At 48.2% G+C, this 60948-nt stretch overlaps 1 pseudogene across 1 annotated transcript; it reads left to right on the top strand.

Annotated features, from left to right (window-relative positions):
* Positions 1-13700: 13700 nt before the first annotated feature.
* Positions 13701-45444, top strand: LOC308563600 (palmitoyl-protein thioesterase 1 pseudogene; annotated as a pseudogene). Its single transcript has 3 exons — positions 13701-13749; positions 44524-44660; positions 44961-45444. The product of its transcript is annotated as a palmitoyl-protein thioesterase 1 pseudogene (transcript).
* Positions 45445-60948: the final 15504 nt, after the last annotated feature.

Genomic DNA, 60948 nt, shown 5'->3' with positions numbered 1-60948 from the left:
TATCATTTTAATTACATTGTATCTTGTTGTGGGCCCTTTTGGATTCATCCTGTATTATATGCTCTGTGCTTCCTGGACTTGCATGTCTATTTCCTTCGCCAGGTTAGGGAAGTTTTTATTTCTTCGCATAGGTTTTTAATTCCTTGCTCTCTTTCTTTTCTCCTTCTGGTACTTCTATGATGCAAATGTTGTTATGCTTGATGTTGTCTCAGAGGCCCTTTAAACTATCTTCATTTTTTAAATTCTTTTTTGTTTTTGCTGTTCTGATTGGGTATTTTCTTCTACCTTGTCTTCCAAATCATGGATTCAATCCTCTCTTTTGTCTGATCTCTGTTTATTCCCTCTAATGTTTTGTATTCTTCATTTCTGTTTGTGGGTTTTTTTTTTATGTTTTCTATCTCTGTTTTTATATTCCCTATCTCTTTATTAAAGTTCTCATTGAGTTCATCTACTCTTTCTCTAAGTTAATTGAGCATCCTCATAACCAGTGTTTTGAACTCTGCATCTGGTAGATTGCTTGTCTCTATTTTGTGTAGTTGGTTTTTTTCCCCTGGAGTTTTGTTCTGTTTTTTCATTTGGGACATGTTTCTTTATCTCTTCATTTTGGCTGCCTCCCTGTGTGTGTTTCTGTGTATTAGGTAGATCTCCTAAGTCTCCCAATCTAGGTAGAGTTTCCTTATGTAGTAGGTGTCCTGTGGGGCCCAGTGGCACAGTCTCCCTGATCACTTGAGCTAAGTGCTCCAGGTGTGTCCCTTGTGCATGATGTGTGTGCCTTCCTATTGTTGTTAAGCCTTAATTGCTGTTGGCACTTCATTGGAAGGGATTGACCCTCAGGGTGATTCTCTGTGAGGACTGGTCATGACTACAGAGGAGCTATTATTCAGAGGCTGATCCCATGGAGCAGGATTTGCAGGGATACTGGTGCCTGTGGCATCCTCCCATTGTGTGTGTTGTTTCTTGGAGGTTAGGCGGTGCTCTGGTATCCTGGCCTTCTGTCAACCCAGCCTTTGGGGAACTAGACGTGCCCTGTGCTGACTCACCTCAGCCAGTGGCACCACCACCCAGCACCATGCTCAGAGCAAACATCTGCATGGTCCCTTCCCCCTTTCCGAAGGTCCATCATTGAGTCCTACAAATGACACTCTTAAAACCCAACCCAACTCTATCTCAGTATCTTCATTTCAACCATACTGGTCAAGTCCCCGAACTATTGAGTCACCTTGTCCTGACCTCCTGGTGTTGGATAATTCATTCTCTATGTAGCAGCCAGGATGGACGTTTGGAAGCATGACTCGGTGGCCATGGCTCCCCATTCAATGCCTAACATACATAGAATAAGGTACATTCTCCCTGCTGTTTTCTCAGCAGCAGACACTGGCTCCACCCACTTTCTTGAGCTCATCTCCTCCTTGCTCCCCTGTTCTCATCAAGCTTCGACCTCACAGGGGGATTTTTTTGGAGCCTCACTGCCAGCACTAGCATGGCTCCTCCTTCTACCTCTAAACCTCATCTCCTGTACATGTGGCTGTGTCCTGGTTGGCATTTGGGGTTCAGTGTAAATGTTACCTCCACTCCCTAATCTCCCTGGACAAAGCAGCCACCCAGACCTGCTCTACCTGGCTGTAATTTGATTCCTTGGATAGCACTAATCAGTATATGATATCATGCTCTCACAGGTATGGGTCTATGGGCTGACATGTGACTGTCCACTGCCACTAAGTGCAGCTCCAGATGCAAGGGCTTGTGCTGATTGTCTGCACCTTTGTATCTCCAGAGTCCAGACAGGGCCTGGCATGCAGTGCCTCAGATCTATCTGTTGGATGATGCTAAATGAAACTCACACATTTCTCCCAGGTTATAAGAACATGGAGTTGAGCTGGGGACCCTCTGCTTGAGGTCTGCTGGGTAAAAGACAATCTAGGTGCATGGCTCTAGGGCCCTTCTCTTTCCCAGACATCTACGACTCTCTGAACAGAAACTGATTTTTTATTTTTTCTAGAATGTGGGTGAAGCAATGACATTCACTGAGGTGGTATATTGATTAAACACCAGTTCTGTGTTTGCACATTCTTAGACAGAATCTTTGTCTGGTCTGGAAGGCAGACTATAAAGTAATTGTGAGACCATGTGGTAGGAGCCAGTTTTGGAGGTTCAGAAAGTAAATAAGGTGAGGGGATCCTAGGCAGGTGAGTCATGCCAAGCAGATGCGTTCACAGGGGCACTGTGCAGACATTATTCTTTGGGGCTGCCTGTGGCTTGTAGGGGCTGGCTGGGCAGAAGATGTGGGCCTGACCAGTGAGGCCCTCAACCCAGCATGAGGGGCTTATGCCAGGAGTGATCCTTACAGGGCCCATGCTGGTCCTGCTCTTCTGGGTCTCTTCCTGCTGAGATGTGTCCACAGGGCCAAGAGGATGTGACTACCTGGGGCTTGCATTCCTCCTTCTAGATCATGGGATACCCTAAATATCCCTGTCTGAACATCCCAAGCTCACTTCCACTAGGTCTCTTCCTGAGAGCTTATCGCTGCTCCGGCATGAACTTCTGGGCCTGCGGGGAGCCTGAGCACATGGGTGTGCAGAGATGGAGGTACAAGCTGGTATGTGTGTCCACAGAGATGGAGGTACAGGCTGGCATGTCCTTATGCATGTGCACAAGTGCTTGGGTCAGAGTCTCCTTTGGACTGGGACCTGGGTTGGGACCAGGGCTTTAAAATATTTAGACATATGATATGTGGACCACCGTTATCTCCTGCACTGTCATACAGACCTGGTCCCTGATGTAACGAGCCACATAGAATACTCGGATTTTACCTGGGTTGGCAAGTGCCTGAAGGGCTTGGGTGAGGGAGTTAAAGATCAGATGTGAATTTCCAATGTGTCCCTGTGATGTGTAGATGAACGAAAAATGATGGGTTAGAGGCCACGGTGACGGAGCCGTGGAAGAGTGGCCTCACTTGCACTGGACTTTGAGGTGGACTTGGCCAAGTTACTTACCTCTCTAAGTCTCATTTCCCACCACCGTGAATAGAGTAAAACATGCAGAGTCATCTGAAATGTACGTTCATTCCGTCGTGAGGAACAAGTCTGACTGTGGGAGCCCCTGATGCAGCTCTGAGAACTTTCCTAGGGTGGGTCTCCTCTCCTACCTGAGCGGAGGTGGCCCATTCAGGAAATGCACCATCCCTGAGCTTCGCCTTAGCCCGCTGGTGTGGGCATGTGCACATCCTGAGCCCTGGACCTTCCCGGGGAGCCTGAGAGCCTCTGCAGCACACGAGCATCTGCATCGGTGCTCCGTGGGGCCCCGGTCCTGCCCGGGGGAGCTGCAGCGTTTCATCTGGCAGCCCTGCCCAGATGATGCTGTTTTAATGGTTTTTGCAGAAGGTCAGTCCCCTTCTGAGAATCTGAGAGCCTTCAGTGCAGGATTCAAGACTTCCTCAAAAGATGATGGGAATAACTGTCTCTGGATTTCCCCTAGGAATTTAGGGGGGATATTTTTTCTCTTACTGAATTTTTAAAAAAAGAAAGACATTGCAGCCTGTGTTGTGCTTGGAGAGGAGAGAGGACTCCAGACGGTCTTTGTTCTCTCTTCCAATGCAGCCAGTACAGCCTCCTTCGGGCTGTTCTCGGGCTGGTGCTTAGTGTGAGGAGAGACCTCAGCCTCCCGTCTATGCGGGAAATGGCGCTGTGTGACTTTGCTCCCTCAGTGGCCATGTGGCCCAGTGGGTAAGGGCAAATGACCTTTCCAAGTAAACAACATAAAACATTTATTTAGTGTTTATTGTGTGTTTGACATTTCATTCTTGTGCCTGTGGGAACTTACTTGCTCAGGGCCCCAGTCTCCTCATCTGCACAGTGAGCAAGAGAACCAAGCCCTTAATTTGTGAGAATTAAGTGAATCACAGAAAAATAAGTTTGTGTAGTCGAATAGTCAGTGAGCACTAAATAAATGCTTTGTTTTCCCCGTGTGGACCCACTAGCTCAGACCAGCTGCGTTTGCAGGGCTGGCAGCCCCTTTTCTCTCCTGTTGGCTGCCAGCCTCCTTGGCAGCACAGACATGACTGTTGAGTGACAAGTGGGCACTGAGGGTCCCTGACAGAGAGTGCTGATGACAGTGAAGAGATGGTGACCAACCGGGCTGAGCACGTACATGAAGTCCTCCTCTTGTGACTATGGCCCCTGGAATGGCCATCTTTTGCCAGGTAGTGTGCTGGGCCTGCTTCTATTATCGACTCAAATATTTGTTGCACCTACTCTAGGCATCGGGCCCGGTTCCAGGTGCAAGGGAGACTGCAGAGGACAGAACGTGCATCCCCCATCCACCCAGAAGCAGGGGGCACCGATGAGCGTTCACTCTTTGTGACAGCCCCACTTCAACCGGAGTCGCCAAGACAGGAGGCACCCAGTGGGTCCCGAGGAGATGTAGTGCTGGCTTTGACCTGCAGGTGTGGGTGTGAACTCAGCAATGCTAACCTCAGGGTCTACAGGCCTGCAAGTCCCTTTCTGAGCCACGGTGGCAGGAAGGCAAAAACACCTCTTCAAATCCTAAGCTCAGCATAGCAGAATCTCAACAAATGAGACTTTTAAAGACGACAACCAAGTCACATAATAACTGCCATGCGGTGTGGTCGCCTCATCAGTGATGCAGGGGAGATGGCCAGGACCCACGAGTCCTCCTCCTGTGGTCATCCATTCGTGGTAACAGGGAAGAGCAGTGTGGGCTTTTAGTGGCTGATCCCGTGGCGAGCTCATCAGAATGTTCTGAGTGGACTAGAGATAGGTGGTAACCGAGTCCTTGCACACAGAGTCACAGGAGAAGGGACTCTGCTTGGCTAGGACCAAGCGTGCCTAGAGGGGCGCACGCAGGCTCAGCCTATCCACGCCTGGAGTGCTCCCTCCCTCCTAGTTCTCGTGGACACTATGTTTCCGTGTCTTATTACCTGACACTTTTAGGGGAACTTGAGGAGTGTACGCTCATGATCCTGGGCGCTGTTTCCACACTGCAGATGGGAGGTGTGGCCCTGTTGTGCACGCGTGTGGCCGGATGGAGAACACAGTGCTTCTGCAGTTACTGCCTCCATTCGTCCTCCTGACAGCCTGCTGAGCCACGGAGACCAGGTGCTGGTAGAACCCCTCAGAGGTGCACGGAGCCTCGGCGCCTGCCTGGGCGAGGGCTGGGTTTCAGGTCAGTGGACCCCAATGTCGTAGCCCAGCAGTGACTTGGGTTTTGTGACTACTATTCATATAACAGATTGGAAAATGCTAATAAAATAGCTAATAATCATGGCTACTATTTATTGCCTCTGTGCCAGGCTGTGCCATAGGCTCTGAGGCTTTTATCACATCTGAACAGGCATCAGAAAGTTGAGTCGATTACTAAAGACCACACCAGCCCTAAGAAACCTGGATTTGATCCAGTGCGCAAGAGCCCATGATGCCGAAATTCCCTGATGGGCCGTGGATTTTAGTGGGAGCCAGTGATGAGTGAGGTGGCTACTCCCTCACCCTGTCAGCCCAGAGTTCGCATGAACGATGCTGTGATCTGCTTCCGCAGAGACTCGGGCCGCGTTGAGTCAGCTGGTGGACACGCTGGCTAATGGCCCTGCGGGTCCTGCATGTGTGGGTGGCTCTGGGCTGGTGATGAGTCCTCCGGGGCTTGAACTTAATAAGAGTTGCCGGGATCTGCATTTCATCAGTACTTTACAAAAAATCTGACAGTAAGTTTAAAAGGAAGTGGTTTTGCTGAGTATTTTGAAGTACCAAGGGAATGAAATATTTCATTTTGATATTTTAAAAAATTTTTGCCTGTCGTTTTATAAAAGCAGCACATTTATGCCCCAGGTTTCTCGTGTGTTACTTTCTGTCCCTAGGGGAATTTTCCTTCATCCGGCCTCTTGGATAATATTCTAGGATGACAGCAGTCACGGACAGTCCCTGAAATCCCTTGGAAAGGCGGAAAGAAGGAGGAAACGCCCACTGCTGGGTGCAGGCCTTGCCGTCCTCCGTCTCTTCCCTGTTAGTTCCTACCTCACAGCTCTGCCTTCAGAGCCCCACTTGTCTCTTCCTGTCCCACTCAGCCAGAGGTCCCTGGCCCACAGGGTGCCCACATGCAGATTAGGGAGCTGTCCCCCACGTCATAAAGCAATGCAAACCCACATCCCCTGCCTCCAGAAGGCCTTTTTCCATGACGTGGCATCTCGGTGACTTCACACCCTGGACTTGCCCGACTTGCCTCCATCTGAGCAAGAAAGTCGAAGTGATGCTTGTCCAGTTCCCTCTGCTCTCAAGAAGGTTCCCTTGCTCGGGTGAGCCGGTCTTTCCCCTGAGCTGTGAGCCCCTCCTCTCCCTCTCTGCCTCCCCGCCCGTTTCTCTGAAACTATCCTGTCGCCACCTCCAGTGGCCCTCCACCCACAGCACATGCATTTCCCGGCCGATTCCACTTGTGCTGTGGCCCGTCTCCTCCCAGTCGCAGCCACACTTCCTCCACGCCTGCACCTGCTCATCACACCTGCACCCCCTCACGCTGTCTCCCCGCAGGGGGACCCTCACCCTACGCAGGGAGCCTGGTGCGGCCAGGGCCCTGTCCTTGCCTCCTGCTCTCCTCCATTCACCCTCCCCGGCGAGCATGACTTGTTGAGACTCCTGTTACTCAGGATGGGGAACAGTTGCCCCTCCGGGCCTCCGCCTCTGCCAGGCGCAGAGCCCACCCCTGGGCTGCCAGGGCCTGCCCCGGCCCTGCCCCCCACTCCATTCACCTGCTCACTGTCTGCCAGAGTCGGAATCTGCACAACGCAGACTCCTCACTCTTCTCCCAGGACCACCGGCCCATCGCTTCTCCCAGGCGCCGGGCAGGGCCTCCGGCAGCCTCCCAGCCCTGCTCACACCCCTCAGACCCTCACCCGCCTCCTGCCGAAGGAAACGTGGGGCACCCACGTGCTGGACAGGAGGTTGGGCGGCCGCTTGGGCTGCTGCTGTATGGCCACCTCCGGGCCGTGGACCCTGCACGTGCTCTGCACACCCCAGCTTGGCCATGGCACCCTGCATCTGTGCTGCCCACGACGGCACCCCAGTTCGTCCATCTGTCCACTGAGAACAGTCTCATTTGTCCTGAAAAAGCCCCTAGAGCCCGGCTCCTCCTCGCTGGGTTCTGTTTCCTCTGCTTTCAGAGCTGCCTGGCTGCAGCAGTCACAGCCCGAGCTACAGCAGCTACAGCCGTGAAATCCCAGAAGTTCACCTGTGGGACTGGCCTGCTCTACTCACTCCAACCTCAGGTGGACCTGTCCCCTGTCCTCTGCATCCCACGGAGCCTGCAAACGCCAGGAAACACCGACAAACATCAGGCAATGTTTGCTGGGCAACGGAGCTACAGTGTTTTACAGCTACACCACTGTGGCATCTCCTTGCCAGCCTCCCTAACGGTCTCTGCTGTGGCCGCCGCCCTCCTAAGGGCCGCAACTCAGAGCAGCAAGGTCTTGAAAGGGCTGCGGCTGTTTAACATCACTGGGCCTCTGGCCTCTCCACCCCCTCCCCACCCCCACCAGGGGTCCACGCCCCTTGGGCAGACTGGCAGCGGGGGAACCAGTTATTTCCTTCTTAGATTGCAGCTCCCAAATCCTTATTTTGCCAACATATACTTTTCTGAAAAACAAACAGCGTAGCCACAGTGTAACCTAACCAGTGTTTGTGCAATTCTTTGCTCTTCTCTGCAGTCCATACAGAACACAGAGTGTGTTGGAGCCCCGACTGCTGCTTTTGACTGGGGACCCCACCTTCCTTTCAGGAGGTGGGGGTGAGTGTGGGCCTGAGAGAGTGCTCACAGCTTCCTGCCCCTGACTCCCTGGTCTTCCTGGAAAAGCCCAATTTGTTTTGTTGTGTAGTGGTTTCGTAATTGTATGGTTTTTATTGTGTACACATTGCAAGGTCTCACCCTACAGCCCCTCTTTCCAAGGACTGTGGTCTCCCTGAGGACCCTTCCCTGAGGTACAGCAGGGAGGAGCCCCTCAGAGCTGGGCCTGCTGCACTGGGAAAGCACAGGGCCCCAGCACCCTGAATCTGAGGTTCTGCCGCCCCTCCTTGTTCCCCAGTGGCTCAGAGAAGGAGCTGGTTTTCTGGCCTCAAGGCCCCCCACTCACCTGTGCCTCTCTGATCTCCCTGTCCTGGTTGTCAGATAGGTGTGGGGGTCCACAGCCTGGGGACTGGCCCCTCCTCCTCCCATTGAACCGAGGATCTAGGGGCCTGGCCCCCAGTAGCCCTCACTGACCCTAGAGACCACCGTGCCATCCCCACACTCAAGGCCACTCCCTTGGTGACCCTGTCCAGACAGACCTTCAGCCACCACATCCTGTCCAAGTCCTGTGGATGCAGGGACCTCCTGTGCCTCGGGGTGCTGAGGAGGGCGGCAGGGCTCCTCTGCCGAGACGGAGCGGAGCCCTGCGGGGCCAGGATGGGCAGCACAGCTGGCGAAAAGGTTGGTGTTCAGCTGTTACCATTTTCGCTTCTACCATCAAATGACCTAAAAAACTCTCAGAAGGGTAAGTGATTGTATTTACCCAGTTTTTCTCTTTCTTATTTCCTGGTGCCCCAAGATCCCTCCTCTGTTGCTGCATTCGATAGTTCTTTAAGGGCAGCCCTCTCCCCACCGATGTGAAAGCCCCAGGGCGCCTGCAGGTAGCCACCTGCGAGCCATGCTGCTCCGGAAGGCCCGGCACAGCTCTTGGGGTCCGGAGCTGCGCCCTCTGCCGTCCCTGCCTCCTCCAGCAGCCTGCCTGCTCTGAGGTCCTCACTGCACCCAGACCCCCACGCGCCCACCCCACTGAGTGCCGAGGGCCTGCTCCCTGTCTACACCCCAGAGGTGGCCTGTCCCACTCAGCAACTCCAGCCTGGCTGCACTAGCGAGCTCCTCAGCGTGTGGTGGCCAAACCACACGTTCTCTGAGGTCTGAACTCCTTCCATTTTGCCCTTCCTTGGGGTTCTCTTCAGGCTTAGGGCACCATAGAGGTTTCTGTATCCCATAGTTATTATTTTATCATAGTTACTGATTCTTGTATGAAACTTCTGTTCAACTAACTGCTTGGTTTCTATCTCCTGTTCGGACCCAGACTGTTGCATAGACGTGAAGGATTGTTGACACACGTACAGACGGGCTCCATTGGAAGAAGGGCAGCTGTTCAACAGGGGAGCTGTGGTAGATGAAAAGTGGACAGTGACATAACCCCACGTGGACTGGGAGAAAACACGTGCAAACCTCGCAACCATCAAAGGACAGATATCTGGAGAATATATAGAGCTCTCAAAACCCAGCAGCTATCTAACTGAAAATGGGCTAAAGATATTAATGGACATTTCACTGAAAAAGAGATTCAGTCAGAAAATAGGCACATGAGCGATGGTCAACGTCACTAGCCACCAAGGAAGACAGAGGGAAGCCACCCGGGCTGTTGCTGCAGAGCCAGCGCCACAGCAGACACAGCAGCGCCCACGAGGATGCAGGGAGCTGGCCCACTCGGGTGTTCCCGGTGCGAGTGGAAAACGGGCTGGCTGCCCTGGAAAACAGACTGGCATTTAGCCGAAACATGGAAAGAACCAAAATGTCCTTCTGTGGGTGAATGGTTAGGCAAACAGATGCCTCCTTCTCATGGACCGTCACAGCGATAAGCAAGAAGAAATGGTAGTTGACACAACTTTGGATGGATGGAGCGGGAATTATGCTGCACAGAAAAGCCAGTCCTGGAAGGTCACAGGCTCTGTGATCCCATGGTCCCATTTGTATAGCATCCTTAAATGACAGGATTAGAGACCGAGGATGGATTGGTGTGCCCGGGGGAGTGAGGGGGTGGGAGGAAGGCGGGGGTGGGTCTGAAAAGGCCACATGCAGAATGGACGCTTTTAGGGTCTTGACTGTGGTGGTGGATACATGATCCTGCTTAGGATAAAAGTGCATGGAACTAGACACACACACACACTCACACACACATCATGTGATCTGTGATGGCGACATCTGAATAAATGGGTAGATTGCATCAAGGTCAGTTTCCTGTTCTAGTGGCCATCCTGTTATAGTTTTGTAAGATGTGATACAGGGGGAAACTGAGTAAAGTTACACAGGATCTTTCTGTGTCACCCCTGACAACTACGTGTGAGTCTATGTTTATCTCAAAAAAAAAAATTTAGTTTAAAAAGTCTCCCATGGCCTGGCCAGCATGGCTCAGTGATTGAACAGCAACCTATGAACCAGGAGATAGCGGTTCGAATCCCGGTCAGGGCACATGCCCAGGTTGCGGGCTCGATCTGCAGGTGGGGGCGTGCAGGAGGCAGCCGATCAATGACTCTCTCATCATTGAAGTTTCTCTCTCTCTCTCCCTCTCCCTTCCTCTTTCTGAAATCAATAAAGATTTTTTTTTTTTAAATTCTCCCATGACCTCTCATCACCTTAGGTTGGATCGAGCCTTTTAATGCTCACTTAGCGAGCATTGCTGGTACTTATTCACGAATAGGAAAACTGCTGGGAGCTTGGGATACACAGGCGTGTTACATGCAAACTACAACACAGATGATAAAATTGGGCCCAGATATGATGATAAAGGTGCACAGAGAGCACTCTGGAGGAACAGAAAGGGGCATCAGTCTTACTGAGAAGACATCATCTTAACGCTCTACCGGGGGAGGGTCCGTCATTGGTTGTTGGTAGGACCCAGTTCCTTGCAGGCTATTGGCCCGAGGACCTAACTTCTTGCCATCGGGCCCCTCCGACATGGCAGCTCACTCATTAGAACGTGCCAGTTGGGAGGCAGGAGGGAGTCTGACAGCTGCGCTGTATTCTGTCTCTTAGAAGCAAGTTATTAGGTTCAGCCCAGACTCAGGATGAACATGAGGGCAGGGCTGTCGGGCACTGTCTCAGAAGCGGCCTCCCTGCCCTTTGCAGCAGCATTTTGAGGGACATGGAGGAGCAGGCACAGTGGTGTCCCAGATGATGGGACCACTGTGTGGTTGGGGGAAGCTTCACCGGGGAAGGTGGGTGTGCAGGCAGGTGCCTGTATCTTTGTGTGCCAGGACCCAGGAATGGAGGGGACAGGAAAGGAATAAGAAATGGCCCTGGAAAGTGGGCCAGTGAGGGGACAGGACCACAGCACTCGGCTGAGGATTTGGGCTCCATCAGCATGAACTTCTTAAGTAACAAAGCCTTGTGGGTGCAGCCTGAGCCCTTTCAATGACCCGCATGCTGAGTCTGAGGAGGCCGTGTGGTGTGGTACGAACAAAGTAGCTTTCTGAACATGAGTGAAAACAGGTGCAAGGAGGCAGGAGGGGGAGCTGCCAGCAAACCACCAGCCAGCGTGTGGCAAGGGCAGGCAGGCCACCAAGCCCAGGTGAGAGAGCACCTGCAGGCAGGAGGGCAGGAGTGAGCGTGCACAGCCTGGTGAGCATGCCGGGATGCCTTCCTGAGCCTCGCAGCATGGGGTCCCCCCTTCACGGCTGGAAGACATTTCCATTCACACCACACTCCTCCTCACTCAGCTGTGGGGATCTGTTCCATGCCCGCTCTGGCACGCTGGCTGGTGCTGCGAACAGTGCCCATGCTGAGGACAAACGTGGTGTGTGAGGCCCCCTGAGCCACACAACCTCTAGATGTCCCTGTGTTAGGACTGCTTTCCACACTCCTGACCCAACTAGGGACCTGACTGGGTCACAGGCATCTCTGTGACTCCAGAATTGTGGTGCATGTTGGCACAAGGCAAAGCATCAAATAAATGGGGACATAAACCATAAAGCAAACAGGGGACAGGATCAAAGAAAGCTGGCAGGAAACAGGAGAAAGGCGGAAGGAATGGGGGGCTGGAAGGCGGAGGGGGAAGATGTGTTGGGGCTAGTCATCTCCTCAGGGCCAGCCGGGCTGGGCCCTTCTTGTTCTTGATACACATGAAAAGACAATATTCAATCTGAAATCATACGCTCCATTTCAGTCTTCACGATTGTACAATCTGTCCACCCTATGGCAGATCAACCCCACAGTCCTGTTGGGGATGGGAAACTGATGCACTGAACAGAGACACCCGGGTTCTAAATGTTGGAGCACAGACACCAACACTTTTCTGCTGCAGGAAACACAAATAGAATTTAATTCACATAACCTGACATCTTCAACACCTTTCTGTATCATTTAATCTCTCCAATGTCATTTTTAATGGCCTTTGGGGATCCTGTTACTACAAATATACCAAAGCTTTCACAGTGGATCTCTTGTTTTTGGACTTTTACATTGTTTCTCCCTTGATTGTCTATTGTATTATAGGTATGTTCGTGTCACCATTATGAGCATACACTATCTGCCAGTTAAGAAGGGGAAGATGAGGGTTTTCAAGATGGTGGTGGACTGAGTGGAAGCTACACTGACACTCTCTCAGGACCAAACTGGAATTACAACTAAAATATAGAAAAACCGTCCTGAATAATCAATTGAAGACGAGCTGGGGAGCACCCTCATAACCAAGGAGGAAAAGTGGACACCACACAGAGGCTGGTAGGAAGTGCGGAGGAGCGAGAGGGCTGGCCGGGCTCCCACAGGCAGCAGCTGAAGGTCTGGAGGGATATCTCAGCTGTGGGGGGTTCCCACTGAGAACTCTGGAGTCTAAATCCCAAGCTGAGCTTCCCGGCCCAGAGCACCAGACCTGAAAAATATGCCCACATAACATCTGGCTGTGAAAAGCAGCCGGGCTTTCTGTCTGCCAGGGAAAGGCAGCTGGAAATGCAGGAGCCCTTTTAAATGGCCAATGCACAAAGTTTATTGTGCAGCCAAACACCTTGGGCTCCAGCAGAGGGAGGGCAGAGTGGACTGGATGTGTGTGAGGAGAACCTAAGGTTATGGGCTCTGGAGACAGAGCTCAGAGGGCACCTCTCTGGATTCCTGTGCTCAGTCATTCCCCCAGACTGCAAAGGACATCTTTCTGAGGCAGACACTTACCTTACAAGGAGCTTTTCGTTGTGGGGAGGGGAGGAGAAATTGCCCAACCCTACTGGAAAACCTCTCACCCTATCCCATGGAATTTCTACAGCCTGAGACTCATTAAGAGAATCAGATTAATCAGCCTATAGGCAGAGGCAGACCTCAGAGTGTTTTGAGTCTTTGACTAATCTGCTTCTGGACCTGGGCCTTTAAAAAGCAGACTTTGCTGTGCATCTTAGTCCTGTCCAAACCCACCCAGCCCCAACAGAGGGGACCTCAAGCTATGAGTTGTTGATAGCCCCAAACACGATACTCAAGGCCAGTCACAAACAATGTCTGACATTGGCCTGCACCAGAGACCTTCCAAAAAACCGAGAGTCCTAGCAGATCTACCTAATACATAGAAGCAAACCCAAACAGGTACCCAAATGGGGAGGCAAAAAAAACAAGTCCCAAATAAAAGAACAGGAGAATCTCCAGATGAAGAGCTCAATGAAATGGAAATAAGCAATCTATTGGATATAGAGTTCAGAATACTGATTGTAAGGATGCTCAACAGCATGAAAAAAGATATGGAAACTATGAAGGAAATGAAGAATGACATAGCAGAAATAAAGAATACAGTGGAAGGAATAAACAGCGGATGAAAGAAAGCTGAGGATAGGATCAGTGAATTAGAAGACAGGGTAGAAAAAAAACATTCAGAGACCCAAAAAGAAAAAACAATTAAAAAACAGAAGAGCAGTTTAAGGGAGCTTTGGGACAACATGAAACTTAACAATATTTGCACCATAGAAGTGACAGAGGACGTCACAGGTAAGCAAGGGTTAGAGAACCTGTTTGAAGAAATAATGGCAGAAAACTTCCCTAACCTAGTCAAGGAAAAAGTCACACAAGTTTAGGAGGCACAGAGAGTCCCAGGTAAGAAGAATCCAAAGAGGTCCATGCCCAGACACATTATAATTAAAATGCCAAAAACCGAAGACAGAGAGAATCTTAAAGGCAGCTACAGAAAAGCAATTTGTTACCTACAAAGGAGCTCCCATAAGGCTGTCAGCTGACTTCTCATCAGAAACTCTACAGGCCAGAAGGGAATGGCATGAAGTATTCAAGGTAATGCAAAACAAGGATCTGAAACCAAGACTACTCTATCCAGCAAGGCTATCATTCAAAATAGATGGTGAAATAAAGAGCTTCCCAGACAAAAAAAGGCTAAAGGAGTTTATCATCACCAAACCAGCACTGCAGGAAATGTTAAAGGGACTGCTGTAATTAGAAGTTGAAATAGAGAGAAGGAGAAACATAGGCATAAAGAATTAAAATGGCAATAGACAAGTATCAATAATAACCTTAAATGTAAATGGATTAAATGTTCCAATCAAAAGACATAGAGTGGCTGAGTGGATAAGGAAATATGACCCAAATATATGCTGTCTACAAGAAACCCACCTCAAAAAAAAACAAAACAAAACAAAACAAAACTCACTCAGGGTGAGAGTGAAGGGATGGAAAAATTTTTCCCATGCAAATGGAAATTAAAAAAAGCTGAGTAGTAATACTCATATCTCACAAAACAGACTTCACAATGAAGACCATAATGAGAGACAAGAAAGCTCACTACATAATACTGAAGGGATCTATCCAACAAGAGGATATAATCCTGGTAAACATATATGTACCAAAAGTAAGAGCACCTAAATTTATTTTAAAAAAACTTCTGGAGGACGTTTAGGGAGAGATTTACAGCAATACAGTCTTATTAGGGGGACTTTAACAGCCCACTGACTTCACTGGATAGGTCTTCCAGACAAAAACTCAACAAGAATATACTGACCCTAAATGACACCCTAGATCAGATGAATTCAGTTGACATCTACAGAACATTCCACCCCAAAGCTGCAGAATATACATTCTTCTCAAGTGAACATGGAACATTCTCAAAGATAGATCACATGTTAGGACACAAACACATCTCTACAAGTTCAAGAAGACTGAAATCATGTCAAGCATCATCTCAGACCACAATGGCATGAAATTAGAAATCAACTAGAATAAAAAACACTGAAAACATTCAAACACATGGAGGTTAAATAGCATGTTATTAAATAATGAATGGGTTACCAAAAAAAATCAAGGAAAAAATTAAAAACTTTCTGGAAACAAATGAAAATGAACACACAACAACCCCAAATCTATGGAACACATGGAAAGCAGTCCTGAGAGGGAAGCTGATAGCACTACCGACCTACCTCAAAAAACAAAAACTTCTAATAAATTCTCTAACCCTAACACTTAAAGACTTAGAAAGAGAACAGCAAGAAAAGCCTAGAGTAAGAAGAAGGAAGGATATAGCAGAAGATCAGAGAAGAAATAAATGACATAGAGACTAAAACAACAATACAAAAGATCAATGAAACCAAGAGCTGCTTCTTACAAGATTGGTGAACCTTTAGCCAGACTCATCAAAAAACAGAGAGACAACCCAAATAAACAAAATCAGAAACAAAAGAGGTGAGATAACAACTGACCCAACAGAAATACAAAGGATTATAAGGAAATATTATGAACATCTATATGCTAACACACTGGACAACCTGGATGAAATGAACAAATTCCTAGAAAAATACAACCTTCCAAAGCTCAGTCAGGAAGAGTGAGAAAACCTGAATAGGCCGATAACTGCTGATGAAGTTGAAGCAGTGATCAAAAAGTTCCCAGCACACAAAAGCCCTGACCAAATGGCTTCACAGGGGAGTTTAACCAAACATTCAAAAAAGAACTAACAGCTATCCTCCTCAAACAATTTTGAAAAATACCAGAGGAAGGAACACTTCCTAACTCTTTTTACAAGGCCAGCATTAACCTAATTCCAAAACCAGATAAAGACACTACAAAGAAAGAGAATTACAGGCCAATATCCCTGATGAACATAGACGCTAAAATCCTCAACAAAGTATTAGCAAATTGGGTCCAGAAATATATTAAAAAGATCATATGCCAGGACCAAAGGGAATTCATCCCAGGGATGCAAGGCTGGTACAATATTCACAAATCAATAAACGTGATACATCACATAAATAAATTGAAAGACAAAAATCACATGATCTTATCAATAGATGCAGAAAAAGCATTCTATAAATTCCAACACTCATTTTTTATAAAAACTCTCAGCAAAATGGGACTAAAAGGGATCATACTTCAACATAATAAAGGCCATATATGACAAACCTACAGCCAACATCATACTCAACAGTCAAAAACTTAAACCATTTCCCCTAAGAACAGGAACAAGACAGGGATATCCCCTTTCACCACTCTTATTCAACATAGTACCTGAAGTCCTAGACACAGTGATTAGACAAGAAGAAAACATAAAAGGCATCCAAACTGGAAAGGAGGATGCAAAACTGTCATTATTTGCAGATGGCATGATACTGTACATAGAAAATCTTAAAGACTCCACCAAGAAAACTAGTAGATTTAATAAATGAATTCAGCAAGGTAGCAGGATACAAAATTAACACCCAGAAATTGATGGCATTTTTATATACCAATAATGAACTCTCAGGAAGAGAAACTAAAAAAACAACCCCATTTACCATTGCAAGCAAAAAATTAAGATACTTATGAATAAACTTAACAAAGGAGGTAAAAGACTTGTACTCAGAAAACTACAGGACAGCCTGGCCAGGCGTGGCTCAGAGGTTGAGTATCGACCTAGGATCCAGGCAATCAGGGATCAATTCCCGGTTAGGGCACATGCTCATGTTGCAGGCTCGATCCTCAGTCGGGGGCATGCAGAAAACAGCCGATCAATGGCTCTCTCATCATTGATGTTTCTATCTCTCTCTCTCCCTCTCCTTTCCTCTCTCTGAAATGAATAAAGATATACTTAAAAAAAACCCACAAAACTACAGGACACTGAAAAAAGGGATAGAGGAAGATATAAACAAGTGGAAGAATATACCATGTTCATGGATTGGAAGAATTAACATCATAAAAATGTCCATACTACCCCAAGCAATCTATAGATTTAAAGCAATTCCTATTAAAATACCAACAGCATATTTCACAGATCTAGAACAAACACTTCAAAACTTTATATGGAACCAAAAAATACCCTGAATAGCCATGGCAATCTTGAGAAATAAGAACAAAGTTGGAGTGATCACAATACCAGATATCAAGTTATACTACAAAGCCACTGAACCAAAACAGTCTGGCACTGACACAAGAACAGACATATAGATCAGTAGAACAGATCAGAGACCCCAGAAATCCAGCCAAGCCATTATGCTCAATTAATATTTGACGCAGGAAGCAAGAACATACAATGGAGTAAAGACAGTCTCTTCAATAAATGGTGATGGAAAAATTGGACAGATACATGCAAAAAAATGAAACTAGACCACAAAACTAACACCATCCACAAGAATAAACTCAAAATGGATAAAAGACTTAAATGTAAGATGCGAAACCATAAAAATCCTAGAAGAAAACATAGGCAGCAAAATCTCAGACATTTCTCATAGCAATATGTTTGCCGATACATCTCCTACGGCAAGAGAAACAAAGGAGAAAATAAACAAATGGGACTGCATCAAACTAAAAAGCTTCTGCATAGCAAAAGAAACCATCAAATAAAACAAAAAAGGAGCCCATCGTATGGGAGAACATATTTGCCAATGATACATCTGATAAAGGGTTAATATCCAAAATATATAAGAAACTCATACAACTGAACAAAAAGAAGACAAACAATCCAGTTAAGAAATGGGCAAAAGAGACATATGAGAAAACGCTCAACGTCACTAATCATCAGAGATGCAAATTAAAATCACAATGAGGTACCACCTCACACCTGCCAGAATGGCTCCATCAACAAATCAACAAATGAGAAGTGCTGGCGAGGTTATAGAGAAAAGGAAACCCCAGGACACTGCTGGTGGGAATGCAGACTGGTGCAACCACTATGGAAAACAGTATGGAGTTTCCTCCAAAAATTTAAAATGGAACTGCCATTTGACCCAGTGATCCCACTTCTAGGAATATATCCTAAGAAACCTGGAAAGCCAATCAGAAAGAATATGTGCACCCCTATGTTCATAGCAGTGCAGTTTATAATAGCTAAGATCTGGAAACAGCCCAAGTGCCCATCAGTAGATGAGTGGATACAAAGCTGTGGGACATTTACACCAGCTATGAAAAAGAAGGATCTCTTACCCTTTGGGACAGCAGGGAGGGACCTGGGGAGTATTATGCTAATTAACATAAGTCAGTCTGGGAAAGACAAACATCACATGACCTTACTCATATGTGGAATCTAAGGAACAAAATAAACTGATGAACAAAATGGATCCAGAGGCACAGAAGTGTGGAACAGACTGAGGGATCTCAGAGGGAAGGTGGAGGTGGGGGAGTAGGTGGGTAGAGATTAATCAAAGAACAGCCCTGGATGGACCGATGTGCAGATGGCCGGTGGACACGGGACTCGAGCCTGCTCAGAGCGCAGCCCAGCTCAGCAGGAAGCCCATCTGAATTCCTGCGAGGAGAGAGCTAACCATGGCCAGGTGGTGGCAGTTTCCTCAGGATACCCCTCAGAGGGGGGCTGTCCAGGGGTCTGCGGAGGCCCCTCCGAGGGGTCTCATCAGAATTCCTTCCAGGCCTGAGTGCAGGACCCTGAGCTCCGTGGGCGGGGTGCCAGGTCAGACAGGGCAGACTCCAGGTGAACGGGCCAGGCGGAAGCAGAGGCGGAGACGGAGGCGCCCCCCACTCCTCCCCAAAGCCCTCCGGGCCTTAAAGGCAGATGGGCACCCTAACTTCTCCTGTAGCTTCCTGGGGACCAGGATAAGGTTAGCAAAGGCAGCCAACTTCTGCCTGAGAAAAATCAGCAGAGAGCCGGGAACAGAGAAGCAGCAGGCGGCCTCCCAGGCAGGCGCAGGCCCTGTGCTGAGCATGGACCAGCTTTGTGCTCTGCTGTCACCACCTCAAAACCCATATTAGTTTTGAACAGGAGGCGCCACTCACACTTTGCGCTGGACTCACAAGCTCTGCAGCTGCTCCTAAGAAGCGCAGGAAAAAGGAGGCCCTTCAGTCCCAGGCAGCGGGCTCAGCCCTCCCAGGGGCGGGCCCTCACCCGCGGAGCGCGTGCCTGAGCTACTCTCCCACTTTCCTCTCCGCCACCTGCCCTCATTGCTTCTTCACTTCCTCCATCTGTGTTTCTTTCTCTACCTTGTTCCTGACCTTCTTGACTCTCCTTGCAACTCGGGGCGAGCACCTTGCACGTGCCCCTGAACGCGAGTCCGTGTTTGAGACGGAGCATTGACAAATGCCTCTCAGCCCTCACAGGAAGAGGGGAAGGTGATGTCCTTTCTTTCCATAGGGCCACTGACCAAATGACTCTCGTTGTTTTGATCAGGGGCCCAAAGCCCTTGAAAATGAATGCGGGTTTCAAGAGATAGAGAAGGCAGTGCCATCTTATGGGCAAAGGAGCTACACAGACACTTTTCCATAGAAGACATACAAATGGCTACTGGTCCCCAGCCACCGGAGGCCAGGGTTGGTACCCCATTCAGCTCTTTGGTCTCTGTGCTCCCTTTCAGGGTGGACGGATGTGCTCAGGGTGCCTTGTTAGTGGGAGAAGACAGAATTAGGGAGAAAGAATCTTGTATAAATATCTGCTCTGCAACAAGCCATCCCAGAACTCAGTGGCTTAAAACGATTGTTTCCTATTTCTGTGGCTTGACTGCAGCTTCTCTGCTGGTCTCGCTCGGAATGGCTCATACATTCAGCTGCAGGTGTCATTGTCATTTTCTACTGTCCTCTCCCATTGGGCCAGGGTGGGATCTGGGTTTTCTTAGGGTACCTAAAAAAATACTTTATAATGTCACAATATATCCATCTAGCTAAAATTGAAGTGCATTCTACCACCACTCAGTTACTCATTTACCAAACAGCTGCTGGAGAGCCAGGAACTGGTGGAGGCTGGCTGCCTGGGCGGCCCTGAGCTCTCCAAGCCCCCATGAGACGCACTCAGATCAGGACCAGCTATGCCAGGGCCATGCTTCGGTGGAGGCGCTGCGAACGCACAGAAAAGGAGGCCGGATCCTGCCTGGGCGGCTCAGGAAGATTTAAGAGGAGGGTATGTTGAGTGTTGAAAGAGGTTCGTGGCGCTGCCAGAGGGACACTGCGGGAGGGACATCCGCGGGGACAGAGGGTAAAGGTGAAGACAGCGATGGGTGCCAAAACGTGTCTGGTTTAGGAGACATCAAGAAGTACTTCCTACCAAAAACAGTTTCCTACTTCCCGAAGCACGGGTTACCGCCCCAAACAAGGTCACTTTTCATAATAACGAGAGGAGAAAATTCAGTGAACCAAGCTCTGAAACACAGGCTCTGTCCAAGAATAAGTTTCCTCTGTGTGTATGCATGTGGGCGGGCGGTGGGGAGGCGCCAGGGAGGGCGAAGGGATGTCATCGAACTGAGGCCTAACGTTCGTTATCAGAGGCCTAGTTTCACCCAAATTACCTGAAATTCTCAGGCCGTCCAGGTCTGGGACAAGGATTCCACGATGTCTCAGTGTCCCGGTCCCCCGCTGACTGTACCCTCTGCCACTCTTAGACCCCACCCTCGGGCCCCTCACCCTAGGACACGGCCCCCCATCAGGGTCCCCTCACCCTTGGTCAGGGTCCCCTCACACTTAGACAGAGTCCCCTCTGTCAGGGCCCCTCACCCTTGGGCAAAGCCTCCACCTTCAAGATGTCCTCATTTTTGGACAAGGCCCTCACCCTTGGGGCTCTCTCATCCCATCTGTCCTCAGAGTTTTCCATCTCAAATGACTGCTGTCCCTCCAATCGTCTTATCTGTATCCCAGGTTCATGGGGAAGACAGGAGGAAGGACAAAGGATGACGCAGCAACAGGGTGGGTTTTTAAGGGACCCTCCTGGATGCCCCACTGCCTGTGTCCCTCCGTAGCGCACTGTGTAGACCTGGCTGCTCGACCACTCCTGGCTGCAGCGCAGGGTGGAAAGTCCCATTTTACAGCCTGGAAACTAACACGGCCGATAAATCAGCCCCTTGTTAAAGCCCAAAGGAAGGACAATGCTGGGTAGCAGCCAGCTGTTTCTCCACCGCAGGCCGCTGGGAAAGCTGGGAGAAAGGTTAAGAGGGTGGATGCCTAGGGCCTCAGCACTCGGCGAACTGCCCTGCTTGTCTCTGTTGGGAGGCCACACTGGGAGAGGTGTGCGGAGCCTGCGGGCAAAGGCTGGCAAACCGCACTCAGGGGCCTTTTGTAATCAGATCCCTTTCCTACAGGGTAGGAAGGGTGGGCTGTGCTGTGTGACTGTGGATCTTGTTGAACTGACACAGCACCTCTAGTCCTCTGACGCTTGCACAGAGGGGTTGTGGAGGTGGCTGTGGGGAGCCGCCGTTCCCCCAGATCTGGCTTGTGGCTGCCCTTACAGAGCTTCCGAGGGAGCCAGGAGTGGAAAAACCCCCATGTCACACTCGTGTTTCACCACCATGCTCTGGGTAATTAAAGTGACTAAGTGACACAAGACTATTTTTCAAGATCCATAAAATTCATCCTATCTCCCCGAATCCATAGCACAGCAGCAAGCGAGCTAATTAGGGCCCATTTATCTTCATTCGATTCACTGTTTTCTGGTGTGGCTCCCAAATCAGCAGCTTCTCAAATGCGTTGTGGAAGCTTGCTGTGTTTGGATCTTGATGTTGTTTGGAGACTGGGTAATAAAAATGCAAAATGAGCTGTCTTTGCTAACAAAGAAAAATGAGTGTGATCGCGGAGGGGAAACTGCGTTCGGGTCCTGTTCCTGGCAGTTCATACAAGTTCATGGTGGTTGTTGACTTAAGAGTGTGTGGAGATGAAGCTGACGGGCCAGGCTGGCTCATATTTGAACTTTCTTAAATCTTATCTTTTCAAACTGGGGCGAGTCAAGCAGGAGCCCCATGACTTGGGGTTTGAGTGGCAGTGAGTTTGAACTGCTCAGGGCCAGGGGGTTGTGTCCCTGAGGGCAGGAGCATCCACGCTGGCGAGCTCCCAGCCTAGGCACGGCCGCCTGCCTCACTGCCCTTCCTGAGGCCCGTGGGCGCTGGCAGCTGTCCTGCTCAGGAGGTGGCCTCGCCGTGGGGCCAGAGCCATGGTCACAGATCTCCAGGGACAAGCACGCTGGTGCGAGACTCGCCTCCTCTCCCCATATTCTTCCAAGAATAACAACTCCTTATCCGAACTCCCGGCCAATGCTGTCTCTTGGGTTGTGGAGACATGGAAAGAACAACAACTTCCCACTTAGGGGAGAAATTTTGCCATTTGAGCCTAAAAACAATGAGATTTGTGAAAAACGAGGTGTATGACTGTGAACCGTCCCAGGAAGTGTGGCTGAAAAGGGAAATCTGTGTGAGGATCATGGCCACTGCAACCATGTCTCAGAAATATCGTGAACTAATAAAACCTGGAGAAACAGTGAGGCCAGCAGATCATGACGTGACTGCCAGAGAAAAGGCCATTTGTTACTCACCGTTCCCAAGGGGAGTGGACATGCCACACCACGCAGGGCCACACGGAGAGGCACCAGCGTCTGTCAGGAGGCAGGGGAAGGGGAAGGTGCCAAGGCCCTTTACTGTGGTTCCCACGGGAAGGAATGGGTGAGGCCGGGTGAGCAGGCTCGGGATTGACCAGTTTGAGCAATTTCAGTGGGCTCTGGGGTACAGGGGCTGTCCTAGTTGTCTGGTATCTGGCCCTGGGGTGACTAAGGAGGGGGACAGTGACCCAAGTTGAGAGCTGATAGCGGGGGTGGGTGCAGTGTGCGCTCTGGGTCGGCTGGCTTGTGTTTGAAGAGCACCGTGCTGGCAGGTGAGTTGCTTTATTCTCTCTAAGCTTGGCTCACCCTGGCAGGCGCAGTCCCTCCAGGCTCAACAAGCCCCCAGCTGTCAAAGCATCATAATACAGCAATAAAATGTCTTTAATACAACCCAGCCTGGGCAGTGAGGTAGTGGGGTGGGGAAGGTTGCCTTATGAAGCTGTGTTTAGTGGAGCAGACACGAGGACTGGCTTAGAGCCTATAAGTCTACTAGGGGGATGAATGCCTAGGTGCTTCGCTTACAGTACAAGCCCCTGACGCTGGGAAGCAGTGCCCTTGGGGGCTTCTGCAAAGGCATTTTGCCAGTGGACACTCCAGAGGCAGGCTGGGCCTCTAGCGAGGGCACTTAGCCCCCACCTGCAGGCCAGGGTGAAGGGGCCAGTAGGCTCCTGATAGAAGGTGTGCCTGCCACCAACTGCTTGCTCCCGAGAGCCTGAGTCATTGCACGTGATTCCTGGAGATGCTACGCAGGTTCATGAGCAAAGCTTTGGGAGACACACTGGGTGGAAGAAGTCATGCCCGGAGTATCTGCAGCCTTCCCTGGACTCACACCCTTGTGGCCTTGCTAATGGCCTGTCAGGCCAGCCGACCTCTCTGTAGACTCAAAGGAGCAAAGTCAAGTGAGCTCCTGCCCTTTATTCTCCTGGACTCGTTCATCACGTTAGGTAGAAACTCAGACTGTGGGATGAACAGGTGATGGAGGACAGCCTTCTCCTGCCCTGGCACTCCCACAGACTGGGCATTTCCTCCTTCCAGCCGGCATTCCTCCCTTCACGGGCTCGATGCCCTGTGGCTTTGTGCCCGCTTGGTTCTTAGATGATTGGCTCTGAGAGCATTGCCTTGGGAGCACCCAGCGTGTCCCGGGAAGGGGGCAGTGGGCTGCGTGGTGGCACCTCACCTGCTGCGGCTCCTTAGCTGCTCTGTCCCTCACTGTCGCACCTGACTCAGCAGTTCTCTGTGTTGAACAGCCCAGAGGGGTTGTCCCTGATACACGTGAGGAAGGGAGTCTCCAACTCTCTGATGCCAAGTCACGAACTGCGATTGTGGTGCTTCCATCACAGCCACGGGAGCGGAGGGCTGTGAGCTACAGTGTAATGTCCAGGATGCGGGACCCAGTGTAGCCACACTCACGTCTTAAATATGAAGAAAATGTATTGATTTCTACAACTCAAAGGCCCAACGGCAGGGCTGGCTTCAGGCAGAACTGACTCAAGGGCTGAAATGTGTGCCCAGTTCTCACGGGCCGTCCCAGAGCTGCCGTTCCCTTGGTCATCTCAAATGGCACTAGCAGCTTCCTGCTGCCACCTTCCAACAGGGAAAGAATCTGCTCCCCTAGCAACCGCAGGGCTGGCCCTCGAGTGCGCTTGAACCTACCTGGATAGGCTCAGGACGTGTGACTACCCCGAACCAGTCCGTGTGAGTTTTCCCTCGATGGGCTGAAGCACTCGCGGCTGCTCTTGGAGGGCGGGGTCAAGGTAGGTCAGTCCCTCCAGGCCCCAGGCCCAGGCCCCAGACAGCAGAGGCTCTGCCAGAGGGAGCAGGAGGAAACGCGCTGCTTCTTGCTCTTGGACGTGGGATGCTCTAATCGCGCCTTTCGACTTAGTGGGCCGGGAGACGTTCCTCAGCTGCACCATTCAGGGCCCAGAGATGTGTGATGCAATGGAGCTTACCCGAGAGAATTCAGCGGTGTTGGGCGGAGGCTGAGCCGATGCGCCCAGTGACTTCTGCTTCCTCCATCAGCACACACCTCCTCCCAGTGCCCACATCCCCTTCAAACAGTGTGTCCGATTCTCCCCTGCCCTTTGGCGATGACTCTGATTTCCTGGAAAACAGCCTGTGGCATGCTCAGGGCAATTATTGTGCACAGTAGAGAGGCCAAAAAAAAAAAAGTTGAGTTTTCTAGAAAAGGTTCCTAAAATAATCTGATGAGAGGCAATCTTTGTAAAGCTGTGTTTTTTTGCCATAAAATAATAAAATAAATAAAAGGAAACAAGGTAACCAAAAGTTTGTTGTTCCCAGTGGAGATTCTGAGAGTGGCACAGCTAAAAGTGGAAAGGGAAAGGGCTAGAAATACAAGCCCGTGACCATAATCACTCATGTTCTTGGGCACAGGTTTGGTGAGAAATGCAGCTCCTGTACCACATGAGACCCTTTGGTTCTGTTCTGTTGCTGTCACTTTATGGGTTCGTGTTTTTCAGGCCAGTTATGACATATGTATTTATTCTGCCCAAATGCAGTGCCCACAGTGAGAACACATGACCACCATGTGGTCCGCTGTGCCTTTCCTTCCCTAAGAAGATGAAGTGAGAAGAAATCTGGCTCCTTTCCACTCAACTACTCTTTTCTTAAACACACACACACAGAGCTCTGAAGTAGGCCTCTGAGTAAAAGCTACCACAGCCAATCACTATTTTAAAATACCCACACAGGCAAGGCCTACAGAAGCACCGTCACGAGGAACACGGAGAGTTAATACCTACGGCTCTGTTTCTTAGAGACCATGCATCCAGCAGAGCCTGTATACTACACTGAAGAAACCAGGCAGCTAAGTGGTCATGTTCTCGAAGGTCTTATTCATGGAACTGGGGCTGAATTTATTCTCATCAACCTCCTGGTAACCAACAGCTCTTCTCTTAAATGTCCCCTCACTATGTCCCCAATAAGATTGCACTTACACCAATCTAGCAGCGACTTTCCATGAAAACAAATGTTCTCAAGGTAAGATCACGGACTCTTCTGGCAATGTCCTCACTTAGCAGGCCTGGCCAATCCCTGCCGAGACGGTGCTGTGATGGCTCAGCGGCAGCCCTAAACTCACTCTAACTCCCTGTGCAAGGCCTGTCCCTACCCTGGCACCCGGCTCCCCGGGATGTGTGAGCTCCCTGACAGAGCAAATAAGAAATCTAACGTTGTCAACTAGGCGCGTCTCTGTTGGTCGTTAGCTGATAGACACTGACATCAATTATGAATTCTTATAACATTTACAAAATACAAATGTACAAAGTTGTAGAAAAATAAAATTACAATCATACTTCATCTTGTTTCTAGAGGGGAAAAAACCTCAGGTACTTTCAGTTTTCTTCATATTTATCTGATGCTGATGAATATACTTTCTAATTTTCTTTTTAATTAAGAAACATTTCAAACCCAACTAATACAGGTAATGTTATACCAGAGGCTCTCACACCTACCACCAGAAATAAAATATTAAAGATGAGGCTAAAATCCCCTTGTCATCTTCTTGCCCCCGTCTTGCATCAGAGGTCACCCCTGGGTCAAATTAGGTTCCTATGTTCTGTGAAAGTTGCTATGGATAAGTGGATCTAAAAATAAGGTAAATTATTGCTTTCGGTACTTTTTAAATATGCAGAATTGACATTACGCTTCATGGGCTCTTTGGTCATATGCCCTTTTCTTGAATTATTATGATTTTTTGCTATTTAATCTTATATGTAGGACTAGCTCATTTAGTTTAACTGCTCTGTAATATCCTATTGTATGAATAAACCATTTGTTCATCCATTCCTATGTGAGAGATAGTTAGTTGCTTCTAAAATCTTCAGTTACAAATAATACTGAACAAAAACAACCTTACCTGTGTTGCCCTGTGCTCACCAGAAAGTGGGGTTTTGGGGTCAGAGGTCATGTATAATCGCACTGGTAAGGTGCTCCCTTCAGTTCCCTCCCCCGGCCGGCCATGCAGGGTCTGTCTTCGGTGGCAGTAATGGCCACCCAACCCAGCTCCCTTTTCTCTGGAACATAACAAAGGGTTTGATCTTGAATCATGTGGTTCCACAGCAGCCCCCTGATCTCCTGTTGCCCAGTCCCCAGGTAGAGCTCTGCATGCTCCGGGGTCAGTCCTCCTGTCCTTCCCCTGATTCTGCCAGCACACTGCTCTCCGCAGGAAGGCCTTCAGCTTAAAATACTTGGATTGTTTTCTGTCTCCTACCGTGAACTCTGACCACACATTCCCACCAGCAATGCTTGGGAGCTTTCTGTTCATCCTTGGTATCAGAGGGCTGCTTTGTGCCAGTCTGAAGGGTGGAAAATGGTCCTAAGTGCTGCTTTCATTTTCATGCTGGGTATCTTTCCATTTTTATAGACCACTTGGATCTTTTCCTCTTTAATATATACATATATATATGTGTGTGTATATATATGATTTTGTGTATTATATTAATCAGGCTAATTAACCCTACATACTATAACAAATAACCCTAAATCTTAGTGACATCATAAAAGATTGATTTTGCTCACTGCATGTGTGATATGATCTGCAGTCTTTGCTCTACTGAGTGACTCAAGCATCTTAGGATTCTTTGCTTTTAGCCCTGGGGACAGCGGAGAGAGAAAAAATGTGGGTGATGATGTTAGATGTTTCAGGAGCCAGGCCTGGAAGGGGCAGCCACATTCCAATGGCCAGAATTCGGTCACACGATCAACCTAACTTCAAGTCTGAGAAATGCTAAGGTTGTGTGGATCCAGGTGAGTGCTAACAGTCTTTCTAAATTCTGCTCCCATGGTCACAAACTGTCCAGTTACCCCTCTCTGCCCGTACATGGAATATTCTCATATCCCCCCAAGGAGACCATGCACAATGCCATCAAGCTCGGAGTCCAGGTGATGCTCGTCCCCCTCCCCCAGAACCAGAGGGGAAATAACTCTACAGACTAACATGCGGGGCCGCCTTCCTCCCCCCGTAGGCCCTACAGCAGCAGGGAAGTGGGGAGGAAGCCTGCAGTCAGACCTGGTTCAGAAGAGGAGAGAAAGGAAGACGCATTGCAGTCATTGGACCAAAGTTATGATGTGTTCCCGCCGGACAGCCCCTAGGAAGGTGCCCTGCCCGCGGAGTGAAGTTATCATTTTTGAGGAAGAGCTCTCTGCTCCGCTGGGTTTGATGATATGACATCTAGGAAGCCCTTCCTGTCCATTTCACTGGCCACACATGAAACGTGTGGGAGGAATGTGGACACTCACCGTGGGCGTGGACGGTCTCTGAAGCCTGCATCTTGTTCTCAGGACTGTTCTAGGCATCTGCTGCTAGAAGGATAGTAGTTTAAAAGCCAAGCAAATATTCTTTATTTAGCTTACAAATTGGCAATATGGGCAGGGTGCAGTGGTGCCAACTGGGGTGGCTCAACTGGAGCTGAAGGACCCTCTTCCAAAGGGCTCAGTCACAAGGCTGTCAGGCTGGCTGTCCCCGGCAGGTCTCTCCCGGGCTCCCTCACAGCGTGGTGACTGGGTTCCCAGGGAAAATATCCCACAGGAACCAGGTATAAGACGTATCCCCCTCTATGGCAGAGCCATGGAGATCCCATAATGGCAGTTCCACCACAGTCCCAGGCCCAGAGTCCAGGGGAAGGACCTGAGACCCTGTCCCTTGATGACGGGTGGCTGATCACACTGAAAAAGCGTGTGTGGGGTTGGAGGTAGTGGCGGGCCGTTTGGAAACTGCAATCTGCCACAGAGGCCCAAACAGTCCACTTTTTCGTTGCTGCCATTATAGCCCCCATTAATGTTTCTTTGGCAACATGATTTCCTCAAAAGCTGCATAGGCTTCTTGTCTATTCCTTCCATTCATGTCCTAGCCCCAGTAACTATACCCATAGTTGTTTTTCTTCCCTGACTGTAAATGCATGTCTTCTTTTTTACTGTTTTCTAGACCAACTGCCTCCTGCTCTCAACTTCCTGGAGGCTTTCTTGGGACTCTTGGGCTTCTGTGGGAGGCCAGTGCCTCGGCCTCATATCACTGTCTAGAGAAGCTTACCTTGCTGCTGTTGGCCAAGGGTTTGAAAGTCCATTGCTTATTGCTTTTGATCTAGAAGCCCTTGGCTTTTCTAACCCTGAGCGACTGGAGTTTGTGGATGTGCTCTGCCTCTTTCATCTTTCCTTGTAAACGGCTCAGTTTTCTCTTGAGGTGTCTTATCTTGGAGCACCTTCCAAATGTGGACGGTACACACATTGAACCTTTGTAATTCTTCTCCTCAAGCTGTGGGCTCAGTCAGGCACGAGACCTGCTTCCCAATGATCACAGCAACAGCTTTACCAAATATTTACCAGATCGTAGTGTAGATTTCCATGTTTCCAGGCTCCAGTGTTATTTACTTGCCTTCTGCCACCAAAACAAAGGTAATGTCAGAGATCTCAGATTTTCATGTTCGAGCACCCACCCGGCACTAATTTCTGAAGAATAAAAATAATTAGCTCCGGGTGCTCTGACAACTCAAATATCTTGGTGGCTTAGCGTAACAAATATTTATTTCCTGCTCACATCCTAGTGTGGTGTGGATCTAGCCCAGACCATAGCTCTTCTCCACGTGGGCCCAGGGATTGGTGCCTTTCACTGCTCCCCATCCTGGAGGCCTTCACTCCAGCCGTGAAGGTGAGAAGACAGAGCCCGTGGAGATGAGATGAGATATCTCAGAGGCTAGGCCCACGATGACAGACACCTCTTAGCTCAGATGTCGCTGGTCACGTTTAACCATGTGGCCAGCCTGAGAAGGAGGGCTGATGACTAGAGAGAGGGCTGGATATGAATAGGTGATCCTTCCTCCAACATGGACTCCTTATTTCCTTCTCATCAATGAGGAGGAAGTATTCATATTTTTTCAGTAATCCAGTCAGTTATAGCATTACCAACATCCTTCCCAAACCCAAGCCTGTCCACTGGAGCTCCTTGAGCATACTTCGTAATTTAGAAGTTTTAACTTAGTTGAATTTAGTACTTTTATCTTTTCATGGTTATGCTTTTGATGCTTGTCTATAAATGAAAGTTAGAGTCAATCCTAAGAGTTCTAAGAGTTCTCATTCCAAAGAAAGAATTCATTTTTCTGCTTTCTCTTTTTACTGTATCTACATGAGATGATGGATGCTAACTACACTTATTGCAGTAATCATTTCACAATACATGTAAGTCAAACTATTGTGAGGTACATCTCAAAACTGCACAGTGAAGTGTGTCAGTTTTATATCAACAAAGCTGGGAGAAAAGAATAATACTGCTATTTATCCTGATTTACAGGGAAATGGCTTAGTCTCTCAGCTTCCTATCCAAGATATTACCTGCTAGAACCCAAATTTGAACACTGTTCTACTGGACTTCAAACAAACTATAATCTGTTTATGCTCTACTCCCTTTCCTCGAGTCTTTAGAATAACTTTCATTCAATGATTTTTTTAAGAAAGGGAATCCTTTTCTACCCTGAAATCTTAAGATACCTTGCTTGTTCCCTCGTAGGTCTTTCCATCACCATTTTCTGTGTGCAGAGCTTTGGGCCTGGGTTTTGTATTTGCAGCCCACGGACGGCCAGGGCTCTCCCTTCCCGGCATGGGAACACCACGTCGCACCCAGCATGCTCCCAAACAGAACGGCCCTCTTTCCGACCTCTCGCTTTGTACCATTTTCCTGTTTAGTTATGTATTGAAAACAATATTTGTTACTGTATATTTCTAGGTAGTAGTTTTATAAACTTATATAGTTTACCTTATTGCCTGCACAAGAGGGTCACATATTTGTTATTTGTTTTTAGAATAAAGATTGTCATTTTTATTGATCTATGCTGTTCTTCAAAAATTATTTTTATTAGCTGAGTATAATTCATCTGGTGGATCCAGCAGGATTTGCTTCAGCACTCCTTTCGGTGAGTGTTTATCCTGTCCTTTTTTATAAGTTACTGTCTAATCTTTGCTGATTCCCTGGGCTCCCCCATCCCAGGGTTTTAAGAGCTTTATTAGACGACAAAGCTGCTAGGACTCTTATCTTTCTACTCAGAGAGCAGTGTGCCTGGGAGGTGCTCCCCGCTGCTCAGCATCCCGGGTACATTTATTGGGGTTCCCTAAGGCTCCCACCACCCTCCTTTCTCTCTTTTCTTCTGATCTCCTTACATGTCCTTCATCTATCCCTTAACTTCAATAAGCTCAACTTTACAAAGAAGGTGTATTTGTACCTATTTTTCTACATATGGTCATTTTACACTTTTACCATAAACCGTCTTTGCAAGGCAAAGCTGTGCTCTGTGCGGCCTGGGCAGGCACACGCCCACTGGGCCCTGCTTTGGTTGCAGCGGCGCACTGAGCGGGGCTCTGGGGGCGGGGGTGGGGTGGGCGCCCCGCGCTGATGGCCTCGCTCCTTTCCCACCGGCACAGTGGCTGGTCTGGTTCTTTTTTGCTCTCACTTGCAGCATTACTTTGCCAAAACCAGAACAAAAAGAATGAACAGAAACAAATGTCTTACAAAGGGGAACAAAGAATAATGCTTACCTTTAAAAGCTTAAAACCAGAGCAATGTAAAATATTAAACCGGGGGGGGGGGGGAATGCTCTGTCCTGTCAAGTGTTTCTCCACTTTAGAGTGGGAAGTGTTTAAGTGGGGAGAAGTCAGAAAGACTGCTGAGTCTGCTGCTGGCACTCCGAATTAACTTGGCTTCTAAGATGGGGTATCTCCTGCCTGGGAAGCTGGGGAGACTTGGGCCACCCTGGACGTAGAGCCACAGTGGATGGATGGGCCAACCTCCCCCATGGCCAGGGTAATGCAATGCCTGCGTGGAAAGACTCAGCCTAAGGAAGCAACCTAAGAACACATGTAAGTAGGAAAGAGCTGGGATACCCAAGGACATAGTCGCCAAGGCTTTTTAGTCACATGCTAAAACATTGAGGCAATCAACAATATTACCTATTTCGGAAGAGAAAGCCTTTGGTTGTAACAGATAAACCCTAGTAAAGTTGATTCAGTTGAAAAATGGGTAATCCTGGACAGGGAAGTGCAGCAGCTGTGTAGTTTCTGGTGGGCAGGTCTGACATCTGCCGGGACACCGGGACCGAAGCTGCTGGTATCTCTGCTCTGTCCCCCCAGGGCGCGGCTGACCCAGAGCAGGCGCCCTGCAGGATGCCGCATCGTAGGCCACCATGGCTGTCACTGAGAAAGAACACGTGGTGGCGTGGAAAAACACTAGAGATGATCGGAGAAAGGGTCTGAGAATCAAAGCCCACATACGTGTCAGACTCACCTCCAACAAAACAAGTCTGCTTCAGAAAATGTGGGCAGAGATGGACCCAAAATGTTAACAATGGCCAAGTTAGATTTTCTTTGTGTTTCCTACTTTTCAGTATTTTTGAAATTTTCTTTAGGGAAGTTCAAAATGAAAGAATCTCATTTTAAAAGATAAAATTAAGAAGGAGTTAGGATGCCGGGCCTCCCTGGGAAGTTCTTGGAGAGCAAGCCCTGCCCGGCTGTGGTGCTGGAGGCCGTGTCGCTGTGCCTCCCGACTCAGCACCGAGTGGCTCGTCTCCATTGGCTGGATGTTTCCACTATAGTAAACCTGAGAGTGTAGAGTATGCTGAAGGCTAACTAATTCTTTGACTAACTGATAACTATTTCATCAGGATTCTATTTCTTCTTGAATTTCTTCACTTCCCTTTTAATAATTTATTTCAAAATAGATCAGACTTATAGAAAAGTTTCCAGAATAGTATAAAAAATTCCCATATCTCCTACAATGGTTTGTGTTCCCACATTTTCCCTATCATACCTTCTCTCTACCTACCTGTGATCATTAAATCATTAGTCTTTTTTGGAACTATTTGTGAGCAAGTCAAGAAACCCCTAAATATCACAGTGTGTTTTCCCCCAAAGAAACTCTCATGCACAAACACTGTACAACCCCCAAATCAAGAAATCAATACTGACACAACATGAGCATCCAACCCATAGATCCCATTCAGATGCTGCCAACTTTCCCAGTATGGTCCATGACTCTGCCCAGAACTGTGCATTACACGTAGTTGCCATGTCTTTTCAGTTTCCTTCAGTCTGGAAGAGTCACTCACTCTTCCACCCCTTGTGTTCTAGATAATTATAGAAAGAATGAGGTGTGACAGCCAGGCCAGGCCTCTACCACAGGGGCGATGCTCTGCTCAGCGCCCACCGAGCCAGCTCTTCTCACCACTGCAGGGTGTCGCCTTGATGATCTTGGTGTCTGCCAGGCCTCTCCACTGCAAAGTCACCATTACCTCTTGTAATTGATTAGTATTTTGTGGAAGATGATCTGAGACTACAACTCATATCCTTTTCCCACCATGTTCCACCCAAGACACAGCATCAGTAATGACTCCTGCCCAAATCACCCTTGACGATGATTTCCAAGTGGTAGTGTCCCGATTCCACCATTCCTCTTACATGGTTAGTCAGCACTCTATTCCAGGGAAGAACTTCCCTTTCCCCCCACTTCCTCACTTATATCTGGTGGACTCCTGGATACCTATTTTCTCAATGGCTTGTAACCTATTACTATCATTTATAGTGATGCTCGAATTGTCAAGGTGTGGCTAGTAAAGAATTTGATCTCAAGCCTATATCCTTTAGACAGAAGAGCAAGAAAGCTCTACAAAACCCTTCAGAAATTTCATTCTTTTCTCTAAAAATCAACCAAAAAAGTACTGTCACATCATAGATGATCAATTCTTTAGCATTCTTTAATTTTCCAGAAAAAAAGCTTGTTTGAAATGGGATTTGGGGCTAATAAACCACTGAATTTTCTGGCTTACACAGTAACCAAAACTGACTTCTCATTAATGTAAGATCCCGAGGACTGGAGATCTGGAATTTCCTGTTAAAGACCCCCTCCTCTGGTAGACCAGCTGTCCACTCATAAGTAACCTGCCTGATGTGGCCTGTAGGCCACTGAAGGCCATGTTGGAGCGCACAGCCAACCCTGATGTTGCTGACATACACTGTTTTATTGCTGGGACACTCTCAGGAGATCCCACTCCTTCCCACCCCCTTGTCCTTGCTGCCTGTAGGACCTGGCAGAGTGCGTGGGCAGCAGTCTCCTATCAAAGGCTGTTCCCTATCACTTAATAAACTTTAAAATGACAGAACGGGCTACCTGCAAATAGACTTGCTGTCAAAATAGCATTAATCAAGGCTTGAATCAGTTAACTGATTCCACAGTCTTGTGAAGAGACAGAGGCAAAGCCCAGATGGAGGGAAAGAGCAGAACAAAACGAAGACAACAGATGAACAGACGTAAACAACGTAAAACAAAATGTTGGAAACATTTTCAGCCCTTCCCCGACATGCTGTGGGTCAGGAAGCCCCAGTCACCAGCCAGCTCTGGGAATAGTGGGAACTTGCCCACTCCCTGAAAAGCACTGGTTTCTTACTGGACAAATGAAAAGTAAAGCCCAAGTCAGAGGCTTGGCTGATGATGGTGAAGCTTGGTGCCTGGGATACAGACCAGAAGCCCACAGACAGACACTTCATATTGCCAGCTTGGGTTAAAGCACAGAATTTTCAATGATCTTTAGGAAGACCAGGGCAAGTCCTGAAACTCTCATATGGACTAAATCCATACACATTCTTTTTTTAAAAAAACAACAACAAATGTTTAATAAGTTTGAGCAGGGCCTCTCCTGTTCTATTATTGGATTTCCATTATTAAATATTTCATTATTAAATGGGGCCCCTCCGCAGCCACACTCCAACTCCATCATTTGTCTGTAAGACGCGCTGCCATTAGCCCCGAGCTCTGGCACCTGCTGGCGTGGCGCGGCCACCCAGAACCCAGCCGAAGAGCTGTGCTTCCCTAAGCACTGAGTGCTACTCCCAGCTCACGCTGAAGCCAAGTGAAGTCCGCTGCTCAGAGGCGTCCACTTCTCTGAAAGGGCATTGGCTAATGCCACTTGGAGATAAAAGCCAACAACAGTAAGGACAGGGCTTCACTGGACTTTCCAAAGAAGTCTGACCTCACTAAAAGGAGGTCAGACCAAAGGTCACAAGACAGAGGGAGAGAAAACACACCAAAACACACAACTGGGGTTTAGGTTCAGATTTTTAAATGCAGCTCAGACACGCAAATTAACTCGGGGGGAGATAGAGAATCTTGCCACTGTTGTTCTGTTTGGATGGACGCATGATCCATGGCAACAGGCTGGAACGTCTCCTAAGGGGCCAGTCCGCGGTCAGCCTGGCTGGAGGGAGCAGAGGCAGGCAGCCCTCGGGCTAGCACAGGAGCCTTGTTGAACCGAGCAGCTGCTTCCAAGTATTGAGGAGCTGAGGCAAAAGTTAGACAGTACCCAGAAGTACCGGGGTGATCCCATGGCTGGCTTTCTCAGAACACCCCGTTTCTCCCCTGCCCTGGAGCAGTAGTAACAGTACCATGTTTACCCGGAGCTCCGGGCACCAGGTGGGCAGTGAGCCCGCAAGGACCGGAGCCACAATGCCCTGGCAGTCGCCTGCTGAGGGCCAGCTGGGCGAGTCGGCGACTTCCCTGCAGGCTACGTGCCAGGTGCCTGTTCAGGCCGTTCTCAGAGGAGGCCCCTTTGCGTCGTCTCTGAGCCACAGGGCTTCTTTTCCTGATTTCAATGGTTGGTGTCTTTTTCTTCCTTTTGTTTCTTAGGAAAGATCTGGAGGGAGGGAGAAAGGACATACCTGTAATTGTGCTTTACCTGTATTGTTATTGACTTGTTTGATTTTAAGCATCTTGGTGAGTCTCTTCCTGGTGCCCAGTGTGTCCATTGGAGAGTGAGCTCACTGCAGGCGGGTGATGCCTGCGCTTCCCTCCTGGTGACAGCCGGGCTCAGGCACAGAGCCTCGAGTGGCGGTGGGCTGACCAGGTAATCATGCACCTGTACAGATGCTCAGGAATCCTCCTAGCAGTGATTTTCGTGACGTCTGCCCAGGCACTATGTCTCCCCTCGCCCCCACATCCCAGGACTTCCAGTAGCATGCGGAACACGCCCAGCTGTCTCGGTACAAGGTTATACTCTACCACCAGCCAAACAGCCTGCAGGAGCGCCCTTTTGTACCTCCAGGCCCCTGCAGCTTTGGGCTTTGTGGGCCACTTGCTCCCTGCCCTCTGGGAATCCGTGAGTAGTGCGATTGCCCCTGGCTCCTGGTGACTTGCTCTTCAGTCGCTGGCTTCACATTCCCTGCCCTGCAGGAGGGCGATGTCACTTCAGGTTCTCCATGGCCATCATTTCCTCTTTTTCCATTTGGGAAAGAGGTCAGTTCCTGTCCCTAGTTTCCTCTGAGGATTCCTCTTTCCACGGTCCTGTAACCCCAGGACCTGCAGGGGGTCCCAGGGCTGGTGGCACGAGACAGGACACTCTCCTTGCTGCCAAGTCCTGTTTCTCCAAGCGCCTCCTGGCTGCACTTCTCCCGTGGCAGGGCTCCCAATACCTCACCCCTACTTCCTGAGCTATAGCACCCCGGTTTTCTGGGGCCAGCATCAAGCCCAACTCAAAGCGATATTTCCAGATAAGAGTGGCCACATCTAAGTGCCCAAGAAGATATAAGTGGAAGCTTCCAGGCTGTGTCCTGCCACATAACCTTTGTCCCCTGCCCTTTGCCCCCTTCCTTTCCTGAGGGTGTGTGGACACAGTGTGTTCAGGTGCCTCGTGCTCACCATCAACGTTCTGAAGCCACGTGGTTACGTGGGGCAACTTCGCCCAGACCTCGTGTTATGTGAGAGAAAAACAAACTGTGCCATTCAAGGTTGCATTTGAGTCTGTTGCTGGGGTATGAGTGAGCATCTAGGAGGCACAAGCCATGGTCCATGCTGGCCTGCGCCTGGTCACTGAGGACCAGCCCACCTCGGGGGCACATATGTCCCACTTCAGACTTATTCTGGAATAGCCTGGGTCACTTGTTCTTGCCACCTGGGCAGTTCCTGACCCGTGGTGCTCTGGGGCTCCGTGCCCACTCTTGTGAAGTTGCAGGAACTGCTGGATCCTCTCTGCGCCCTGAGAGCAGTGTGGGGCCGCGCCCTCCTGTGAGGGCAGCTCAGGCAGGCGGTGCAGGACCCACAGCTGGGAGTCTGCAGGTTGGCATAAGGTGTCTGGCTTCCCTCCCGGCAGCCACTCCCTGTTACTACCAGTGACTTCTTGGAGCACCAACTTTCTAGGGGACAGAGCTTAAAATTGAATGTATGTGCTGCCTGACGCCTGGAAAATCGGCCTCCAGTAGTCTAACCGTGAGTTCCCTTCACCTCTCTGCTGGGAGCTTGAGGACAGCTCGCTGCAGGCCTGGTGCACGGAAAGTGTGGCAACTTCTGCTTTCAGCTGGAACATAAGAGCCTTCTGCAGCCTCCCCTGGGGGCGAGAGAAGTGCTGAAAGAACACCCAGTGTGCAGAGCTGGGGAGGGGCCCGGCTGTGAAAGGGGCCACGTTTCAGCTCTGCTCCCCTCCTGTTTGGGAGGGAAGTAGTATGTGAAAAGTCACCGGCTGTCTCCTGTGCCTTAGACAGTTGACGACTTGATGGTTTCCGAGCTTCAGAGACACTTTTTGTTGTAAAAGGCAGGCACAGGCTTGGCTTGTGATTCTCACCATCCAGGTCACCCTCTGTTGTGTCAGCAGAGCGTCAACTGCATTCCTAGTCATCCCTTTGTCCCCAAGTCTAATTTGAAAGACACAGGCGCAAAGGTGCTGGAATCTGTGGTGCAGCCCAGCGCAGATGCCTCCTGTGGGTGGAGCAAGAGGGTCACAGGGAAGCACGCTGCTCACGGCCGGGCCCTCGGGCCTCTCTGCTCGCACCTGTCACCACACAGCTGGCCTCTCCCCAACGCCACTGAATCCAGACCCAGAACTCTGGTCATCTTCAGAACACAGTGAGCACCTCCCTGAGCATGTTGTTGGGAGGGAGAGGAGGGGGTTGTTCTTGGACGTAACACAGCAAACAGCACACATACCCGTCACATGCCAAATACACATACCCCTCGGTTCTTCCCCCGCACCCTCCCTGCTGCTGCGTTGCCGCCTCTCGGCCTCCTCCTTCGCCCTCACGGTTTCTAGAACCACCTCTACCTTCCCGATCAGTGTGGTCCTGATCCTCCCTCCCCTGCCCCCACTGTGCCTCGGCCGTGAACACGCGTGATTGACCTGTCCTCGGAGCCCAGCGGCAGCCCAGCCATCTACCCTGGTTTCTGGGGACACCTCCCAGCTCCTGGGCAGCTCAGCCCAGCATCCATGTGACAACAGGGAAGCCACAGGAGCGGGGGAGGCGGGCCCTGCTCTGAGCAAACGCCAGGCCTGCTTTCCTTCCCGACACACGGCTGGCCGTGCCCGAGGCTTTCAGCCCCAGCGCTGTCCTGCAGGCCCGTCGCCCTCCCGCGCCAGCAGCCAGGCCCAGAGCCTTTCGCATGACTGTCCCGTCTTCCTCTTCCGCTTGCCTTGCTGCTGCCTTGGCCCCTCAACCGTCCCCTCTCAGTCTGCACAGTTTCCATCTGTCCTCATTTCTTTTCTTTCTTTTGAAAACATTCCAGATAAGGTCCACCGCGACGTGTGTGGCAGCCCTGTCCTCAGGCCACCCAGCTTCAGCCGGGGCTGCAGGGTCATTTTTCAACAGCCTAGCAGAGCTCCTGAGACATCACCCAGCCCCTGGTGCCCGGAGGCACCGCCCTGCTCAGCAGTGGGCTACAGCAGGGGGCTGGGATGAAGGAAGTCCCTGCTCATCAGAAGGATCATCCAAAGATGTGCGACACAGCCATCGGACAGTCCTGAGGATAAGAGGCGGGCGCACCGCCACCAGCCCTTAAGGGTGAGGCTGAGGGATGGGCGAAGACACTGCTGCAGGTCAGGAGCCCTGCCCCGGTGGCCTCTGGACAGAGGCCTTCCTCTTAGCACTGAAGTGCCCATGAAAAAACAATAGCATGGCCACCCACTCTGTGAGCCCCAGGAGCATGGGAAGTGGAGTGGTTTCACCACAAGTGTGTGTCCAGGTCCCCAAGAGTGCTGGTCCTCTGGGTGTTGAGTCTCAGCACCACTGAAATCGCCAGAAACACAGCTCTTGTAGGACACCCGCTCTGTGAGATGCAGCCTCAGGTCCACGTGCAACTCACAGGAATACCTGGGACGGGTGAGACGCTGTCGGGGACAAAGTCTCATCTGGATGCAAAGTCTGAAGGAGCAAAATCTAAACTGAAAGCCACTCGAGGGACTACGTTAGCTGCTGACTCAACAAATACATGCAGAGAAAGTGCAAGAGAGACCTTTCGATTAGCAACACAAGAGCCTCATTTGGATTTTAATTTGACAAACTATAAAAATATCATGGATGAGACAACTGGAGAAGTTTGAATACTGACTAGATGTTGATGGTATTGAGGAATTTGTGGTAACTTTTAAATGCATTAACAGTACTTTGATTATGTTTTTTAAAAACAGTCTTTACATTTATTTTTTAATCCTCACCTGAGGATATCATTTACTGATTTTTTAGAGAGACAGGAAAGGAGAGAGAGAGAGAGAGACATTGATCAGTTGTCTCCTGTACATGCCCCATGGGCACTGAGCCCACAACCTGGGTATGTGCCCGGACCGAGAACCAACTCCTCAGCCTTTTGTTGCACAGGGCGATGCCCAACCAACTGAGCCACCCCTGCCAGGGATACATTTTAAATACATAGTTTTCTATATATACACCTGTGCACACTCACACACATACACACATATCCATGTACTCATACACTTACACTCTCACATGCTCTCTGGACACACTCAGACACAAGGACACATGCTTCCATGTGCACACACACACGTTCTCACACACACGTACACACTTGCTCTCTTTCACACACTAACACACTCAGATGCTCAAAAACATTCACACACATTCATAAACTCACACGCCCTCTTTCACATTTTTACACATTCACACACACGCTTTCCCTCACATATACGCACTCTTACAGCCACGTGCTCACACTCAGCCACACTCTTGCTCGCACACACACCACCGGCCGTCTCCCGTAAGCAAGGCTGAAGCCCTGCGGGCAGAGGCCACTCCACAGGCTCGAGGACAGGCCTGCTGGGCCTCGGCCCCGCTGTGAGCAGCCAGCCCCCCCGACCCCGCCACTGCCCTGCTCCCCAGCTTGTCCGGGCTCAGCGGGCCAGGCAGGAGGTCCTAGAGGAAATTTCAAGAACAGGAAATGACTGTCCATCGATTGAACTTGCCTTCTGGGTTTTTTGGCTGCTCCTCTTCTTACCTTCCGGTCTCAGATTTTGCCTCCTGGGATCTGTGCGGAGTATTTTCTGCAGTGACCTCACTTTCATGTCAGGCTCAGAGGGCTGTGGCCCAAAATACTAGAGGAGAAACAGTGAGAAAGCACACAAGGGCCTCGGATCGGCTGTGGTGTTATTAAAAGACAGCCTCGCCCTGCCGGGTAGCTCAGGTGGTTAGAATGTCCATACACCAAGGTTGTGGGTTCGATCCCCAGTCACGGCACATACGAGACTCAACCAATGAATCACAAATAAGTGGAACAACAAATTGATGTTTCTCTTCCCCCCCTTCCTCTCTCTCTGCCTAAAATCAATCAATAAATAAACTTTTTTTAAATAAAAAAAATTTAAAAGCCTTAAACCCCTGACAGAATGAGAGACACAGGGAGAGAGCACAGAGCAGGAGTGCCCCTGGCTGCAGCAAACCTGCCTCGGGAGATGGGGCGTAGCTGCCACGCTGGGGGCAGGAGCCCGGCTTGAAGGAGCGCGGGCCACGTGAGTCAGCTGGCGGAGGGTGTGCGGGGGGTCCACGCCTGAGGAAACCTGCACCGCTAGTCTTGCTCCCAAATCTCCAGGAAGAAGAAAGGGCAAAAGAAAAAGGGGCACCTTAAGAATACTACACAAAGTAGGAATTTTCTTTCTGTACAATTATAGTAAAAATTACTTTAAAAAAATAAGTTCTTGAATCAAGAAACCCAGGGATTTTCCCTGATGCTTTGTCAACTGCGTGGTGCCCCCCAGACACTTACACCCCCGGGCACACGCACCAGCGCCCTTTCTCCCGTCCACGCGCCTCTGCGCTTCCCAGGGCCCCGGCGCTCTGCCCACTTCTTTCCCAACATGAGGTGTCCCCAGCGGTCACACCTTCCTTTGCCCATTCACTCTGGTGCGCTTTTCCTGTCCCAGCCCTGCAGCAGCTAAGGAGAGCTCCTGAGACCCCCCACAGGTGCCGCTGGAACGAAGGGAGCCCCTGCTCGTCGGAAGAGGGATCACCCGAAGACTTGCCTCGCTGATGACCGAGGACCACTAGCCATCGGGACAGGCGGTGAGGATGAGGGGGGGCGCCATCATCCCGGTGTGTCCCGCTGCAGGCAGCACCCAGGACGCGCCCGGGAGAATGGTTGCAAGTGGGTGGAGGACAGAGGAGCCCAGTGGCGAGAGGCTGAAGTGGAGCGTGTAACACGTGCACATGAAACTGCCAGTGAGCTGTCATGCTTACCGTTGACACACACACATGTATGGTGTATATGCATGTAGTGTGCACACATATACGTGTATCTAACACACAGCCATTCTCTCAAAGGTACGCACAGAACACCTGGCCATGTCCCCTACGCCCCACCAGCTCCTCAGCTGACCCAGGTCCCTCCTCGGCCACACGAGGTAGGCAGGTCCCGGCAGTGTGGAAGGTGACCCGGCAACATTCAGACCCACCCCAAGCCCCTCGCGGGGACGTCAGCCAACAAGGACCCACTAGGACACTGCCCACCATGCCCACCGTGGAAGGCCTGCGAGGACGGGGTCTCTCCCTCCTTCACCAGGTGGGACCTTGCTCTCTGCTTCTTCTGGCTGCTTTGGGTGACGTCCAAGGGGAGACATGAGGAAACGAAGGCTTCACCAGTAACACCTGCTCCGTCCGTCTGTCGGGCTGTGCCGTGCACATGCACCTGCTGAAGGCGAGCTGGGCTTCCAGGCTGCACCCGTCTGCTTGCTTTTCAGGGGTTATTAACAGGCCACCCTCTCTCACGCGTGTGCATGCTTGCGTGTCCACACGTGCCTTTCTCAGCCACCAGGGCGATTTCTAGCTTATAAACTGCTAAGCAATGCTACCATCCTATTGTTTCTTTAAATTCTTTTTAAACATCTTCCTTGCACACACAGTGAGTGCAGGAGAGAAATCTGGCTTTAGGAAAAGTTCCCCCTAAGGTTTCTTCAAGACCTCCTATTCCTCAGGAAAGCTTTCCACATTTCCCCGCAGTTCCCATGCTCCCACTGTTCTGCAGCTACCAGCACTCCATTGCACCGTCAGGAAAGCAGGGCTCCTGTCGCCTTCTGTTCACAAACTTCAACAATTTCCTTTCTTCCAGAAATGAGTCCCCAGCTTCCATTCTGCCCCCACCCCGGCCCCAGGAGCTACCTCATTCCATCTCCCAGGACCCCTGCAGGGCACCCTCCTCAGCCCAGCGTCAAGGGTGCACACAGCGTGTGGGTGCACCTTTCCTTCTGCCCCATCTGCCCTGGCCCTTCTCACGGGCCCTCCTCCCAGGGTCCTCGCCCTGACACCCCGAGCCAGGCAGCTCCGTGAAGACACCTGGTCTCCCCAGGCTCAGAGGCCACACTAGGAGCAGGTGACTAACTTTAGAGAGCAGCCCTGGGATGCAGCCATATCAAACCCAAAAACCCTGTAGCATATAATACATAGTTTCTCACGTGTCTTATGACTTAAACATCATATAAATATAGGCATTTATTTGAAATTATATATTATTTTGTATTTTGTATTGTTCTGTTACATAAATACTATTATTTAGACAAAACAGCAATAGACTAGTTAACAGTGGCAATTAATACTTACTAGTAGGTCTGATTAAACAAATAATATGTGTGAGAAAAAGAAGGATATCTTATAGTGTTTTTCCTGTCCTCTGATACAGCAATTTGTTTTTGCTCTTTTTAATTCTTTGTTGAAGATTTAAATTTTATAGGCTACATTATCATGTTTTCTTAAGATTCACAAATAAAAGACTTTAAAAAAAAAAATTCAACCGATACTACTTATAGTTTATTTTCAAAAACCATGATGCCTTTCTTTCTGCCCCTCCCTAGGAGGGTAGTTTCCCTCCGTCGGCTCCCCCCTCCGGACAGCCCACGGCCTGGGGACCTGCTTTCCCCTGTGGAGTGACAGCGCTGAGTACCTCCAGGCGAATTCCGCTGGGCTTGCAGCTCTGCCCTCAGCAAGCCCACGTCACCGTGATTTCTGATCTCTGTCTTTATCATAACGATCACTGTGTAACTGCTGCGTAAAATTACCCCAAGTTGCTGGCTTCAAAGAACAGGGCACATCCTACAGCTCTGCAGTCAGAAGTCTGGGGCAGCACAGCAGGTCCTCTGCTCTGGTCTCGGAGGGCTGAACTCGGGGGTCAGCTGGGTCTGCGTGCGGCCGGGGCTCTGGGGCCTCTTCCATGCCGTTGCCTTCCCACTCTTTCCACGGGTCCTCCAGCTGGCTGTCCTCAGGCCTCAGGTGGCTTCACAGTGATAAGCTGGTAGCTGTTGGTGGTTTCAGCTTTCTAAAGCAGGAAGGTTCCATTGTCAAGAACGCTCATCAAGCAAGAAATCTCTGTTGCAATACATATTGGGCCAAGACTTTGCTCCTGAGATGGAAGTTTAAACAGATAGTCAATCAAGTATGCAGCCTGCCAAAGGCTTGCTGAGTCTTTTCTCCAACCAGACACCCAAAGGCTTAACAGTAAGAGGTCACCTCCTTTTGTAAGTGACAAAAAATTACTTTAGGAGGGAAAATTCTTCAAAAGGGTCACATTTATTTATTTCTGTTTTTTTCTATGCACAGAATATAGGATTGGGGTAATTACATCAGGGAGGGAGAAGCACAAGGAAGACCCCTCCTTTCCATGGGGGAAGGCCACATGGGGAGACCAGAATAACTGAAGGGATTCTCTGGTTGCACACAGCCCCTCAGTCTGTAAATGGCCCTCCCCAACCCTCCCTCCTGGCTTCCTCATGGGCCCCACTGAAAATCAAGCACTGGGAACCCAAGCTTTCTGTTTAGAGCCACCATATGCCTTTGGAGCACTGAAGTACACGTAGGTGAAGAGCTGATGATTGAACAATTCAGCCCCTAAGAGACCCGCCTGCGAGAAGCGCCTGCATGTTGCAGCAAATGGGGATCTGTCTGTCAAGTAAATGGGTGACACTTAAACAGCCATTAATTGGTTGTGCTCATGACTACATATAATCCCCCAAATTCCCTGGAAATGAATAAGTATGGTAGGATTGATATTTCCACGACACAGTCCATTTCAGCCCTAGCCAAACTCACAACTCACTCATCCCCCTGTCTGCAAAAGCCTTGCGTTAGCAACACAGAGGTGCAGAGATGAGGAAGGTTTTACACAAGCTCTACAGTCATAATTTTCAAGGAACTGGTCATCTTTATCCTAGTGGGGGTGAATCTACTTACAAAATATTTCACTGATCTCTCAAAACAAGCCTTTCGTTGTTATGGAGATTGGTACATTTCATTCCCGAACTGCTTTGCAAGGCTTGATATGCATTTGATCTCTCTTGATAATCTGAAGTCAATTTGGTGAAAATCATGAGGCGATGACTCTTTTTATTCTCAGTGGTTTACTCCCAGGCAATTTTCTTGATTTGGATTTCAGTACAGCAAAAACCATGGAGAGACTGCTATGTCCCAGACATCGGGCCTGTGAGACGGCTACAGAGGCTTAGGACTGACATTGTCCCTTTGACACAAGGGTATTGGAAGTAAGTAAGGGTGTCCTGAAAACAAGTAATTCTCACACTGCATTTGGTGCTCTGGAGACCTGGATAAGGGAGCAATTATTTCTGCTTAAAGAGGAGTTAGAGAAAGTGCCACAGAAAGGTCTTGTATAGAGTGAAGGTGGTGGGTGAGGAGAAACTCTGCTAAATTATCATTGAGGGGAAAAATGAAATTAAAAATAGCATGTTCTGATTGAGCCAAGAAGGCATCGCCCAGCACGCTGTGGCTTTAGGTTGTCGCTCTCCTGCCAGTGTCCTGCGCTGCCCGGGGCTGGGGCATCTCGACCCGCCTGTGCCCTTGCCGCTGGTGATCTGGCATGGGCTGGGAGACAGCTGTGGTAATCCCGTAAGCATGGGTGCTATCAAAAAAATGGTTAAGCAGAAAATACCTGGAATTTATGTCTTATCTCTAGAGATTGGGGAAACCCTGATAGAGGATGTGGAGATCAGCTTCTTCTTGAATGTCAATTGCCCAGTAATGTCAGTGTGTCACATTCTTGCTAAGGATCCTAAATTGCAGCAAGGCTACAATGCTATGGGACTCTCCCAGGGAGGCCAATTTCTGAGGGCAGTGGCTCAGAGATGTCCCTCACCTCCCATGATCATTCTGATCTCAATTGGGGGACAACATCAAGGTGTTTTTGGACTCCCTCGGTGCCCAGGAGAGAGCTCTCACATCTGTGACTTGATTAGAAAAACACTGAATGCTGGGGCTTACAACAAAGCTATCCAAGAACGCCTGGTGCAAGCAGAACAGGGCATGACCCCGTAAAGGAGGACATGTACCGGAACCACAGCATCTTCTTGGCAGATAGTAATCAGGAGAGAGGTGTCAATGAGTCCTGCAAGAAAAACCTGATGGCCCCGAAGAGGTTTGTGATGGTGAAATTTCTCAATGATTCTGTTGTGGGCTCTGTGGATTCTGAGCGGTTTGGATTTTACAGAAGTGGCCAAGGCAAGGAAACCATTCCCTTACAGAAGACCACTCTATACACACAGGACCCCCTGGGGCTGAAAGAAATGGACAATGCAGGACAACTAGTATCCCTGACTGCAGAAGGGGACCATGTTCAACTGTCTGAAGAATGGTTTTATGCCCACATCATAAAGGTTCCTTGAGTGAAACCTCTGCAATTTGCACCAGAGCTCAGGGAGCCCCCAGCACTTCCAGTGAGCTGTCCCCTCCATGCCCAAGCCTGAGCAGATCCAGCTTGCAACTAACCCTTCTCTCTAGTCCTCATCTAGCATGCCCCGCTCGGAAAGGCCTAAGGTCCAAACCTTATCCTTTGCCTCATCCTGTCAGCACATGGTGTTGAATGCAAGCTGAATTAGTTACTAACCACGGAGATTATTTCACAACCATTTGAGGTAGTCAGGCTGTCTTAGGAAACAGGCTGCTGCAAGTCAGGGCCAGAGCTATGCCCAGGCCCAGAAGAGACGGCACAAACTAAAACAATGACATAGATTCTAGGGGCAAACATAGATTCTTTCTCGCATAAATCTAGCCCCATTCCAAGCCAAGAGGCCAATACCCAGGCCTGAGGTATTCCCATAAATGCTTCCTCGGTTTTGCTGGTGGAGCCTTAACCGGAGCTTGGAAGAGTATCGCTTGGATGTTGCTGCGTCATGAGCTGCCCTCCTCTCTGAGTATGTTGTCTGCGTGGTGTCTTAGCAATTATTAGACAGATTCCGCTAGCACACCATCTTGCTTCAGTTGCACCCTGTCTCCTCAGATAGTGATAAGTCAGTTGCTCTGTCACAAAAGGAGGGAAGTAACACCCAGTTGGATTGCTTAAGGCAGGAAGTGTACATATTACTTAACTTAAATGGGGTGGGGGGAGTGAAGAAAAATGTAGAAATGGAAATAAAAAGTGAGGAGGTAGGTGGCTGCTTCTTTCCATTCCATCCTTGGTTGCTTTTTCTTAATATGACGAATGGTCTGGATTCTAAAGTCACTTTGTTACTGGCATTAGCAGAGAATGGGAGGAAGAATGTGAAAAGATCAGGCTAATTTCCATCACAAAAAATGATATTTACCAGTACTCTCCAAACTTGTTTCTAATGTGTTCTGTGAATAAAAATGTTTGCTCAAAAAGCTTAGGGAATATTGCACACCCCTCTTCTCCTCTTGGAGATCAACCCATACCCCATATTAGGATATTAAGAATGAGAATTCCTGTTATGGTAAAGAAAACTAACCTTAATCTACCCCATCCCACACTATTTGCGTACGAATGTGTTAAACCCCACTCCCCCGCCCGTGAAAACTTATCAACACTGTTTTGGAAGACTTGTGCAGATGCCAGTTTGGGGAAATGATCAGCTATGCATGAGAGAAGTGCCTTGTTAGTGTTATAAAGTTTATACCCTTTATGGTTTTTCCTTCACCTCTCAAGCCTTATTTTTCAACTAAAAGATGAGGCTTCAGGGCAAGAAGTGGAGTGATGTAAAAAGAATAGTATGAGGTTGTATAAAATAAATAGGAGCCGGACCGGGCGTGGCAGAGCAGTTGAGCGTCGACCTGGGATCCAGGCGATCAGGGTTCGATTCCCGGTCAGGGCACATGCCCGGTTGTGGGCTTGATCAATGACTCTCTCATCATTGATGTTTCTGTCTCTCTCTCTCTCTCTCCCTCTCCTTTCCTCTCTCTGAAATCAATAAAGATATATTTTAAAAATAAATAAATAAATAAATAAATAATAGGAGCTTCTAAAAAAAAAACAAAAACAAAAAACATGTTCTTCCTTGGCCAGTGTTGCTCAGTAGTTAGAACATTGGCCCTTGCACCTAAAGGTAGTGGGTTGGATTCCTGGTAAAGGGCATGTACCTGGGTTTCAGGTTGGTTCCCAGGCTCTGGGCAGGGTGCATTCAGGAGGCAACCAATCGATGTGTCTCTCTCACATCAATCTCTCTCTCTCTGTCTGCCTCCCCCCTTCCACTCTATCTAAAAAACAATGGAAAAATATCCTTGGGTGAGGAATTTAAAAAATAGCATGTTCTATTTACATAGGATAAATAAATAAGGGCAGGAGGGGAAACTGTTGCTCTAAATGAAGATGTGAATTATGGCTTTCATACCTCTTTAGACATCCACCGCTCTGTTTATGAATGAAATTCACTCATCAGTGCAAAATGTGGTCAACTGGAAGCCCCATTTCCTTAACTTACATGGAAAGAGCTACAATCAGAATCTGAGACTCCTTGCCCCAGAAAAATTACCCATTTAAGGGTAACTTTATTTTCAGGAGATTTTAAATCACAAATTCAATCCCTTAGTTGTTACAGGACTATTCAGATTATCTATGTCATCTCGGTTGAGTCCCAGTAGTGTGGTTTTTGAATAATTGATTCATTTCTTTTAAGTTATCAAATGTAATAAGCATAAAGTTATTCATAGTATTCTTTTAATGACTTCAGGACCTGTAGTGACATATTTCATTCCTGACATTGAATGATTTGTGTCTTCTCTTTTTATTTTTGTTAATCTTGCTACTAGAAGTCCTGGAGCATGGAGGTGAGGAGAGACATAGTGCCTGGCATATGTCATGAAAATCACTACTGAGAGGATTCCTGAACATCTGTACAGATGGAGGTGTTGCATGATTAATCAGTCAGCCCACCGCCATCTGAGGGCTCTGTGCCTGGGGTTCTGTCATCACCAGGAGGGAAGCCCAGGACATGACCTGCCTGCAGCGAGCTCACACTCCAACTGAATGATGCGTAGAAATGAAAACAGAAAACATCAAACCCACCTAGAATGCAATTAGAAAAGCACCAAAAGGGGAATTTATAGCAATAAATGCTTACATCAGAAATGGGGAAAGATGCCAAAACAATAATTTAAGATCCTACTTCAAGAAACTAAAAAAAAAGAGAAAGATAAACCCAAAACAGAAGGAAGGAAACAATAAAGTTACTTTGAAATTGAGAATAGATGAATAATAAAGAAAATTTATAAAACAAAATCTGGTTCCTTAAAAAAATCAATAAAATTGATAAATCTCTAGCAAGATTAACAAAAATAAAAAGAGAAGAACAAATCATTCAATGTCAAGAATGAAATATGTCATCTAGCCCTTCAACCCTCCCCACCCCCCACTGATAACTGTCAGTTTGTTCTCTAAAAGTCTGTTTCTATTTTGTTTGTTGGTTTATTTTGTTCATTAGATTCCACATATGAGTGAAATGATATGGTACTTGTCTGTCTCTGGCTGGCTTATTTCACTTAGCATAATACTCTCCAGGTCCCTCCTGCTGTCCCAAAGGGTACGAGATTCTTCCTCTTTACAGCTGCATAGTATTCCATGGTGTGAATGTCCCACAGCTTTTTATCCACTTATCCACTGATGGGCACTTGGGCTGTTTCCAGATCTTAGCTATTGTAAATTGTGCTGCTATGAACATAGGGGTGCATATATTCTTTCTGCTTAGTATTTCAGGATTCTTAGGATATATTCCTAGAAGCAAAATAGCTGTATCAAAAGACAGTTACATTTTTAATTTTTTGAGGAAACTCCATACTGTTTTCCATAGTGGCTGCACCTGTCTGCATTCCCACCAGCAGTGAACCAGGTTCCCCTTTCTCCACACCCTCGCCAGCACTTGTGTTCATTGATTTGTTGATGGTAGACATTCTGACAGGTGTGAGGTGATATTTTATTGTGGTTTTAATTTGCATCTCTCCGATGATTAGTGATGTTGAGCATCTTTCCATACGTCTATTGGCCATCTGTATGTCCTTTTTGAAAAGTGTCTATTCAAGTCCTTTGTGCATTTTTTAATTGGATTGTTTGTTTTCTTGGTGTTGAGTTGTGTAAGTTCTTTATATATTTTGGAAATTAACCCTTTATCAGATGTATCATTGGCAAACACGTTCTCCCATTCAGAGGGTTGCCTTTTCATTTTGTTGATGGGTTTCTTTTGTTATGCAAAATATTTTTAGTTTGATGTAGTCCCATTTATTTATTTTTTTCCTTTGTTTCCCTTGGCCAAGGAGATATATAGGGAAAAATATTGTTACTGGAAATGTCTGAGGTATTACTTCCTATGTTTTCTTCTAGTATTTTTATGGTTTCATGACTTATATTTAAGCCTTTAATCCATTTTTAGTTTATTCTTGTGTATGGTGTAAGTTGGTGGTCTAGTTTCATTTTTTTGTATGTATCTGTCCAATTTTCCCAACACCATTTATTGAAGTGACTGCCTTTACCCCATTGTATATCCTTGCCTCATTTGTCAAATATTAATTGACCATAAAGACATAAGTTTATTTCTAAGCTTTCTGTTCTGTTTCATTGACCTATATCCCTGTTCTTATGCCAGTACCATGCTGTTTTTATTACTACAGGCTTGTAATATAGTTTGATATCAGGTAGCATAATACCTCCAACTTCGTTCTTCTTTCTCAAGATTGCTGTGGTTATTTGGGATCTTTTGTGGTTCCATATAAATTTTAGGAATACTTGTTGTAGTTCTGTAAAATACACCATTGGTATCTTGATAGGGATTGCGTTGAATCTGTAGATTGCTTTGGGTGGTATGGACAATAGTTAATTCTTCAAATCCATGAACATGGTATATTCTTCCACTTGTTTGTATCTTCCTCTATCTCTTTTTTCAATGTCCTATAGTTTTCTGAGTATAGGTGTTTTACCTCCTTGGTTAAGTTTATTCCAGGGCATCTTATTTTGTTGTTGTTGCCATGATAAATGGGATTTTTTTTTCTTTCTGAGAGTTCATTATTGGTGTTTTAAAATGCTATTGCCCTAGCCAGTTTAGCTCAGTAGTTAGAGCATCCATCAGAGGACTGAAGGGTCTTAAGTTCAATTCCAGTCAAGGGCACGTACCTTGGTTATAGGCTCGATCCCCAGCCCCTGTTGGGGGCGAGTCCAGGAGGCAACCAATCAATGTGTCTCTCTCACATCGATGTTTCTCTCTCTCTTTCTCTCCCTTACACTCTCTTAAAAGCAATGAAAAAACTATCCTCAGGTGAGGATTTAAAAAAATGCTATCAATTTCTGTATGTTAATTTTGTGTTTTGCTACTTTGCTGATTTCATTTATTAAATCTAGAAGTTTTTTGGTGGAGTCTTTAGGGTTTTCTATTACAATATCATGTCATCTGTGAAAAATGACAGTTTTACTTTCTCCTTTCCAAATTGCCTTTTATTTTTCATTCTTTTATGATTGCTGTGGCTAGGACTTCCACAGCATAAGAGTGGTGAAAGTGGTGAATAAGAGTGGTGAAAGTGGACACCCTTTCCTTGTTCCTGATCTTAACGGAAACATTTGTAGTTTTTTTTCCATTGAGTATGATGCTGGCTGTGGGTTTCTCATATATGACCTTTATTATGTTGAAGTATGTTCCCTCTATTCCCACTTTGCTGAGAGTTTTTATCACAAATGGGTGCTGGATTTTGTTGAATGCTTTTTCTGCATCTATTTATATGCTCATGTGATTTTTATCCTTCATTTTGTTTATATGATGTATCACATTTATTGATTTATGAATATTGTATCAGCCTTGCATCCCTGGAATAAATCCCACTTTGTCATGGTGGGTCATATTTTATAATCCACTCTACCAATCTCTGCTTTTTATTTTAATTGCCCCAAACAGCAAGGTCTGTTGCAGTTCTTTGCAGTGGAATGTTTAATGCCCCCATTGAGGCTGCCCTGGGGTTTCAGGAAATGCCAAGGCCACCTCGTGCTGATTAATGCCATTTATAATCCAGTTCAGAAATGCAACTTAACACTTTCCATCTGCTTTGGATTTGGAGCTGCAAGCTTGAAACTTCATGGTAATGACTTCTTTGTCCAACCCCCATGCCTCTCTCTGAGGGGACCTTCTCCAGCACCACCAGATGGAATTCACCTCTTCTCTTTATTTTCCCAGGGAATGGAGCCTGGGATGTCTGAACTCAGATTTCATCCTAAATCTGGAACTCATTTTATACAATGAGGCTTTCTACTATTTAACCCTTGAGTGTTGGTTCTCACACAGCATCATCCACAGCCAACACTATGAAGAGGCTTCTGGACACTTGCAAGGTATTCCAAGGAAAAGCGGGTGTCTGAAAGACACTTAATTTGCTCACACCCATCAAGACCCCACGGAAGTGTCCCTGATCCATGAAGGTTGCCTTGTCCTGTCCTCTGAAACTTTGTATATTCATTTATTCCACTTGGTTTGGTACTTAAAATTAAGAATCATCCATTAAAGTCTAGGTTCTTAGTACTCTTTTAGGTATGAAGGTTGTAAAAGGGGATTATGAGATGGAAAGAGTCTGTTTGCAGTATCCTTGTGTTCCCCGACAGTCCAGATGAATAATAAGCATTCACATTATTCAGTAGCTGTAGTGAGCTCTGGGCAGAAGGTAGAATGGGGTAAGGTTTCACAATATTCTTTTAATATCCCCTAGTGCTCTTATGACAGACCATGCAGAGTACAGGCATGCTCTGAACATCGAGTCACTTGCTAAGAATCATCTGGGTCAGTGTATATGGAAGGTCCCATCTGGGTGTCTTATAACTCAGCCCCCACCCCAAGGTAGGACAGAGCTCCAAGTCTTCCCTGCCTGCATGTTCTGCTGTGGCCTAAAGTGGACATAAGATGGAGTCAAGAGGCTGGATACAGGTCATGAATGCTTTACACTGATGCTCATCTATTCAGTTCCCAAAAGAAAACTACATGCCCTGACTGGCAGAAATATGGAAAGAAAATAACTAGATGGAGTAATCAGATCAACAAGTGTGTGGCCAAGTTAACAGAACCTGGCCCTCAGAGGTGAGAGTCAGAGAGCCTAAGGGGACAGTGGGAGGAAAGCTCCTGTTCTACTCACTTTCCATCTAGACCAAACACAGGCACACAATGAACACCAGACCCTAGTTCCTCAAAACTGGAGCAGAACATCATTCTTGTTTTGATGGTTAAAGAGAAAAATTGGACTGAAGTTAAATCTTATAAAGAATGTGGTAGGAGAAGATTAAAGATGGTGGCAGACTGAGTGGAAGTTACACTGGCCCTCTCCTGAGACCAAACTAGATTTACAACTAAAATATAGAAAAACTATCCTGAATAATCAACTGCAACTTAAGACGAGCTGGAGAGCACCCTCATAACCAAGGAGGAAAAGGGGAGACCACATAGAGAATGGTAGGAAGTGCAGAGGTGGGAGAGGACTGGCCAGGCTCCCACAGACAGTAGCTGAATGTCCAGAGGAATATCTCAGCTGTGGGGGTTTCCCACTGAAGACTCTGGGGCCTCAACCCCAAGCTGGGCTTCCCAACCCAGAGCACCAGAACTGAGAAAGGTGCTCACATAACAGCTGGCTATGAAAAGCATCAGGGTTTCTGTAGGCCAGGGAGAGGCAGCTGGAAATGCAGGCACCCTTTTAAAGAGCCAACTTACAAAGTTTTATGTGCAGCACCTCACCTTGGACTCCAGAAGAGGAAGGGCAGAGTGGATTGGAGCTGTGTGAGGAGAATCTAAGGTTGTGAGCTCTGTAGATAGACTTTAGAGGGCACCCGTCTGGATTCTTGTGACGAGTCATTACCCCCATACTGCAGAGGACATCTTTCCTAGGCAGACAATTTTTGGCTTTTGCCTTAGGGGGAAAGCAATTTTCCCACCCTGCTGGAAAACCTCTTGCCCTACTCAGAAGAATTTCTACAGCCTAAGGCGCATTAAGAGAATCAAATTAATCAGCCTGCAAGCAGAGGCAGACCTCAGAGTGCTTTGGGTCTTTGCCTGATCTGCTTCTGGGCCCGGGCCTTTATTTTTTATTTTTTATTTTTTTTAAATATATCTTTTTTATTGATTTCAGAGAGAGGAAAGGAGAGGGAAAGAGAGAGACAGACACATCAATGATGAGAGAGTCATTGATCAAGCCCGCAACCAGGGCATGTGCCCTGACCTGGAATCGAACCCCGATCGCCGGGATCCTAGGTTGACACTCAACCGCTGAGCCACCCCCAGCCGGGCTGGACCCTGGCCTTTAAAAAGCAGACTTTGCTGTGCATCTTGGTCCTGTCCAAACCCACCCAGCCCCAACAGAGGGGACCTCAAGATATGAGTTGTTGATAGCCCCAAACACGATACTCAAGGCCAGTCACAAACAATGTCTGACATTGGCCTACACCAGAGACCTTCCAAAAAACCGAGAGTCCTAGCAGATCTACCTAATACATAGAAGCAAACCCAAACAGGTACCCAAATGGGGAGGCAAAAAAAACAAGTCCCAAATAAAAGAACAGGAGAATTTCTCCAGATGAAGAGCTCAATGAAATGGAAATAAGCAATCTATTGGATATAGAGTTCAGAATACTGATTGTAAGGATGCTCAACAGCATAAAAAAAGATATGGAAACTATGAAGGAAATGAAGAATGACATAGCAGAAATAAAGAATACAGTGGAAGGAATAAACAGCAGATGAAAGAAAGCTGAGGATAGGATCAGTGAATTAGAAGACAGGGTAGAAAAAACACGCTCAGAGACCCAAAAAGAAAAAACAATTAAAAAACAGGAGGACAGTTTAAGGGAGCTTTGGGACAACATGAAACTTAACAATATTTGCATCATAAAAGTGACAGAGGAAGTCGCAGGTAAGGAAGGGTTAGAGAACATGTTTGAAGAAATAATGGCAGAAAACTTCCCTAACCTGGTCAAGGAAAAAGTCACACAAGTTTAGGGGGCACAGAGAGTCCCAGGAAAGAAGAATCCAAAGAGGCCCACGCCCAGACACATTATAATTAAAATGCCAAAAACTGAAGACAGAGAGAATCTTAAAGGCAGCTACAGAAAAGCAATCTGTTACCTACAAAGGAGCTCCCATAAGGCTGTCAGCTGACTTCTCATCAGAAACTCTACAGGCCAGAAGGGAATGGCATGAAGTATTCAAGGTAATGCAAAACAAGGATATGAAACCAAGACTACTCTATCCAGCAAGGCTATCATTCAAAATAGATGGTGAAATAAAGAGCTTCTTAGACCAAAAAAAAAAAAAAAAAAAGGCTAAAGGAGTTTATCATCACCAAACCATCATTGCAGGAAATGTTAAAAGAACTGCTGTAATAAGAAATAGAAGGAGAAACATAGGCATTAAGAATTAAAATGGCAATAAATAAGGACCTATCAATAATAACTTTAAGGACTTTAACGGAGAGATCAACAGTAATACAGTCATAGTCATGGACTTAAACACCCCGCTGACTTCACTGGATAGATCTTCCAGACAAAAAGTCAACACAGAAACAGTGACTCTAAATGTCACACTAGATCAGATGGATTTAATTGATATTTACAGAATATTTCACCACAAAGCTGCAGAATATACAATCTCCTCAAGTGCACATGGAACATTCTCAAAGCTAGACCACATGTTAGGACACAGAACAAGTCACTACAAGTTCAAGGAGATTGAAATTTAATCATCTGAGATCACAATGGCATAAAATTAGAAATCAACTACAGTAAAAACACTCAAAAACATTCATACACATGGAGGCTAAGTAGCATGTTATTAAACAATGAATAGGTTACCAATAAGATCAAGAAAGAAATCAAAAACTTCCTGGAAACAATTGAAAATGAACACACAACAACCCCAAGTCTATGGGACACAGTGAAAGCAGTCCTAAGAGGGAGTTCATGGCACTACAGGCATACCTCAAAAAACAAGAAAAATTTTTAGTAAACTAACCCTACCACTAAAAGAATTAGAAAGCTCCCCTGTGAGGTTGTCTGGACCAGGGCTTTTATTTGCTGGGAGTTTTTTCATTGCTGCTTCGATTTCATCAGTTGTTATTGGCCTAGTCAGGTTTTCTGATTCTTCCAGATTCAATTTTACATGATCTCACTCATATGTGGAATCTAATAAACAGAACAGACTCAGAAACAAACTAGATCCAGAGACATAGATGCATAGAACAGACTGAGGGATCTCAGAAGAAAGGCCGGTGTGGGGGAGTGGGTGGGGAGAGATTAATCAAAGAACTTATATGCACATAGGCATAACCCATGGACACAGAGAGTAATGGAGTAAAGGCCTGGGGGGCACAGGTGGGGTGGAGGGGATCAATGGGGGACCAAAAGGGAAGACATCTGTAATACTTTCAACAATAATGATAAAAGAAAAAAAGAATACGCTGGGAGGTGCTACCTTGTAAACTTAAGCCACATACTGGAAAAGGGTCCATGCGGACAAGGTTTAATAGATTTCACTCTCAGCCATCAATCCATCCATTCAGTGTGTTTTTTTAAAAATTGTTCCACTCTGGGGGCACAGCCCAGTGCTTCAAATGTCAGCCACTTGACCCCTGCTTCAGGTGGGTGTCCTAGGTGCACCCACCCCCTCTGTCAGATGGGTCTGAGCCCTGTGTGAGCTGGAGAAGCGGGCTGAGTGCTGGTAGCACTGACCACAGGCTGAGCTTTCACTCTGGCATCAGCCATCCCCAGACAGCCACCCCACCAACATGTTGCCCACAGTGGGGAAAGTCACCCTTCCTCCAAACTGTGGTCTCAGGGTGAGACCCTGTCCTTGAGGGGATCGGCCCAGGGGGCATAGTCATGAGACCTCTTGTCTGCATTTTAGGGTCTAAAGTCTTCCCGAAGGGGACAGTCACTGACAAAACCTACCTCAAAGAAATGTATTTCCACATGTATAGTCATAAATAAAATGACATTAAAACATTTTTTTAAAGTCATATATACAGTCTTTTCAGCAAATGGTGCTGAAACAATTGGACATCCATAGGCAAAAAAAAAAAAATTAACCTTGATTTCAACCTCACACATTTTACAAAGTCAACTCAAAAATAGACCATAGATTGACATGTAAAACGTAAAGCTATAAAACTTTCTAAAAAGAACGTAGGAGAAGATCTTGGGAGCCCAGGGTTGGTGAATAGACTTGACATTGAAAGCAGGACCCATCAAAGAAAGAAAACCAGTAGTTTTCACCTCATCAACACGGAAGACTTGGTGTGAGCGAGCCCAGGGAAAGGGGTTGAGAAGACGATATTTCATGAGTGTATCGTCTCTCACAGCAGCTGAAATAAAAACTACCAAATGCCGGTAAGGAGGGGGGATACTGGTTCTCTCAAACTTGGCTGGTGTGAATGTAAAAGGGATGGCCACCCTGGAAAACAGCATGGCAGTTTCTTAAAAACCTAAACACACACCTACCATACAACTTACCAATCCTACTCCTAGTGTTGATCCCAGGGAAATAAAAATTAATCTCCACACTGAAAGCTCAACATGAATATTCATAGCAGCTTTGGTTGTGACAGCCCCAAACTAGAAACAGCCTCGAGAGGCCCTGGGTGAACAAGTGTGGTGCATCCGGCCACGGGTACTGCGGGCACTAGAAAGAAATGGGCTGTTGCTACGCAAGGTGGAGGGATCTCAAGGCCATTGTGCTGGGCAAAGCATCACATGCTGTTTAAAAGCATTTTCAAAATGACAAAACTATGGCGATGGAAAGCAGGTTGGTGGTGTGGGGATGGTGTGGTGGGATGGGTGGGCGCAGTGAGAGAGGCAGCAGGAGGGAGGTCTTTGGTGACAGAGCAGCCTGTGCCCAGTGGCGGTGGTGCTGCAGAAATCACGGGGCAATGAGACGATGCAGCGTCGCACGCATGCACTGTGCCAGCGGCAGCTTCCTGGCTGTGACACCGTCCAGCGTGCTACAAAAGGTTTCGTAAGATATAACCTTTGAGGGAGGTGAGGTGAAGGGTCCATGGGCATCTCTGCACTGTTTTTGTAACTTCCTGTGAACCTATAATTATTTCAAAGTTAAAAGTTTTCCCCCCAAATCCTCTATCCCATGAATTTCATTGAAATGATTTTATCTGTTCTAAAAATGACTACAAATTGTTGAATTAGGCTCCTTGTGGTGTTTTACAACTTGTCTAAGACATGAAGCTCTGAGTTTAGAGGGCAGGCTGCCTACTTTCCCCATTCCTGTATTTGTTGGAATTGCTTTGCCAGGATTACTGTTTGAATCAGTGTCAAGATTTTATGGGCGTTGGTTTCCCCTATGATCTGGCGCACCGTTCCTACAGACCTCAGAGCTGCCCCAGGGGTCTGGCATCCTCCCCCCCACCGGCCAAGCCTGGCAGGTAGTGGGGTGCCACACCTGACCACACACAAGTTAGGCCAGCATGGCATGGAAGCGGGGTTGGCGGTGTCTGCCCACCTCTGCTGGCACCACCTGCCCACCTCTGCTGGCACCACCTGCCCTTCTCTGCTGGCACCACCTGCCCCCCTCTGCTGGCACTGTGCACACAGGCACAGGGGCCGGAGAGTCCAGACCACAGGCTGTCTCCGTGGGTGAGGAAGTCTGTGGGGCAGGACCTTCTTCTCCCTCACGTTCTGCTGAAACAGCTCCCCAATATTTCCTTGAGTGGAGAACCAGGCACTTTCCTCCCCTCAGGGCCCACATACCAGGGCAAAGGATAAGGTGGGTGGGGGCTCCTTGGCCTTCCAAGCAGAGTCCCAAGCTGGGTGTGCAGTGGGTGCGGAGGTGAGAGAGGGTGTGAGCATTTAGGGAGGGCCTGGGGCTGCTTCTTTCACGTGGCAAATCAAGTCATTAGGCATGACTGTCTGCACAAGGCAAAGGAAAGTGCTGGCATTTTCCCTTTTAGGAAAGGAACGCGGAAATGAGGGCTCTTCTGGCTCGAGCGGTCCTCGCCGGTGAGAGCTCTGCTTCACGCCTGGGGAAGCTGGCACTAGGGCGTCACTCTGCACCGTGGCTCTGGGCTGCCTGCTACACGAGGTCTCCAGCCCTCGTTCCTGGAAAGCCGAGTAAGGCTCCGCTCCTCTGGTCTGGCAGATGTACTGCGTTCCTGGATATTAGGGTTGTGCATTGATATTTTATAGCAGATTCAGGAATAAGAAAATGCTTCTAAGGCAAAGATACAGGAAGGCCAAATAAAGAGCGGGAGATTGTGTTGTTCTCTGCGTGTTTGTGCTGAGTTATATCTGACACCCAGAGTCAGGCACAGGATGGAAGCGGCAGGAAGGGGCCCACCATTCAGATGCTGACCCTGCGCAGTCCTGCCTATGAGGCGCTCTGGCCCATGGGTGCCACGCTCTCTGTAGCTCTACCAGGCAGCTCTCGCCTGCCCCCGAGGACTGCAGACGCCACCTGGCACTCAGACCCCCAGGGGACTAACTCAGCCAGTTCCTGGCCTGTCCAGCCTCGGGACCCAGGCCACCCTGCTTCTATGCATCTGCTGCCTGCCAGTTGACAGTACCCGAGTCAGACTTGCAGCCTGGATAACCATGTGCTCCCACGTTCACCTGGAGCCAGTGGCTGTTTCACCATAACCCTGCTTTCCATTTCCCAGCAAGGGATGGGGCCTGCAGGAGACACATGCATTCACTGTCACAGGCCTGGTTCCCAGGCACTTCCAAGGTCCCTTTTCCGTGTTTGGATTTCTGTCCCTGCGTGGGAATATTTCAGCACTCTGGCTTGGGAGGAAAACCTGACCTGTAATTATGGAAACCAAGAATGTAAACGTTCCATTAATACTGCCCCAGATAAACCACCTACTCTTTGGACTAACAGTATTTGGCAAAGAATGCGGTGGGATGGAGGCAGCGTCTGGGGTCTTCCCACATGAAATCCCGGGCTCTTCTCACAGCCGCAGCCTTGCTTTCCCTCGTGGCTAAAAATCCTGGAGCTCAGGGATTGCAGAAGTTTCTGGGCCTAGTTTTGCGCTCACTGAAGTCTCCATCCAGTGTCATCCTCCTTGCACTTCAAAGGTTTCCGACAGTCCCGCTCTGCTCCCAAACCAGCAGCTCCCCAAAGTGTTTACTGAAGAAGAAAAGTGAATCAGGAAACAGCTGCTTGAAGGCCCAGAGCGTGTCCCCTGGGGTCACCCTTGGCCATCTGTGTCTCCTCTTACGGCTAATCTCCCCAGTTCTCAGAGAAACAGCCCATTAACTCAGACAGCTGGGAAAATGACGGAAACCATCTTTTTTAAAAACGTTCTTATTTTGCAATGTTTACATTTCCCGATCCAGGGGACTTAAGAGCGTTGACCTTTTACCAGCCATCCCAGTCCAAAGGCATGGTGCTGGGAACTCGAGTGGGCCTCGCTCGGCCTGCACAGCCCCCAGGCCGCTCCACAGCCAGCCAGCTGAAGCCAGGGCTGCGTGCGGAGGCAGCGGCTGGATTTTCGTGTTAGGTTAGGGTTTATAATTTAGGTGCAATGATGCCTGAGGGCTGGTCCGGTTTGCTTGCAGCATAACTTCCTGGCCGAGTGTCATAGAATCTGGAGATGGGGCTCCAGCACCCCCACCACAGGTGTTTCTTTGCCTGGCACCATCTAAAGCAGGTGGGCCTGGGGTCCTGAGGACACTCTGGTTGTGAGAGGCCGTCCCTCACCTGGGAAGCATGTGTCTTTCATGAGGCTCCTTCATTCATCTCAGACGCCCTGAAGCCTCCATGCAGGCGGGGGCGGTCCCATAGGCAGAGCCCTGTAATAAATCTGTTCTCTCCTGGCTCGGGTCAGCTACTCTCCTTCAGTTCCCAGATGCACTGAGGTCTCTCTTTAGAAAAATAAATACAGAACAGGATGCTGGGTCACGGAGACTCTGACTGAGTATGAAAAATAATAAACTTTTAAGGAAAGTTCTCTTTTCCCTTTCAAAGAAAACCAGGAAGGTGGACCCACAAGTTTTAACGTGATAATTTTCACTTCTTGTTTGGTTTCCATGTGGAGGGCTGTCTCTGTGTCTGTCCTCAGCGAGGACAGGCATTTTGATTCAGAAATGAATCATGTCCAACATGTTGTCTCTTGACATTAATGCTACTTTTCATATGTTAACGATTTTAAAGTCTGGTTGATTTGTTTTAAAGAAAGCTGGATATTTATTTCTAAAAGACAGTATTTTCATCTGAATGTTGGCACATGAGGGACAATTAGACATAAGGCAGAAAGTCGTGCATGACTGACTCAGTGGCTCCTACAAGTAGACTCCTGAGGTCAGGGGCTGTGTGGGGGCTGTGGCCTCCTTGCCGTGGGAACCGGGTCTTGTTTATCTCTGTCTCCTGCCGGTGGCTGTCCTTTGAAGGAGCAGCTCCAGCCACTGGCCACAGCAGGCCTTTCTGCAGTGCAACTCTTAGCACACCCTGCCAGACAGACGAGGCTTTCACCCTAGGCATTGGAAACGCACACGGGACAGGCTTCAGAGGCCCATGGTAATGGCCCTGAATCTCGGCTCCAAGCGTTTAATGAAAACAAACCTCTGAAAGTGGTTCTTAATGAAAGAGGGGCCTTGGGTTCCAGGACATGGAAATTAAGAGCCAAACATACTTCGAGAATTTGCTGCATTTTGGGAGGGGACTAAAAAGGAGAACCATAGAATTTTATAACCAGAAAGGGATGTATAAACTATCCTCTCTTTCTAAAGACAAAAGACAGAGCATCTGAAGCTCTAGGAGCCCAGCACAGGAATGTTGGGGCCCCGGGAAAGAGGACCCTGGGGGTTAAGTCTTCATTCTGCAGGGCAAGCTAAAGGAGAGGAAGCGCTAAGCACAGGAAACGGGATCATTTGAGGCAGCTTGCATTTCACAAAAATGTCCAGAGTGGCACCTCCAGTCCCCTCCCACTCA

The sequence above is a fragment of the Miniopterus schreibersii genome (genome assembly GCF_964146895.1).
Source record: "Miniopterus schreibersii genome assembly, chromosome: 11".
In the NCBI taxonomy this organism is placed as follows: domain Eukaryota; kingdom Metazoa; phylum Chordata; class Mammalia; order Chiroptera; family Miniopteridae; genus Miniopterus; species Miniopterus schreibersii.
Note: the sequence above shows the minus strand (reverse complement) of the source record. Positions and strands in the feature narration are given on the sequence as shown.